The sequence below is a fragment of the Trichosurus vulpecula genome, chromosome 3 (assembly GCF_011100635.1).
Source record: "Trichosurus vulpecula isolate mTriVul1 chromosome 3, mTriVul1.pri, whole genome shotgun sequence".
NCBI lineage: Eukaryota > Metazoa > Chordata > Mammalia > Diprotodontia > Phalangeridae > Trichosurus > Trichosurus vulpecula.
The window spans coordinates 322,837,603-322,909,691 of record NC_050575.1 but is presented as its reverse complement, the minus strand read 5'-3'; positions in this window follow the sequence as shown (position 1 = coordinate 322,909,691).

The window sequence follows — 72,089 nt, the reverse complement described above, 5'->3', positions numbered from 1 at the left end:
CTGGGGAAATTATCTCATATAGTCAGTGGACATCTATACAAACAAGGAGAAGGAGGCAGGGGAGCAACTGACATTTTGAATTTCACCCTCATCTTCATGGTCTAAAGCAGGAAGAATATACACACATAGAGTTGGGTACAGAAATACATTTTATTCAACAGGGAGATACAAAGGAAAGAGGAAAAGAAGGAGGAGGAGTTAGAGGGAGGATGGATTGAGGGAGGGATTAGTCCTAAACAAAACAAAACGTAAGGACAAAAATATTTATAGCCCTTTTGAGGTGACAAAGAATGGGAATCTGAGGAGGTGTCCATGAATTGGAGAATGGATTAAGAAGGTACAATATATAAATGTGATGAAATGCTATTATGCTGAACTCTTATCAAGGCAATGACCAGCTAGGATTCAGAGGAATGATGATGAAACATGCTACCCACATCCTGCTAGAGAGGTAAAGGACTCAGAATTTAGAATAAGCTAAATAGTTTTAGGATAGGAGGAAATTTGTATTGATTGATTATACAGGTATATAATGGGTTTTATCTCTATGTGTATGCATGTTGGGGTGGGGCATATATTGGGGTGGGAAGATGAGAAGCTGTATCCTGGCTGATTAAAACTACATATATGATATGTATGTATACATATATATATGCACACATGCATGTATTTACACACACACAAATATAAACTTGGGAACATTGATCGACACAACAACCAACCGCAATTCCTCAGGACTCATGATGAAACATGCTGCCCATCTCCTGATAGAGAGGGGATGGACTCAGAGAGCAGATTTAGACATATTTTGGGGGGGGGATGTAGCCAATAGGAAATTTTGTTTTGTTTGACCATAACAGTAGTTTTGTTTTTCTTACTTTCTCATTGGAGAGGAGAAGGGGAAGTAGAAGGGAGAGAAGGCTGATCTTTGCTTGAAAATTAAAAAAAATTAAAAACAATCACTGAGTGGTTCACTCATTAAGCCTGCCAGTTCTTTCAGGAACCAAGGATGTAGTTTATCTGGACCAGATAACATGAATTCATCCAGGGTGCTCTCTTACAATCTCCTTTCTTGTCTCAGAGATTAAATCCTTGTTAGTAATTTTTGTTTTGCCATCTTCAGAATCAAGGTCATTCTCCTTTACTGAGAAAACAGAAACAACATAGGAGTTGGGCAACATTACTTTCTCTTTGTTATCAATTATCATCGTCCCTTCCACCCCAAAGGTCCTTCCTTCCATTGGTCCTCCTTTTACTACTGATATAGCTAAAAACAAAACAAAACAAAATTTTGTTCCTCCTAGTTTCCTACATCAGTTTTAGCTCATCTGAGCTTTAATTTTTCCTGACATTTTTACAGGACCATACCATGCTCCTGCTACTTAAACTTGCTTCCGTCTCCTATATATTTCTTTTTAAAATTTAAGTTTGTAGGTGAATTTCCTGTACCTTCACCCTCATCTCTTCAGACAAGTTCCATTTTTTCTTTTTCATTAGAATTGTTTCTTTTTGTGTTTTCAGAATTTTGATGTTGAGAGTTTCCTGTCTCTCCTGGGCTAACTTCCCTTGAAGCATAGTATCCTTTTCTACCTTTTTCTGAACCCACTGAAGTGTTTCTCAAAAATCCAGGACTGAATATCAGATTATGCCCAAATTACTTTGTCTCCTCTATCACAAACTATAGGATGGAGTGGTCATTTCCCCTTAAGGTTCTCATTGTTTTCATTCTAGTAATTAGTTCCTCCCTGTTAGTGAGAATGAGATCCATGATAGAATTCCCCTATGTGTGTTCTTCTACCTTTGGAAGGATAAAATTATCACTAAAGCAAATCAAGAAGTTATTAACTGATCAGCTTTTGGCAGATAGAGTGCTCCAGTAGATGTCTAGGTAATAGAAGTCTCCTGTCATTACCAGATCATCCCATTATGCCAAACTTGTGATCTATTTCCCAAATTCATCCAGGTGGTCTTTAGTATACTCCAATGTCAAAGTCACTTCTATTTTTCCTTCCTTTGACCTTCAGTACTCTCTGTCATACTTCCTTCATTCTGGATCCTAGATTTCCTTATGAGTTTAAATTCTTAAAATACAATGCTACCCACCTATCCTCCCTCCCCCCTTAACCTATCCTGTCTTTTCTGAATAAGATATATATATATATGTATATATATATATATACATGTACATATATATATATACACACACACACATACACACACAGACACAGACACACAGACACACACACACACACACACATGCACACACACACACACACACACATATATATAAAACTAGAGCCATAATCTAGTTATGAGTTTCATTCCAATAAGTCTCAGGGGTACAACTGAGGTCAAATTTATTTCTCTTATGTTATATATTGGTGACCTGTTTCAGGTAAAGTGAAGGTAAAAATAAATGAGCATCTGCCTCCTCCAAAAATATGCGATGAACAGACATTTCTGTTGTTACTCCTACTGGATCTGTCTTTTCCCACTAGTCACTGCTGAACTACTTTACTTATATTTTATTCTATTATTATTTATATTTACTTATTTTATTTATATGTGCATCAAGGCACATACTGTCATGGAATCTGTGTGTGTTATCTATGGCCCATTACCAAAGCCCTGGGCTCATAGACACCAGGTTTAATATTAAAGGCTTGCTGATAATAACACTCTTGACTTGTTTTTCACCTACCCAGAGTAACACTGAGAACATCTAAATTTGGCTCTTTCTAAAGGGCATTCGGTTCCCCTGTATGCAGCTGGAGTTATGAAGGAATTTATGTAGACTTGGCATTATTAAAATATATGTAAAGAGAAAGGACCATTTTCTTACCTGAGTGAGCAAGGGACTAGTTACAACCTACGTTCTAGGGCTATTCCTTTCTTCCTTCCCATAGAGGGTCAATCAAAGCTCCACTTAATGGCACTTCCTGGGCCCCAAATAATATAGAAGATTGATAGATGAAGTTCTAATAGCGTCAGTGAAGTTGAGAATTTTATTACAGAGCAATGTTGGCATCTCTCTGTTTGCCTGCTTCCCTTTGGGATCATGGTCCATTTCCTCGTTCCCCTGTTCTGGAAACCACACAACTGATTGGTACCTTAATTCTCTCAATTCTCTGTTTTGTAGTTCCAAAGGATTCTGGAAGGGACCACCAATTCATTGTGGGTCAAGAATTTTCTCTATAGTTGCTATTTTCACCTTTGCTGCTTCCTTTTCCTCTAACTACTATAGTCAAGAAGTCTCTTCCTTTCCTATGGTTCTCTTTCTTTCTCTTCCAATAATCCTTGTTCATAGCTTTTTTATGTCCAAGCACTATAGGGTTTTCTTCTAAGACACATGAGAGAGATAAACAGGTAGAATCCCCTAAAAATGACTTGGATTCTCTTTTCCTGTCTGCTGCATGTACTTTAAAAATATTATAATAATATATGTCTTAGTGCTTTTTTTTGTACATTGTCACTTCCCAATGGCTCCCCACCACCACCATCTTTTGTAACAAAGTGTAGTTAAGCAAATTAACCAACCCAATGGTCACATTTTAACAATGTATGCCTCATTCTGTGCCAACAAGCCTTCACCTCTCTGCCAACAGGTAGAAGACTTGCTTTACCATCTGTCTTCTGCAGTCAAGATCAGTAACTACGTTAATCACTGTCTGATGTTTTTCAATTTTTTCTTCGCATTACTGCTGCCATTGTGTAAATTGTTCTCCCAGTTTTGCTTACTTCACTCTACATTGATTTATACAAGCTTTCCTAAGTTTCTCTGAATTCTTTATATTAGTTGTTTGTGTGGTAAAATAATATTCAGGTATATGAATGAAAAGTGAATGAAAAAGCATTTTGAGTGTTTACTATGTGCCAAGCACTGTATTATTCATGTATCATATTACATTCACATATTAGTTTGTTCAGCCATTTCCTAATCAATGACACTTACTTTGCTACCATTTCTTTGCTACCGTAAATATACTACTATAAATATTTTTGCATACATGGGACCTTTCCCTCTGTCTTGATCTCTTTGGGTTAGATATCCAGTAGTGGTATTACTAGGGCAAAGGGTATATGCAATTTAGTGATTTTTCTAGTATAATTCCACATTATTTTTCAGAATGGTTGGACCTATTCAGAGTTCCACCAACAGAACATTAGTATTCCTGTCTTCTTGTAAGACCCTCCAATGATTCCATTTTCATCTTTGAATGAATGAATGAAAAAGTATGTATTAAGTGCTTACTATGAACCAAGAGCTGTATTGAACTTTGGGGATAAAACAGAAAAAGCTAGACAGTCTCTACTCTTAAGGAGTTTATGCTCTAAAAGGGTAAACTACATGTAAAAGAAGGTTTGTCTGCTGATAGAAAGGCCTGGAAATATGAAGAAAACAGCAATGGGACAGAGAAAAGTCTTTAGGTTATGTCAAGAAGTCAGATGGCAGTGCTGGGGGGTCTGAAGAGAGCAGAGACAGTGCTGGCGGTAAGGCCTGTTAGTCTTCCATTTCACTGGAAAGGATAGAACTTGTGACTCATCTCTCTGAGCCATGTGGGCAGTCAAACTACTTGGATGGACTCTGGGGCAGCTGGGCTCTGGGGAGAGGGCGAAATGGGAAGGAAAAAGTGTGTGTTGGGGGAGGTGGAACCCCTGGTGGTTTTTTGTCATCTTTTCCAATTTGATGGGTATTAGGAAAAACCTCAGTTGTTTCCATTTGCATTCCTCCTATTATATGTGATTTGGAGTATTCTTCCATATGGTTGCTATTTTTTTTGGTGGGGAAACTGCCTTTTAGACACAGAAATACACTGTTATGCTGTTTCCCACATGCGATATTCCATCTCCCAACTCTAAGCATTTTAACTGGCTATCCCCCATACCTGCTCTCTTCCTCCTCATTTTTGTGTTCTAGTTTCCCAGGCTTCCTTCAAGTCTCAAGTAAAGTCCCTTCTTCTGCTAGAAGCCTCTCAAAATGCTACTAAATTTTAGTGGCTTCCCTCTGAGATTATCTCCAATTTATCGTGTAGATATCTTGTTTGCACATAGTTGTTTGCTTGTTGAAAGCCTTTCTTTGTACACTCTTAACACAGTGCCTGGCACATACAAGGTGCTCACTAAATGCCTGTTGAGTTGCCTTGTCTTGTCAGTGGAGCTATGCATTGGTACAACTATTCTGGAAAGCAATTTGCAATTGTGCTAAGAAAGTGTCCTTATTCCTTGACCAAGAGATGCTATTGCTAGGCACATATTCCAAACAGGTTAAAGATAGAAAAACAGGTACAATATGCAGCAAAATACTCATAGCATCACTTTTTGTAGCAGCAAAGAAAAGAAAAGAAATGCCTGTCAATTTGGGGAATGGAGAAACAAATTGTATTACATAAATGTAATGCAATATTATTTTGCTATAAGAAATTTATAATACGAGGAATGCAGAGAAGCATGGGAAGACATATGAACTAATGAAAGGTGAAGTAAGCAGAGCCAGAAAAAAATATACCCAAAGACTACAAAATGTAAATGGAAAAAAATTGAATTATGCATAATTATAGCAACCAAACTTGGTCCCAAAGAAAAGATGAGATATACCTCCCCTCTCTCTTTGCAGAAGCGGTTGGACTATGAATGCAAAGCACTGCATATACTACCAAACTCACTTGATGTGCTCATTATTTTTGCTGAACTGCTCTTTATTCTCTATTTTAAAAATTCTTTTTTATAAAGGATAGTTCTCTGGATAGAAGAGGGAGGAGATAACTTTTTAAATGAAAAGGATGCATATAAAAACAAAATATATCAATTAAAATACTTTTTAAAAAGAAACTGTCTATTTGCATCTTTTGACAACTTATTGGCTGGAAAAGGAATAATCACTTATTTATATTTATTTATGTTTGTATATGCTGCCCTGCTTGGTTTCAGCTCCCCAGAACAAGATGTCCCTCCCAAGATAAGCTCATTACTTCTAAACTTACCCCCAAGTTACTAACTCAAAGCCTTGGTCAACTCCTCAGTCTCCCCTCTACTCTGTTTGGAAGGCCAGAGGGTGCAGTATCAAACTCTTCCCAAAGCCCTCCTGTACAGAGGGCAGAAATTGGACTCTCAGATCACTCCATTTTGCCTGGTTTCATCTCCACGGAACAAGATATCCCCGTAGCTGAGTATCTCTGTTGTCTTGTTGTCCCGTCCCTCCCCCTGCCCCCATACACACCTCCTTCTGTGTGTTGTCTCTTCTTTTGGATTATAAGTTTGTTGAGGGCAGGAACTGTCTTTCTTTTTATTGACTGTTATCCCCAGTGCTTAGCACAGTGACTGGTCCTATTTAATCTTCACAACAACCCTGAGAGGTAGGTGTTATTATTATCTCCATTTTTCAGTTGAGGAAACTGAGGCAAAGAGAGGGTTTTGTGTCACATTTGAACTCAGATGTTCCTCACTCCAGGCCCAGCACTTTTTCTGCTGTACCACCAGCTGCGTTCTATTGGGGCATGACTCTGTACATGAGCTTTCAAAGATTCTTCTTTTGACTCATAGAATGGCATTATCACATTTTTTTTACTTCTTTTGTTGTACATTTGCTCAAAAATATATTTCAAAAAATACACAATCCAAATCCATAAAGTGCACTGCGTAACCAGGATAACCAAGGCATCCTTCTCATTTGTGCCGATTTCTTTTTTTTAAACATTTTTATTTAAAGTTTTGAGTTCTAAATTCTACCCCTCCTTTCCTCTCTCCTTCCCCTCCACCCTGCCTCCCTGAGAGAGTAAGCAACATACACGTGTACATTATACATGTGCAATTTCCAAAAGGAAAAAAAAGAAAGACAGTGAAAAACAGCATGCTTCAATCTGTATTCAAACAATTTCAGTTCTTTCTCTGGAGGCAGATAGTATGCTTCATCATTTGTCCCTTGGGATTGTATTGGATCACTGTATTGCTAAGAATAGCTAAGTCATTCACAGTTCTTCCTCGAACAATATTGCATTACCGTGTACAATGTTCTCCTGGTTCTATTCACTTCACTATGCATCAGTTCATGTGAAGTCTTGCCAGGTTTTTCTGAAATCATCTTGCTTGTCGTTTCTTATAGCATAACAAAATATTCTATTACAATCCTATACCATAGCTTGTTTAGCCATTTCACAATTAATGGGCATCCCTTAGATTTCCAATTTTTAGCCATCACAAAAAGAGCTGCTTATTATAAATATTTTTGCACAGATAGATCCTTTTCTCTTTTTTTGGATATATCTTTGGGATATAGACCTAGCAGTGGTATTGCTGGAACAAAGGATATGAACAGTTTTATGGCCCTTTGGCATTTTGTGCCAATTTCAAAGGATATGGTTTCCTTCTCCATTCCAATGCCTACAAGTTTACAAATTAAAGCTTTGCCAGACCCTGATGGAAAGAACGTTTTAGAGATGGGAACCCTCCTTGGAAAATGCACTGCTTCCTTCACAGCTAACATAATTAAATCTTAACACTATTAGAAATAGTCCAGTTAGTTTCAGTCACTCAGAAAGTGTTAGCATTGAACTGAGAACAGTAACAAGCAAATACGTGAGAATATGTATGTGTGGAAATAACTTTGACATATACATACATATCCATGAAATACGGTAGGTATAGACAATTCCCAGATGTTTTCCCAGTACACACAGCTACACTGAGTCAAACAATCATATACAGTGAGGGCCTGAAATAACTGTCTTCTATAAGAGTGTCTGCTCTTTGGCAACGGCAGCAGTGACATGCCAAGATATTCTAGTTGCCCCAGCAGCCATCCCAAATCTGAGAGGTGAAAGTATGTTGCAAGTGTCTTAAAGAATCCTCATCAGAATCTCACTGTTGTCATAATCATCCATAAGCATCTGCAATGTAACCTCCACATCTCATTGACACTTCCTGGATCTAAAGGTGCCATATGGGTGGCTTTGGAGTAGGAAGGCAGCCCCCAGTCTAGGTGACTATGCTCCAAAATCAATGACTATATTTACATTTTTTAGAGTTTGCTTTTCCTCGTCCTCCTCATCCTCGTCCTCCTCCTCCTCTTCTTCCTTCTCCTCTTCTTCCTTCTCCTCTTCCTCTTCCTTTTCCTCCTCCTCCTGTCCAAAACTGTGCTAAACACCTCAAAGATCACATGGACATCATTATAGCCTAAGACACTGAAAAAGATACACACATACAGTAATTTAAAACAATTTTAAAAAATGATGCCTATTTGGCTAGTTGTCATTTGGTAGCTTACTCATAGGCAGTGTACCTTATTTACTTCTCTGCCTCAATTTCTTTACTTGTTTAACCATTTCTTTGTAATCTCTGTCCCAAAATCCATTGTTATGGGACTCTTTCCTTATTGGTGGAGATGAAGGGCCTGCCCTGAATAAGAAGTGAGGTGGAGTTATTGAGAGGTGAAAGCTTTGATTCCCAGCCAGTCTCCTCTTTAGGGACTCTCCAAGTGAGGGTATTTTGAGCTTCAAGAGGGAAGAGGTCAATCCCAATTCCAGTTGCTGAAGGACAAGGTTTCGGGAAGATATGAGAGAAGCTGGCAGTCTCCATCATGTCCCTATCCCAGCTCACTATTCTAGAGACTTCGGGGGGTTTTCCCTTGGGTGAGATCCAGGACACTCTCTCTTGGTTGAGCTGAGTTAACTCAATCCCAATGAGAGAGCTCCTTCATGGCATACTGTTTGGTATATATTCTTCTTTGCATACCTTCTCTGATTTCTGTTTTGCTATGATTTGGATAAAGGGATTTCTTTGCTATTCTCTATGAGTGTTCATTGTAGAATTGATACTAGGTGGGGAAGGGGTCAAGACTAGGCTATAGAGCCTGGGGTCCCCTCGCCCTCCAAAAGACAAAGTGATCAAAAGTTAGCTGGAATTTGATCATACCTCTGAGATGAATAATATTTAAGAGAACAGATAGATATACTTCTACCCTGGTGCCCCCTCTCTCTGTGGAGAGCAGAGAGGTGGCCACTGGACTCAACATCTTGCTTCCCCTACTGGCAGAAATGAAAGTCTCTCTTGAAGAAGGATGCAGGGAGAAGAGGCTAGAGATGTTTATTTTGCCTCCTTTTGAGCCACATAGAAAGATCCTCCTGCCCCAGCCATACATGGAACCTCACTACACATGTGGGGCTCACTCACCCTCTGTCACTAAACCTTCATTTGTAAAATGGACATTGAAGTACTTTTCGCATATTTCTCATGGGAATGTTTTATCAATTTGCCCATTGAGTGCAGAAAGGCATTGTGGGAGAACTTGGATTCTGCTGTTTCCTTAGAATTTTGGCTTAAAATGGATACTTTTAAAATCTCTCAAAATACATATTTTATAGCAGAAACCCAAGAGACCTTGACAGTAGTCCATAGAACTACTTATTATATGCTACAACCATAGAAAAAGGAATATAGCAAATAATTCAACAATTATTTATTGAGCACTATGCTAGGTGTTAGAGATACAAAAGACAAAAAAAAAACCAAAAACAACTAAACTGTTATGTCTCCCAGGGCTTACATTCTACTGAGTAATACTAGAGGTATACAAATAAGTAAATGCAATTCATACAAAATGATTTCAAGAGGGAAAGAGCATTAAGAGCCAGGATATCAGAAAGACCTGACATATGATATACCGAAGGAGCTGGTTTTTGAAGGAAGCTAAAGATTCTAAGGACTACAGGTGAGGAAGAAGTGAATTACAGGTATGTGGGAGCACCTACTAGAAGACGCATAGGTAAGAGATGGAATGTCACGTACAAGAAAGACCAGCAGGTCAATTTGACTGGAATGGAGAGTACGCCAAGGAGTGAAGCATAACTACCGTAGTAGTGTTTTCTCATTGGTACAAAGTATGTCTATGATAATTAGCATTTAAGATAAGGTAATGCTAAGAGTAATGTAGGACAATAGTTCAGGATTTTGGTTTAACGGTATTTTAAATGAAACGATAAAAAGACAAAAGAGTAAACTGAAAATCATTTTTAAAAGATTAGCTAAATATAATGGGAAGAGTAATGGACGTGAAGTCAAGGCAGCTTGTGGTTTCAGTCCTGGCTGCACCGTTTCCTAGCTATTGTGACCATGGGCGAGACTGTACCTGCAATACCTATGTCACTGCATCATCATGAGAATAAATGAGATAACATGTACAATGCTTTGGAAGCCTAAAGTGCTGTCTAGTTTTGTCACCTATAAGATGGGGATAATAGCGCTCATATTACTACTACTACCTTTAAGGATTGTGAGGAAAGTGCGGCATAAATCTTCAGGTCTTCTATCAAAGTGAGCTCTTTTAAAAATGTGTCTTGTTGGCTTTAGGGTCAAGAGAGACTAGGATTTTAATCCTTTCTCTATGTCAGTGTGGACAAGTGACCGACTCTGCTTGCCCTCTACTACTTGTAAATGTTGTGAGGATCATTCATGTATTTGAAGCATTGTGTCAGCTGTTTACTAGCACTAGCTGAATGGAAAACCAGCAAACATGATTTGAGTATAAAGTCACCCAGCCTCTCAGGTCCTCAGTTTCCTCAGCTGCAAAGTGAAGACATTGGATGACATAATTCCTTATAGCATTGTACAGTTCTGTGAAATGGAAGTAAATTAAAATAGGAATGAAGAGATTTTTTTCACTGGATTTTTCAGCATGCATTAAGTACACCCAGGCAGACTGTGAAAGAACAAAAATAGTGGGAAAAGGATAATACTCACTTTATGCTTTCCTTGTTAGAGTCTCAGTGCATAGGTTGAGTGCATTAAGAGCTACAGTATAACCAGATGTGTAAGATGTTTTAAAAGAAAATGTTTCTGTATATATATATATATAGATATAGATATAGATATAGATATATAGATATATAAAATACAATCCTTTCTTTCAATAAATCCAACCAGCAATACTGCTTTGGATACAGAAGTTTAGAAAGTGAAACTGAATGGAAATCAAGCTGAGAAATACTGATCTGTTTTTCTCTTTAGCTGAGTGTACCACAAACAACCAAATGAGAAATAAATTCTGGTTTAAAAATTCCTTAGGTTTTAACTACTTCCCAAATTAATATGACAAGTAGATGAGAATCATTTTGGTCATTTCGATTATTACTTTTAAAACATAAAGAAATCAAAGTGATGACTGTAAAAAAACATTGACAATTCTTGCTTTTGCTTGAAATATTAAAATATCTTGCCTCCTTATAGCAAAAGGAAAAGATTAAGGTTTAAGGATATGGATTTTTCAGCAGATATAGAAAAGCAGCAAGTGGTGTCCCTTCCTCAAATCTGGTGGCCAGACAATCTTTGCTTCAGCAAGTCCTTGGCAAATATTTCATGAACTCTAAAGACAGTTCAATTTACCTAACATGCTTTTAAGTGGTGTCTAAAAACATGTAGGTAAAAAGCTTCAAAAAACTGGAATATTCCCTAAACAAAAGATATGTTGTTGGATCGCTAATTTTTAGGTAAGAAATAACATGGAATTTTTTTAAAGTAGCATAAAGTCAGATTTTGCTATGTTATTTGCATAGGATGGTTTTCCATTCGAGGGTAGAATTTTTCTTTCCCTCCTGCACTGAGGAAGGGAGGGAGGGAGAGAGTTCTGCGGTCTGTGGAATGGCTATAAATAGAAGGTGAAGTGTTCTAATACCAATAGGGTGCGTCATAATGTCCCTCCCTGAGAAGCAGCAGCCTGAGTTGGAGCAAGGAGCCTTGCGGGTAGCAACAGCAGCAGCAGCAGGAGCAGCAGCAGCAGCAGGAGCAGCAGCAGCACCTAGGATAAAGGCTGCTTCCTCTGCTCTGCACAACCCAAACTGTCACTGCTGCTGCTGCTACTGTTGGCACAGTGGCCTGGGGCCTCGTGTTCCCAACTCCCTCTTGCAATCAGGATGAAAATGTGGAGAGGGGGAGGGGAACGGGCCCCAGGGGAGGTTGGTTGGCTGGGCCCCACTGACTGCTCTAGTCAATCATGAAGAATAGTGTGAACCACATTCATTCTATTAGACCCAGTTCTGAGTGTTGTCTTGAGGGAAAAAGGCAGAGCAGAAAGTATGAAGTCTTTCTTCTCTTGTGGCATCCATCCCTCGCCCTGAAGTGGGGAAACATTCATCTTCCCCATTGATTTCAAGGTACCTCCTCTCCTCCCCACCCCCACCGCCACTCCATCCCCCCTCCTTGACAGAGAAAGGAGAACAATAACCTCAGAGCACTGGCTGTGGAGCTAAGCATCCTTCATGAACAATGTGAGGGAAGTTGTCGGGAGCAGACCTCCCCAGCACAACATGTTCCCCAATGTTCCCTGGGAAGGGGAGGAGGAGCTCAGTGCTGGTGCAGGGAGTGACCTCTGCCTGCCTCAGTGGGGCCACAGTCAGCACAATTTGATACCATTTTGGAGAGTGCCTTAGATTTATTAATGTCCAAAGAGTCTAATGTCTGAAGTGTATATTTGAGCTGTGGGAGAATTTCCCCATTCTCTTAAAAATGAGTGCCTTGTAATAATACACAGAGGAGGAAATTTACTATTCTCTCTCTCTCTCTCTCTCTCTCTCTCTCTCTCTCTCTCTCTCTCTCTCTCTCTCTCCCCCCTTCTGTATCTCACTTTTTCTCTGTTTCTCCATCTCCCTGCCCCCTCCCACTCTGTTTCTCTCTCCTCTGTCTCTATCTACCGCTCTGTCTCTGCCTCTCTCTCTCGATTTCTCTCTCTCTCCATCTCTCTGTCTCCCTCCCTATCTCTCTTTATCTCTCTCTCTCTCTCTCTCTCTCTCTCTCTCTCTCTCTCTCTCTCTCTCTCTCTCTCTCTCTCTCTCTCCATCTCTCGGTCTTCCTCCCTATCGCTCTCCCCTCCTCTGTCTCTGTCTCTCTCCTTCCCTCTCTGTTTTCCTCTTTCCCCCTCTATCTCTCTCTCTCCCTCTCTGCCTCTCCTTCTCTCCCTCTCTTTCTGTCTCTGTCTCCTTCCCTCTCTCTGTTTCCCTCCCTCCCTCTCTTCCTTTTTGTCCCTTTCTCTCTCTCCGTCTCTCTGCTTCTCTCTGTTTCTGTCTCTCACTGTCTCCTTTTCTGTCCCTGTCTTTCTCTCTGCGTGTGTGTGTGTGTGTGTGTGTGTGTGTGTCCTTTTTGAGTCTGAATTCCTAAAGTTTCATTTGAAACTTTCAGAGAATTGTCTTAAAAACAGATTGTTTTTGGGATTTCCACCCTGTCCCTCCTCCACAACCTTCTCTCTCAATTCTTCCAAGCGCTGATCTTTCTATCTTTACCTTGTTTTTTCTTTTACTAGCTGGTACCTTTTGAACAGTTTATGTTTTTAGTCTTAGACTTCCTTCTCTCTTCTAACTTGTGCCCCTGCTGTATTCCCTTGACCTTTATTCTCTGGTATTTGTACTGGCTTTATTTGCAGCACCTTCTTTTGGTTTTTATTTCTTTGTTGCTACTCTCTGTAGAGGCAATCTCATCTACCTGTTGTTTTCTTTAGTGTTCTAAGGTTTGTACCCTTGGAAACATGTGGGAAAAACTAAGAGGGTTTCATGGGATTTATCATAGAAAATATTGTCATAAGTGTCATTTTCATGGGTCTGGGATTGTCAAGATTTTGTACTTGAAGGTGCTATATAGCATATAGTCATGCTATCTACCATATATACATACATTATATAACTATATATCAAACCATAGTAGCTGAAGAAACAAACCTTTGTTCTATTTCTGTTGCATCTTTGCTAGGATATAACCAAAAGATGGTCAGGAAAACCAGGGGCAAAGAATCAGTTTTATATAATTTCGGTAAAGAAAGATATTCCTCCCCTTGGTATCTCTTCCACTCCTACTTTTAAAGTACATTTTGGATTGGTTGATTATGCAGCATTGAAGGCTCAGGAGACAAGAATCCTTCATTAACCCATGATACATACTCTGCCACACTTTTAGCATCAGTGATATACCTGTCTTATGTCTGGTCCTTGCTGGTTTTACAGTGTCTGCTCCGAAGCACATACAGTACAACATTCAGTCGCCCAGGTCAGTATAAATAGTCCTAGACATATGGCTAGAAAGAAACCAGACAGTAGAATAGTGAGAATTTAGGTAAAAATAAAAACCCCAGTTCAGGAGTACTGTGATTTAGTTCTTTTATTCGTAATCGATGGTACTACATACATTCTCACATTGATAAATACAGCATGAGAAAGGCTTGTAAAATGGTATGGGCCGGATGTGGGGAACCTATGGCCTCAAGGCCACATGTGGCCCTCCAAGTTGTCAAGTGCTGACCTTTGACTGAATGTGAACTTCATAGAACAAATTGGGGCTAAAATATTGGAGAGTGGGGAGAAATTGGAGGAGAGGGTAAAGCAATATATTTTAGCCGATTCATACTTAAGGGTAAATGGTTCTCACTCCCCTCTCATTTTCAAGTTGCACTGTATGCTCCTGCCCTCCTAGCCTCTACCTAAAACTTCTGCTTTCATCCTGGGCCCCTGAGCTTTTCAGTGGTGAGCATTAAGTATATCTTGGCCAGACCCAAACTCAGTAAATCCATCTCCCAACTTTGTACCGTATTATCTCTTCTCTTAGCTTTCCATCTTCTACTCTCCAATTCTCACTCTGAGAGCAGCAATCAAATCAAAACTCCATTCCTAGAAAGGACCTGTCAATTGCCCTATGACTCCAGTTACCATCTTGTGACTTCATTGTTGAAATCAGAGGTATCAAATTTCTAGCCCATAAAACTCCTAGAGAGCTGCTGGAACCAGATTAAAATCCACCCGGGAGATGTTTAACAAAATAAATAAAAATGCAAGACAACATAGATAATGTTACTTTGTGGTTCTCTAAATCAATATGCAACAGTTCAAATCCAGCCTCAGAATTGTCCGAGTTGTTTGACCTTGGGCAAGTCACTTAACCTCTGTTTGCCTAGGGATGGGTGATCCACCAGAGAAGGAAATGACAAACTACTCCAGTATCTTTGCCAAGAAAACTCCACAGACAGAGGACCAGTCATGACTGAGTCAGAGTCAGACACGACTAAACAAGTCAATATGCTGTAGGCAAGAATCTGTTTCTATTTGAGTTTGACACCATTGACTTCTCTTCCCTGGCCTCAACTCCTGCATGTGTTGCCTTCCTCTCTTAGAATAAATGATCCTTGAGGGCAGACACTCTTTTGCCTGCTTGTATTAGATCTCTAGTGCTTAGAACAATACTTAGCTTTTTACATAGTAAGGCTATAATAAATGTTCATTCATTCATTTATATGGGAGCCCAAGGCGATGCCTAAGGAAGAACAGGGAGGAGCAAATCACAGCTTCCCTCCCCTATATTTTTATAAAAGTGAAATAAAGTAAAAATGAACATCAAAGGGAGCCTCGAAGGTAGAAATAAGTCGCAGAAAGGGGGTAGCCTAGTCTCTCCTTTCCTTCAGTGAGGTGGAATATAGGAGGTTATGATTAAGTGGCTGGCCTTAACTCTATTCCAGCAGCAGCTGGCCCCCAGCTATTATTTGCATCCCTATCCCACACCTAGCTACTCCATCTGCCTCCCCGTCTCCCTAAATTATTATCTCTTCCATGAACTGGGGAAGGGGAGGAGCTTAAAGTTGGGGGTCACCTAAAGATATTGTCCTCTCAAGGCCTATTCTGTGTTCTGCATAAGCAATAGCTATAGATCTACATATGCACAAGTACATTTATAGACTCATAGAAAGTAGGCCTGGAGCTTGGAAATACATGCAGAATGCACATATACATACATACATATACATGCATATATTTGTGTATATGTATATATATATATATTTGTGAGTGAGTGTACATAATACTCAAATGTGTGTATGCAACATAATACACCCACAGTACACAGAAGTATTGATTGTACATACATATATGTATATACATGTGTATAAACATGTACATACCTACATAAAATTATTAGTACAAACACATGCACTTACATATAAAATCCCAACATGTGTACAATATATGTACATGTGTGTATACATATGGCCATCCACACTCATATATAAAATTATCCATGTGTATACATACATGTATACACACATAAGTGTAAATATATGTACATTCATTTCATAAAATACAATAAAACATAGATAATGTTCATATGTGGTTTTCTAAGAAAAGATGCACCCACAGGGTTCATTATGTATGGTTTAGTGGCCCTCTGTTTCTATTTCAGTTTGACACCACTGTCTTAAAGTACCATATAAATATGTTATTCTACACACGTATACATATATGTATACATATATATGCATATATATACAAGTATGGCTAGAAGGGAACACATAAAGATATATAATGACTTATATTTAAATTTGGAGTTATGTCTATGAGTCTTTGATGATTTTTCTATATATTTCATTAGTGAATTGAATGAAAGCACATTATAGACTCAAGGTTCTCCTTGGACTTGTCATGTGTTTGTCTGACAAATGACCGGAATATAGCATGGGTGCTTTGGCCTATTGTATAGAAATAGGACCTTATTTTTAAAAAATTGACCACAGGATATTTGATTTGATGACAAGATTTTGGATTGATTATTTAGCTGTATGTCAGTCCCCTGATGTCAATTTAACAACCATCCATTAAGTGCACATGAAAGATACGGGATGATGTATTTGTTGGTCCCCTGTGCTCCAGGATTGAAGACAAATAAATGTATATTTACTACTTGTGGCTGAATGTGATAAGTGCCATTCTGGGCAAGGGGTAGTTTGAACCTATGATCTCATCAGTGTAGAGAAGGCCCAGTAGGGAAAGTTCTTCTACCAATGCATATTGGTTATTCTTCTGCAATCTAAAATATTTCAATTTGCATTATAATATAATATATTATAATTTATTGAGTTACCTGGGGCAGTGAGAAATTAAGTAACATACCCTGGTCATGCATCAGAGGGTATATTTGAACCCAGGTTTTCCTGACTGCAAGAAGTTAAGTTCATTATCACTAAAATACATTATTGCTAAATGCTTTAAGGAGGACATAAATAAAATAAAATGAAAGTTCAGAAGGGGCAGAGAGCACACCCACTTGGGGAAAGTATCCTAGGAGAACTTGGAGAGGGCAGCATCTGAGTAGCACTTTCGAGGATAGATAGCATTTTGCAGATGAAGATTCAGGAAGAGGGCATTCCTGCTTAGCACAAACAAAGTCAGAATACACATTTGGGGAAGAGCAAGTAGTCTAACTTAGCTGGAGTATATTTAGATACATTTAAGGAATTAGGAGGGCTGAAGCATTTGAAGTTAACTCCTTAAACAATGGGGAGACATTGAAGATATTTGAGTTGTGGAATGATTGATCAGATTAGGAAAATGATGATGCAAATAGTGTGTATCTTGTAAAAGAAGGAGAGATTAGAAACAGGGAGATTATTTTGATAGAATGGCCAAAAAGGTAATGAGAGCCTGAACTATGATGGCAAAGCAGAGATGGAACCAAGAAAAGGTATTGGGAGATAGAACCTATGGAACTTTGTAGGTGGAGAGAGCCACTAAGGAAGTAACTAGAGAGACTGAATAGAGGTGTCCACATGGAAATCATAGCTGAAACCCTAGGAGAGACCGGACCCATCAGGGGAGAAAGTACAGAGAAAAAAGAGGAGGTGGAAGGGGAATTTTTTTTTAAAAGATGCCTACATCATCTAGAGGAAAGGAGGAAGAAAAGAGAGGAAACAGAAGCAATGACTGGAAAGGTAGGGGGAGAGCCAGCATAGTTCAGTGTCATGGAACCTAATGGCAGAGAAGTGTTTACAAGTTTGAGTACATCAAAGTGTTAAATGTGACTGCTTTGATTGATGTAGATGTAGGGTTTGTTTGTTTGGGTTTTTTTTTGGTTGCTGTTGTTCTGAATTTTTGAGCACAGGCATCTATATAACCTAGAAAATCAAATAATTGTGAAACCTTCCTTTCACTTTGACCCTCATAGATACTGTCATTTGAGAACAAACCCCAAAATCTGAACAATTTTTTGAAAGAGTTTTATTAGGTCGTCTGGCAAAAGAGAGAGCTGGGAAAAGGTGTGGTTCCCTCCTCAAGTCTCTGTGAGGTTATATTACATAAAGTTCTAACAAGGGTGTAAAGATATTTGCCTGATTGGCCATACATGGGCAGTAGACAGTTTCCAGAGAAGGGCAGTTTGAGATGTATGTCAGCAGGTAAGTATAAACTTTCAAATTTGGAAAACCCAAAACACATGAAACAAATTCAGTGGACCCAAAACAAGAGCTTGGTGGAATCTAAGCGTTCCCTGCAGCCTTCCAGCTTCCTCAGAGTATCTTTGAGGTCAGCCTGACTGCTACCATAAACTTTGGGTTAGACAATTTTCTAGCCACATAAAACTAGATTCAAACAATATAATAATTAATAATATAATAAAATATTTTCCCACAACACAAACAAAATTCTGGGGATCTGATGGGAAATACACAGCAATAAGTAGAAGAACTAGATTTTACATAACTCTTTAAGATTTGAGGACACTGGGATGTTAAAATAGAAATTTCACACCAAATCTGTAGCCAAATGAACACCATGTGAATGATGATGCCAATTAAAAGCAAAAACTTTGGAAACCATAGGTAACCAAAGTAAGCAATACCATCCTCTGTGGGGCACTGGAATGATCTGGGGGGGTGGTGGTATTTTTTTTTTAAATGATGCAATTTTTTAAAAGTCTTTAAATGGTTAAAGAAAGTAGATTTTGGTGGCAGGGTGGGGGTGAGTAATTTTTTTAAAAGGGGGGCAGTAGGCCAAATAAATATGGAAACCTCTTAGTCTAACAAAAATTTCCATCCCTAATATTGCTTCATAGATGCTAATTCTTAATCATTCATAGTAATGGTGATATTATGGATACCAACTATTGAAATCCCCAGATAATGAAGAAATCAGTTTTAATAGATACTATTGGTTCAACTTCCTACTGACCAAAGCACTAACAAGTGCAGTAGTGAAATTGGTTTGTTTTGTGTTTCACATTCTCCCTTAGTCCATTTTTTAGTTAAATTGCTAAAAACACCATCTTGGGCATCTGTGATCCCATTGATGTGGGTAGTCCTCATAAAAATTCTTTACTTTTATATATCAGAGTTAATCAATCACAAAGTCCTATTGATTCATTCTTTCTAATGCTTCTCTCATCCATGCCTTCCTTTTCATTTCTACCACTCCTATCCTAGGCTAGACCCTTATCCCATCACTCTTAGATGATCTCAATAGTCTCTCACCTGGTTTCCCTGGCTCCACTATCTACCTATTCAATTCATCATAGTCACCACTTACAAGTCCCATTCACAGTTAGGTGTGCTACTGGGAAGGCAGAATTAAAAGGTATTTGTAGGGCTAAGATGGCATTAGACCAGGTCAGACCCTTGGTCTGGAGGCAGATATATCATCGGTGAAGGACAAAATTTGGCCAACATTATAGCCTGAGGCTGCTTGGAGGCTTTGCTTGCTGGCATAAGAGGTTCTCAGAGTACTATAATTTCCAAAAACAAGAGGTCCCTGCTGAAATACTCAGGCATTACATGTGGCTTACTTTTCTTCGTGATCCAGAAGCTACAATGACTTTAGATAGGTCACTGAAAGAATGCCTCCATGTCGTAATTGAGAACTCATTAGAACAGGTTCCAAAAATAACATAGGAAGAATTCCCCTCTAGTTAGATAATGGCTGTGGTTCTGTGTATCGTTGCATTAATTATAAGAAAAGAAGTCCTCTCTGACAGGGAGTGATCGCTATACATCGATGAATGTGTTTTTTTTTCCCCCTTTTTTGTCTTTGTTTTAGGTGAATTGTAAATGTGGGACAAAACATTCATATTCCATATTTCAATGATGCCTACTCTTTCTCAGGAACATAATAATAGCTAACATTTATATGGTGGTTACCATGTTCCAGGCACTTTAATGTGATTATCTCTTTTGGCTCTCACAATAATTCTGGGAGGGAGGTGCCATTATTATCCCCATTTTATAGACAAGGAAACTGAGGCAAACAGCAGTTAAGTGACTTGCCCTGGATCACACAGGTAGGAAGTTTCTGCGGCCAGACTTGCATTTACATATTCCTGATTTCAGGTCCATGTGTTGGCAATCAAAATGGGCTCTTAGCTCTTAGTTCAACCAAGTGCCCTTGAAGAGTTTGGCCTTTATTTCCTTGATCAAATTAGGAATCCTTGATGACCTGCTTGCCTCAAGGGAAAGCCTAGTTTACTTGGGTTTGATTGACATGTTTGTGACATCAGAGGCTTTTAGACCATGGAGGTTTAAGTCGCCTCTTTGTGACAATTTTAGGTCACATGGGTGAGTCGCATGTGTGACTCACTCTTGACCCTGAAAAAGGTATAAAACCAGGGGTTGGCTTTCTCTTTTTCGGAGCTCTGACCCACAGCCATGGTGGCTCGAGTGACTCTGGGCCAGCCCTCGTTATGAGCTCCTGGTCTGAACTTAGATGCTGGTGACTATGAATTATATTTAGTCTGTCTGTTGATGTTTGTAATTTGTTTGTATTTGCTCTGAAGTTCAGGGTGCTGGCTTTTTCCCCTGAACTAAGTGAATGATATTTGTATGCTGGATTAAAGTGAGATTGTCAACCCCTTAACGTTGCTTTCCTTAGTAAAGCAGATCAAAAGAACCCGAGCTTTTGCAGCGTTCTGTGAGCTGGTTGTTGTTCATTTTACACCCCCCACAGCAACTGCTAGCCGGATTGTTACAACAGTCCAGCATGCTATCCACTGGGCCACCTGACTGCCTTTCTTCTATCTAACCTTGTATTTTCTTCCTTATTACTCTCTAAAATTAAACACACACACACTCTCTCTATTTGTTTCTCTTTTGTAGTCCTGTCTCCCACCTAGCTTAATGGAAAGGATTTGAAGTCAGAGGATCTGGGTTCAAGACTTTGTTTATCATTTACTACCTATGTGGGGTATATGAGGTGTTAAGCAGAGGACCAGCACTTCTGGTGTGAAGCCTTGCCAAGCCCTTTATAGGATAGCTCAATCCATCTTTGCTGTCCACCTTCACCCAACTCTCACCTGTGGCTCCAAGAAGCTGTGCAGTAGCCACACCCAGGTAACACCTCAGCAGAGGAGCTAAACCAGGTTGAAGGTAACTGATAGGCCTCCAACCCATGGGTGAGTTAGGGAATGTGAAGTTAGCATGTGAAGACTTCCCCCAGTGGAATGGTGGGATGAGAACAATATGTTCCAAAGGCCATGAAGGCAGCTGAAGTAGTGAAGTGCTTAGAGCTTGGTCAGACATGGAAGACACCAAGGTCACCCACTGCATCCTGGGTCATCACCAGTCATCCTTACTTTTGTCCTGCCCCACTGGATTTTGATGACTATGGAAGGGAGAGTGAGGCTGATGACTTTGTGCAACTCTGCCTCACTTAAATGTAACTCATTAGCAAGTCAAGACATCACTGGTGATGTCATGGGTCCTCTTGAAAACAAAGGGCATTCGACAACAGCCCCTTGGACTAGTCTCCTCTCTTCCTCGTTTGTAAAATGAGAACGTTATATTAGATGACTTGGGAGTCATTATATCTTTAAATCTCTACACTTTTTGTGCCTTTCTACCTTCCATCTTTACACCTCTTACATGTTTACACCTTCTATCTTTAAATCTATGAACCTTTTTGTCTATTCTTTTTTTCTCCATCTACATATTCTTTGGTTTCTCAATTTTCTTACTCCTTGTGCCTGATTCATTCAGTCTCTGTCATGCACTTTTCTCTTTACCTGTCCCTGTGAAGAGGGCTTCTACCCCTTCTGAGTTTGAAATCAAACTATTGCATACAAAACACAATTTTTGACTTTAAATGGGCCTTAGAAATGATCTAACCCAATCCCTGCATTACACGGATGAAGAAATTGAGGCTTTAAAAAATCAAATGTTTTGCCCAAGGTAACATACCTAGTTAGTAGAAAAGTTAGGGTTAGAACTCAGTGTTTTTCATTCCCTAACCCAACATTCTTTCCAGAAACCACACTGCCCTCTCCTTTTTTGTGTAGCTATGTTAATTCTTAAAAGTCAAATTATTGTCATGTATCATAAGATCATTGGATTTAATGCTGGAAAGGAGCTTAAAATCATTTAGATTATTCTCATTTTATAGATAAAGAAACATATAGCCATTCAGTGGGTCAATAAATGTTTACTAGGCACCTACTATGTGATAGGCACTGTACTAAGTATTAGGGATACAAAAAGCGGCAAAAGACAACCCCTGCCCTCAAGGAGCTTACAGTCTAACAGGGTACACCAACAAACAAACAAGTCTATACACACAAGCTATAGGCAGGATAAAATCGGGGATAATGAATAGAGGGAAGGCACTGGAATTAAGAGGGACCACGAAAGGCTTCCTGTAGAAGGTGGGATGTTAGCTGGGACTTGAAGGAAGCCATGGAAGCCAGGAGTCAGAGATGAGAAGGGAGAGCATTCCAGGCAGGGGGAACAGCCAGAGAAAATGTGTGCAGTTCATGTGCAAGGAATAGCGAAATGGCTACCGTCACTGGGTCAAAAAGTACTTGTGGCATGGAAGGAATAAGAAGACCAGAAAGTTTGGAGGGTAGGAAAGAGTGGACTAGGTTATGAAGATCTTTGAATGCCAAACAGAGCATTTTATATATTTTCAATTTTAAAATTTTTATTCAATTTTTATTATCATTATTGTTAGCATTTTATATTTGATCCTCGAAGATCACTGGTGTTTAATCACTCGCCCCGAGCACCTTCAAGTTTGAGAAAACCTTGGTCCTTTCCAAATGAAGGCTAAGAAAAGGTAGAAAAAAATCTTTGTTCTTTAAAAGGGATAGTTAGTGAATTATTATTTGTCCTGCAATGAACTAAAAGTTACAAGCACAAAGAGTCTAACATTACTAGGAAATGACTAAGGCACCAGGAAAAATAAAGCACACTGTGTGACGTTTCATTATTAATAATAGAGGTAGGGACCTGCACAGCTAATGCCAAGAATATTTCACTCAGGCCACAGTAAACTGGCATGTACTTAATATGGCACACCTTTTGGGACCTGAGAAGATGGAGATAGGGAGAATTCTGCAAGCTTATGTCAGTGGGAGGCTAACACTTACAACTCTCCCTCTCCCAAATTCCCTATAATAATGCTAGAAAGCCCATGATCTTTCCTACCCTATTGTGTCAGGAGCAAGAAGGTGCTCCCTTCTACCCCAACCCAAAACCCAGAAAGCCAGGTGAAAAGGGAATTGTTAACGCCTCTTGGCGTCTTGCCTTGTCATGATGTCAATGTCAATGAAAGTGAGCTATGCTGTGGAGGGTCACCTAAGACAGATATGTCACAGCGGAGAGTTCTGACAAAAGGTGGTCTGCTGGAAAAGGAAATGGCAAACCAGTCCAATTATCTTTGGCAAGAAAACCCCATGGACAGTGGTCTGGCATCCATAGGGTCACAAAGATCGGACACAACTGAATGACTAAACAACAACCTTGACTTAACACTTTTCAAAAGTTCATGGGAATGTAGAATTTAGCACCAGAAAGAGATCACTTAATCCAAACTTACTTTGTATAGATAATGAGACTGAGACTTAGAGAGGTCATGACTCCACTGCTCCCCAAGAACTCAGAGGAAATAAGGAGCAGTCCTGGGATCCAAAACCAAGTTCTAGAATTTCAAAGTCAGTGGTCTTTCCACTGCCATGGGGTATGTGTGACTTCTAGGAGAACACTTGCCTAGGATTTCTTTTAATGCTCATTGTATCTCAGATAATCATCACAAATCACTTAGATTTATTCTGATTCCAACAATTAGATTCTACAAACACCTCCTAAGAAACTAGAATAATATATGCAAGGCATTGTGCTAGGCACTAGGGATACAAAGATTCAATACAAAACAATTCCTACCCTCAAGAACCTTATATTCTCCTTCAGAGTGGTGAGTACACAGATGAGTCATACAAGGCAGAGTGGGATGGGCACAAAGGAGTGATCCAGATAAAGTGTTCTAGGGAAATGTAAGGAGGGGAAAACTCTAAAGGATATCATGGATAGCTTTATGAAGGAGGCAGTCCCTGAGATGAAACTTGAAGGAGGTATGAGGAAAGTATACAGTAAACAGGAATGATTTGCATGAACACACAGAGGCCAGAGATGACAAGTTATGTTCCAAGAACAGCTAGACAATTTTCTAGAGCAATAGTTCTTAAATATTTTCACCCTAGAACCCCTTTAAATGCTTAAAAATTATTGAGGAGCTCAAAAAGTTTTTGTTATATGATTTATATCTATCAAGCTTTACAATAAGAGAAATGAAAACATAGTATTATAATGAAAATAGATTTGGCTTCATGGACCCCTTGAAAGTGATGGAGTGATGAGACCTGAACCCCTAAAAGGAAAAGATTGTGTCTGAAAGCAGCCCAATCCCTTGACCACTTAATACTCCTTTCACAATCCTCTTGACCCATCCCAGACCACTTAACTCCTTTCATTGTCCCACCCCAGGATATTAAAACTCCTTCATCCCAACCAGATCTTCTCCCTGTCTTTTTTTTGTATGTAAGTATCAATCTCACCCCCATCAAGTTGCAGATTCATTAGGAATCCAGCCTATTCTATGGGTATTACAATAAACCTTGCCATCTTGACTGAAAGGTTTGAGTGCTTGAATTCTTTCTGGGCAGACCCCCTATACCCTGACATTTTGGGGTTCCCCGCATCCCCAAACTGCATCAAAGGGATTTCAGAGATTCCAGGGATCCTTGGGCCACACTTTGAGAAACACTATTGGTATGGGAAAAAGAATAATGTATAATTACCATGGAAAGGTAGGGTCAAGTTAAATCCTTTAGGCCAGTGTAATGTTAATGGGATTTGAAGATCTTCCCCACCTATTAATAGGTCTCAGTGGAGCCCATTGGGGGAGGGACTTCCCTTAGGGAGAAGCTTGCTTGTAGGAAGGCTCATACCTTTTGCTGATTTCTAATTAGGCACCAAGTCACATTTCTGCTTGTAATCTCTGTATTTTCTCTGAAGTTCAGGATGCTGACTTTTCCCCTGAACTAAGTGAATGGTATATGTATATGTATATGTATACATATATGTATACGTATATGTGTGTGTGTGTGTGTGTGTGTATAGACGTTTAATTAAAGTAAGATTGTTGACCCCTTTAAAGTTGTTTTCCTTTAGAAAAGCAGATCAAAGAACCTGTGCTAGCAGCCATCCCGGGTGTGCCAGTGTGGTTACTGTTATAGCCAGTAGTCTCCCAAGTGAGGGGGGGAGGGGTTACACAAAGGGTCCCTAGTATAACCCCAAGGGGTATGGGATCAATAAGTAAGTATGTTGGTCCATAAGTGTTTGTTAAGAGCTTTCTATGTGCCAAGTCCTTTACTAAGAGCTGAGAATATAAAGAAAAGCAAAAACAGTCCTTGCCCTCAAGGATCTTACTTTTTAATAGTAGAGATAACATTTAAGCAAATAGATATGTAAAGATAGATAAACACAGAGTGAAGGGAAAGGACTCTTAGTAGGCATGACTCCAGCAGTTGAGAGAGACTGGGAAAGGCCTCCTGCAGAAGGTGATGGTTGAACTTCATCTTGAAAGAAGTCAAAGTTTCTAAAAAACAGAAGTAAGGAAGGTATTCCAGGAAGAGGGGTCACATCCCTCTTCTCCTCAGGATAGTTAATTGTGAAACTCTTTCCCCACAACACTCCACCCTCCTCGCTCTTTAATGCAAATTCCCAAACTGAGTCCTTCTGGAGCTGGGTGAGAATAAGCTTTTATTAAGGGCCTACTATGTGCCAGGCACTGTGGTAAGCACTTTACAAATATTATTTCATTTGATCCCTACAATAACTCTGTGAGGTAGGGGCTATTATGATCCCCACTTTACAGCTGAAGAAATTGAAACAGAAAGAAGTTAAATGACTTCCCCAGAGTCACACAGCTGGTAAGTGTCTGAGGTCACATTCGAACTCAGCGCTTCCAGATTCCAGGCCTAGTGCTCTAACCACTATACCACCAGCCACTCCCCTCAGGACAGTTATAACCTATATACGGAATCATTTGTATGTTATATTCTCAAATAGAATGTGAGCTTTTCTTTTTTTTTTTTTTTTTTTGCTTTTCTTTGTACCCTTAGCACTTAGCACAGTACCTAATACAGGGTGTTGTTGTTCAATCGTGTTGGACTCTTCATGACTCCATGGACCATAGCATGCCAGTGCTGTCCATGGGGTTTTCTTGGCAAAGATACTGGATTGAGTTGCCCTTTCTTTCTCTAGTGGATTAAGGCAAACAGGGGTTAAGTGACTTGCCCAGAGTCACACAGCTAGTAAGTATCTGCGGCTGGATTTGAACTCAGGTCTTCCTGGCTCCAGGTTCATCACTCTATCCACTGAGCCAGCCAGCTGCCTCTAGTACAGAGTAGTAAAGGTTTAATAAATGCTTGTTGAGTTGACTTGTCTTAACTACTCCCTAGGCACCCATAGCACCACTGGTGTAGGTGCCACTAGGAGTTTCTACTCCCCTAAAGCACAACAATGCCCTGCTCCCCAGGTCACCTCATGGGGCCCTTCAGGGACTGGTAAGGAAGAGTGGTGACCAGTCCTACCCCCTTTTTTTCAGGTGGCGCAGACTGAGCTGCATAGAATGAGTGGGCATGGATGTATCGCATTCTGCATCTCAGTCATCTTTTCGTTACGTTAACCTCCACGCCCTCTCTTCCTCCCAACTCCCCCAAATTGTCAATTCAAGTCATCCAGGTTCCCAACCTTGGTGTCATCTTCAGTTCCTCACTATCTCTCACCTCACATAGCCAGCCAATCCATTGCCAAATCTTGTCTTCTGTCCCTAACAACATACATTGTAACCTGGCCTCTTCTCTCTATTCACATAGCTCCTACCCTACTTCAGGCCCATATCATATGTCTTCTGGACTGCTGAAATAGCCTCCCATTTGGTCTTCCTGCCTTAAGTGTCTCTCCACTCCAATTCATTTTTCACACAGTTGCCAAAATGATTTTCTTAAAGCTCATGTTTGACCACATTACTTCCCTACTCAATAAACTCTGGTGGCTCCCTATTGTGACTTAAAGATTAAGTATTATTTCATCTTTATCTCAATCTTTAACATTTTTTATATTTGTATAAGTTTAATAATGTATATAATTATTAGTATGGTAGTATATTAACAATCTATAAATAAACTAACATATTTCCTATTCATTTCCACACTGTGCTACCTGAACCCTGGTCATCATTCTCATCCCTCTCCCACTGGTATCTTAGAATCTGAGGCTGAGATCCAAGGTCACTTACTGACCATCTCTGCAACATAATGCTGAAAGGGTGCCTCTCCTTTCTAGGTTCCCTCTATCTATTGTCTTCCTCAACTAGAATGCAGACTCCTTGAGGGCGGGGGCTGTCTTGCTTGCTTGTATTTGTACTCCTAGCACTTAGCACATTCTGGACAGAGTAATCTCTCTCTCTCTCTCTCTCTCTCTCTCTCTCTCTCTCTCTCTCTCTTCTCTCTGCCTCTATCTCTCTTTCTTCTCTCTGCCTCTATCTCTCTGTCTCTGTCTCTCATTTTTTCCTCTCTCTCTGTCTCTTTTTTCTCCTCCATTTCTTCTTTCTCCTCTCTCTCTCTCCTCTCTTTCTTCTTCTTCTTCTTCTTCTTCTTCTTCTTCTTCTTCTTCTTCTTCTTCTTCTTCTTCTTCTTCTTCTTCTTCTTCTTCTCTCTCTCTCCTCTCTTTCTTCTCTCTGCCTCTCTCTCTGTCTCTCATTTTTTCCCCTCTCTCTGTCTCTTTTTTTCTCCTCCATTTCTTCTTTCTCCTCTCTCTCTTTCTCTCTCTCTCTCTCTCTCTCTCTCTCTCTCTCTCTCTCTCTCTCTCTCTCTCCCCTCTCTTTCTTCTCTCTGCCTCTATCTCTCTGTCTCTATCTCTCATTTTTCCCCTACTCTCTGTCTCTTTTTTTCTCCTCCATTTCTTCTTTCTCCTCTCCTCTCTCTCTCTTCTTCTCCTATCTGTCTCTGTCTCTCTGTGTCTCTCTTCTTCTCCTCTCTCTCTCTGTCTCTCTGTGTGTCTCTGTTTCTTTCTCTCAAATATATATATATATGTATATATATATATATATATACACACTCACATACACATACATATATACACACATATGTATTGTAGGTGCATGCTCAAAACATTTTTGCTGGTGGCATGAGCAACGAAAAAGCTTTGGATAGCCTTGCTCCGGTCAGTTTCATAGAGCTATTCCCTTGCTCACGCTCACTTCTTGCCCAGACTACTGCAGTAACTTCCTAACTCATCTCCCTGCCTCCAGTCTCTTTCCTCTCCCATACATTACATAGCTGCCAAAATAATCTTCCTAAGGCACCAGTCCAACTTTATTCTCCTGTTCAAAACATTTCCAGTGGCTTTCTACTGTCTCTAGGATGAAATATAAACTCCTTAACCTGACATCTAAGACTTGAATGATCTGGTTCGAATCTACCTTTTCAACCTTATTTCACGTTACTCCCCTTCACACATCCTACATTCCAGTAAAAGCCAACAAGCCATTTCCTGCTTCAGTGTTGTCATGACATCTCCCAAGCCTGAAATTCAGTCTCTACTCATCTCTCCCTGTCAAAATTTTTCTTTTTCTTTAAGAGTCAGCTCAGGTGTGACCTCTTCTATAAAGCCTTCTCTGATCTCCCCAGTGTGAAAGTGTCTTTTCTGTCTTCAGATTTGCCTAGTGAACTATATATGACTCTTTGCATAATATTCTACCTTGTATTATTGTTATCTGTCTTCTTTAATAGAATGTAAGCACCTTGAGGGCAGGGACAGACATTCTTCTATCTTGCAAATGCCTTATACCCATGTGTTTTGCAGGTGGTTGTTGAATCAAAATGAGGTTGAATTAAGGTGAGCATTTTTAAACAGAAAAGTGAATAGTGAAACAGATGACTTGAAATAGATAAGCCATAATAATAGGTATGGCTTATATTTATATAGAGCCTACTATGTGCCAGGCACTATGCTAACCAGAATTGCAGAATCACAGAATCTCAGCATTGGAAGGGACCTCAGGGTCCAATGTGTAACTGAACTGGAATCTCATACACATAACATATGCATGTTATACACACATATAACCTATAAACACATACATGTTATACATATAACATACTAGACAAGTAGTGATTCACATGTTGGTTGAAAACCTCCTGTAAATGGGAACCCCCTACCACCTGGAGTAGCTCCAATTTGGGAGCTAAACCTAAATCTGTCTCTATGTAACTTTTACCCACTGCTCTTAGTTTTGTTCTTAGGTACTAAGGATCATAATGTCACACCGCCATAGTGAGTACTATAGTGGAGATGGGAAATTTAAACAGACAAAATGCTAGCATTCAACCGGTTTCGTGATGTCTCCTTGGCTGTGTAGGATTCTGGGAAATGGAAGCTGGAAGACAGGAATGAGATCATCCATTGTACAACATGTGGGAAAAAATCCAACTGGCTTTAAGTCCCAACTAAAATTCCATCTTTTACTGGAAGCCTTCCCCAGTCCTTCTTAATTCTAGCGCCTTCCTTCGATTAACTATTTCCCATCTATCCTGTAAAAAGCTTGCATTGCATATATTTGTTTGTATGTTGTCTCTCTCATTAGATTGTAAGCTCTTTGAGAGCAAAGACTGTCTTTCACCTCTCTTTGTATCCCCAGTGCTTAGCATAGTATCTGGCACATAACAAAATGGTAGTTGATTGATTGAAGCACATTTCTAGATGCCAGTTTCCCTGTCCCCCTTCTCTGGGAGTTTAGTGGGATGTAACAGGACTGTGGCACTCAGAATCTATGGGATACTCATTACCATCCTCATTTTGCTTCAGCCACTGTCCAAGTGGCCAGTGCTCATTTATGCTTTTTCCCATCTAATCAGATTCCCCTCCCCTTCCCTTCTATTGTCATATTTTTCTAAGTCCAACTGTAAAAGAAAATCAGGCAGCCCCCAAATCCCTATCTAGTATGACTAATGACAGCAACAGGTAGGGATTCTGGAAGAGGTTTTGCTCCACTTAGAGAGAGGGGAGACACCCTGCTACTTCAGTGTAACTGAAGCACAAGGAAGACTGGAAAGATGCGCATTGATCCTGTAAGGAAATCCCATAAGCCAGGGACCATATCATACTAATAATATTAGTCATTATAATATTTAATAATTAATAATACTATAATAATATGTCCCTAAAAACACAAGTTTCCATGGATAAGAACATCAGTAAGCAGGGAGACATTATATGTGTGTGCATGCATGTATATACACATATGTATATGTATGTATATGCATATATATGGGGTTTATGTGTGGGTTTATCTCTAGGTCTATATATACATATACATATACATATATATATATATAGTATGTACACACACACACACACACACATATATATATATATATATATATACACATACACACACACACAGATATGAAGGAAGCAAGATCATTATTCATCACTTACTTGTTCTACATTCCTGCCTTTGTTATATAAAAGTGTCTGGCACAAGCCTGACAGTCTTTAAGCTGTCTTACTTCCTCCTCCCCCGAGAAATTTGTACTCTCTGCAAGTTATATGGGATTTATCAAAATATCACTTATGCCAGGATCCACTGAACTAATGGATGGCCCGGGCTGATTAACAGCATCCATAGCTTGGCCTTAGGTACCAATCCTGAGTTTGTAGATTGCCCAGGTTGACTGTTACTGTCTCTAGACTCTGTGGATGCCCTCTTTCCTAGTGGTCTCCACAAAGGAGTATTAGAGCAGAAAAGGGTTGTGCTTAGGTTTATCTTTCTCTAAGTGTCTCAGTAGAGGTTTCATCTAGAATAAACTTGGTCAGATTTCCTGATCCGACAGTGGGTACCAATATTCAGTTTCTTCCTCATCTGAATCATCATCCCCCTAGGCATTATCTAGCTCTGGCAGTCTGTTTGCAGCTGGTGAAGAAAAGACTCTTCTCAAAGCCTGCTTAACTAATTGACCTGTTCAACAGGGAATCTGACTCTCAAGAAGGTAGTTGTGATGCATTCTCTTGGTTAGGCCCAAACACTCTGGTGTTATATTGTAGGCTCTGAAGTTGTCACTGCTTGATAAGGGATGGCTTTCTACCTATACACTAAACTTATCTTGCATGTTTTCTGTACACCTCAATTACTCAGCAAAACTCTACCACCTTCCTTAAGGTCTTAACCACTTGTTTCTAAAAGAGCTCTTTTTAGCTAAGGTCCTAGCTAGGCACGGTAGGACTCTTTCAGCTCATCTCCCCACTAAGTGACATACTGAGTGTGAGTCTCTACCTCTTTTCCAGCTCCTGAGACTCTAAATCACATAGGACTGGGAAAAAAAAAACAGCCCTGGCCCAGGCATGGACAGATACGGTACAAAGCCTGCAACACTCACTATTCCTGGTCATGTTGTATGTGAGTGCTAGAAATGCTACACATTGATTCCACTGAGCTTTCTGCTCAAGCCTCAGGGTCCTTGGCATTTTCCACAGGGTGTGGTTGAAATGTTCAGGCTGTGGGTCTCCTTGAGGGTGCTAAGGTGTGGTTCAGGACTTCTTGATTCCTGCCAAGGCCAACACCTAAAGTAGTAGTTTGCTTTCAAAGTCTCTACCTCGGTCAGAGTGGATTCTGGCAAGGAAGTCATACACAAAGAAACATTTTAGCAAATGTAGGAGTTTTCTGTTTGATTGTGTATATACCTCTGCATATAGTGTGAAATGGTCTGCCATCACCAGAATATTAACATTTTTCTTTTTTAATTAAATTTTCTTTTTTTTTCAATTAACAAGCATATATTTTCCATTCCTCCTGCCTCCCTTTATCCCCTGGGGGAAAAACACAAACAAAAAAAACCCTTTTAATAGATATAGGCTGAGGCAGGGGAATCAAACATGCAGAATGTAATTTAGAAAAATATTTAACAAATTTAGTAAAAATATAATAAAACATAGATAACTTTACATTTTAAAACTGAATCAATATGCTGCTCATGGGGTTCCTATTTGTGTTTGACACCACTGGCATGAGGAATTCAAGTTGTTTTGTTTTGTTTAAATTTGCTCAATTGGAGGGAGTAGGAGAGATTAATTTTAAAAAACTGTTTTTTGAAAAATAAAAGTAAAACAAAACAAAAAACAAATATGCAGAATCAAGCAAAATAAATTCCCACATTGGACATATCCAAAAACTGTCTCAATCTATACTTCTGCACGTGGAGTACATCACCTCTGTAGCCTCACATGTAGAAGTTAGGAAGCATCTTTCATCATGGCTCTTCTAGAATAAAGATTGGTCATTGCACTGATCAAAATTAATAAATCTTTCAAAGATGTTTATTTTTTACAATGTTGCTGTCATAGTACAAATTGTCTTCCTGGTTCTGCTTACTTCACTCTATATCAGTTCATATAAATATTCCTAGGTTTCTCTGAAACTACCCTTTTCATCATTTCTCATGGCCCAAGAATATTTCACTTAATTCAAATTACCATAATTTATTTGGCAATTCATCAGTTGATGGGCATCCTCAGCTTCTAGTTCTTTGCAGAGAGAGAGAGAGAGAGAGAGAGAGAGAGAGAGAGAGAGAGAGAGAGACAGCTGCTCCAAATACTTTTATACATATTAGATCTTTCCTTCTTTGATCTCTTTGGAGTATAAGCCTAGTAATGGCATCACTCGGTTTTGCTTTTATTTTCCCGATCTTCTGTCTATTCTAGATCCAGTGGTTTGCTGGTACATAAGGTCTCCAAGTGGGATGTACAGGGTGTTAAGGGAGGACTAGCACCTCTGATGACAGAGATTGCCAAGCCCTTTTCAGGGCTGCTCATTCACTTTTGGTGTCCAACCAATTACCCAACTCTCACCTGTTGCTCTAAGAGGCTGTAGCATGCACAGTAGCCACACCCCAGTAAATCATTTTGGCAGAGGGGCTTACCTAGGTTGAGGGTAACAGAGAGGTCTCAAACTTGTTGGTAAGTTAGGGGGGTGTCCAGCCCAAGCACGTGAAGACTTCCCCCTAGGTTGAATGGGCAGATGAAAACAATTTGTTCCAACAGACCATGAAGGCAGTTGAAGCAGGTGCTGTGGTATACTTAGAGCTTGGTCAAATATCGAAGATGCCAAGGTCATCCACTGCACCTCAGGCCATTGCAAGTTGTACTGACTTTGGTCCTGCTGCTGGACTTTGATGACTTTGGAAGAGAGAGTGAGGTTGATGATTTTGTGCAACTCTGCCTCACTTAAATCCAAATCACCATCCCATGAGGTCATGGGTCCTCTTCCAAATGAAGGACAGACAACAACAAGCTCTCTAAGTATGCTGAGTGAGCTAGTAGCACTTTCCTTTGAACACATCTGGCACAAGTCTCACGATTCTTATAGATACCTGCAATTCTATGAGGTAGGTAGGGCACATGCTACTATCCTCATGCTCCATAGGAAATGGATCCTTTGAGAAAATAAGTGACTTGACCATGGATCACATAGTAAGTATCTAAAGGGATTCCTAACCAGGTCTCCCGACTTCAAATACCATTCTATTCACTATGCCACACTAAAGAAGAAAACAAAAAGATAGCCCTTCAAATACTTAAGATGGCTAGCATGTCTATACTAACAATGGGGTTATTCCTCAGATGTGAATTTTCTAGATAGCAGAAGTTTAAATTTTTCTTAAAACAAGAAAACATTTTTAAAAGTTCTTTTTTTGTGGAAATCTCCCCAAATACTTCCCTGCCTTCCACAAAGCTTCCTAAATATGATTTAACCTTTTCTAAGCGACTTGGTGTCATCCATGACTGCACTGTATGTTCCCTATGTTCCCAGGTCTATTTTTTTTCAGCTCTTGATTTCTTCTTCAGGGTCAATCTGTCAAGCATCATTTCTGCTCTCCCCATTCCTGTATCTAACCCACTCCTTTTCTAGTTTTCTGCTTCTCATTTGTGTTGCACTAGGAAGCCAGGTTTCCAGGCTTAAGATCTATATCCTAATTGAGTTCATAAGATTTCCAGTGAAAGCCCAAGAAACTCAACCCATTATGATTCCAATGGTTTTCAATAGCTCTGTTAGTTGCTCTGATGTCCTTTTCCTCACTTCTGAGTTGGAATCGAGTTCTGGATAGTGATAGCAGCTATTAAGTCTAGTCTCCGTTACTAAGGATGTTACTCTGCTCACTCCTCACTTTATGGTGGTTTCAAGTATCTTCTCCAGAGAATCTTCCTTCATATTTTCAGTGCCTAGGGCTCAAGGAAGCCCTTACTGTGGAACCGATATACTGAGAATGACACTCTGGTATCCTACAAGGAGAAGGGAGGGTTTTTTTTCTTATAAGACAATGGAATTTTTTTTAAAAGAATACTACTGTGACCTTTTCCATTTAATATTAGGTTCCCAAAGATACCAATGCCTAGGGGGTGCTGGAATGATCCAGGGGGTGGTAGTAGCCTCAGGTGAAATTGAGGGTCTTTGAACAAAAATAAGGGAGCCGTGGAAGCATAAGAAAAGAAAAGAAGAAAATTTTGAAAAACCATTCATACATGTTTCATCTGCTGTGTTACAGAATTAAAGTTGTAGTGATTACATTATTTTCCAAATAAACACACAAAATGCAAGCTATAACCAATCAGTGGTCAAGTCTGCCAACAGGTCTTAACAAGCAAGTGTTGGCAGGTGAGGGTGTTGCATGTTCTCAGGATATAATATATTATATATTAAAATATAAAATACATTTTTTAAAATGATGCAGCTTACATTCAATAATTTACTACAAATAATAATAATATTAAGCATGCACATACACATTAAATCATTTCTTGGAGTCTAGCAGAGTCATAACTAACATGGGTGCCTGGGGCTTTGCTCCATAGTACCAACACACAGGATGGGGGCATATTTCTTCCTTTGGATGATCCCTCATACTTCATACTCTTCTGCTGGCTCCATACTACTAGACCTGGGGAACCTGCATCACAGAAGATCAGCTGTGACAACAGTATGCACTAGCCTCCCCAGCAGCAACCTTGGGGTCTCTCCCACCCCCAATTTAACTGAATTTGTCCCAACTACCACAATTTCTAGTGACAACTTTGGCTTCCAAGAAGACTAAGTGACTCCCCATTTCATCCCCATGCTAGGAAAGCCATCACAGAAGGAAAAAGTGTCATCCCACATCTTCTTCCTACCTAATATGGGAAGCCTGCCATCATTTCTGCTCTTGAGGTGGAACTTGTATTAAATGACTGCAGCTGGGCCTTGGGTAATGGAAAGTCATCTCATTGCCGCATGGTTCACATTTATGTGTTTGTTTTCCTTCACACAATGTTATAGCTGATAATGTGTCATTAGGTGCTGACGGTTGCCCAGGGATATGTAAGGCTTTGGGAACACAAATCTGGAATTTGGGATGCTTCACAGGTCTAACTTCAGGTGAAGAATCACCGGTGCCCATGGTAAAAAATGCATTTGATTAACTCTGAGGCACAGAAAAGAAACCTGACCAGTTTACTGGGTGAGGTGGGTGCCATTTATTTATGCAAAACAATAAGACAAAGTCATTACAGCCTCCATTCCTGGTAATTGTTTCAGAAATTGCATTGCCTGGTCTAGCAATTAGTTTTATACAAAAACAGTAAGATATTTGGGTTAATAACCTTGAGTTTTTATGACCCAATCAATATTTTGGTTGCTTTAGGCTGCTCTGCTACTGTAAATTTTGACTACAGTGTTTGTGAGGTTTATAAATATTTAGTTAGTAATCAGAGCATCAATTAATGAAATCATGTCTTCTGTTCTTTAATTTAGAAGATACTGCTGGCAACGTACTGGTATGGGGTGTTCATTTTCTCTGTTATTATAGAACAGGATATCCAGTAGCTACTATGCACTAGTTTATTGCTTTGTCACTTTTTGGACCCTAAATATTGGAGCAAACTTTTATTTTTTGATGGACGTATGATCTTATCAACGAGTTTACTCCTTCCACTGGAACATTCCACAGCCCACCTACCTTTAAATGAACATCCTTCTAATAGGTCTTAAATAATCTGATGACCTGTCTCAGATGTTTCCTTTCTAGCTTTATACCTGTGCCTGCTCTATGACTTCTAGGTGTCCATTTTTTAAAATTACAAGCCCTTGAATCTTCTGTCAGTTGCAAATAGGACTGATCATTTGCTTTAACTTTGCTTACAGAATAAGAAGGCTTCTGCTTTGCAAAAGCCAAAATAATCCCCAATATCTCCTCAGGCATTTATATATTCTCTTGCTCATTAAAAGAAACAAACAAGCAAACATGTTTTATGTATCCTACTATCTAGCAAGGGCTGAAACGACTGTGAAAAATAAAGTATTCCCCCAACTATAATGACTAAATGATGCCTGTGTGAGGTAAATAGAATGTGAAGACTTCATAGGGAAGATATGTATAAATATATATCTATATCTATACTAAGAAACATTTAAAAATCAAGAAATAGGAAAGTGAAAAAAAATTCTGAGGCCGTGAGAGTCTGATGGCTCAGCCTCTGGGAAAGTTTACCCTGAAACTTTTTGTTCTTTCTTCTGGTTCTGGTTTAAAGATTTGCTCAGTAAGAATAGAGTCACTCTGACCTGTTTTCCTTTACTGTAAAAGTACTGTAGAAGAATGGAGAGGGTCTCCCCCTCCCCTTATCCTGTTCTCCTTCTTTAGATTTATAGATGTCACTTCAGTTGTAATCATTAACTAAGGGAATGGGAATTGGAGTTTTTGTGCCTCAATTTCCCGGTTCTTTGTCTAGTTTTCGTGCTCAGATTGTAAGCCCACCTCCCAGTCAATGGTGAGAAAGGTCAGAGGTGGGTGGGAATTCTCTTGTGTTAGGTATAATTATGGGTGCCTAGCCCCTTGTAAAGCGCCTCCCTTGCTGGATTTGTTCTAGCGGGAGATGCCCAAATCTCGAGAATTGAATAAAATTTATTTCTGTTCCCATCCTAAGATGGCTCCTTATTACTTTTAATTGGTGAGGGTCTTTCATCCCACACAATGCCTGATAAATCACTTGACAGATTTTTTTTTTAAACTCTACTTTTTGCTTTAATCAACCATTGATAAGGTTGCATCAGATGATCTTTAAGGTCCCTTCCTGCCCTAATTTTCAATGATCTTATGACCAGCCATTTTGACAAACACAATCAAGGATTATGTCTTATGTCCTGTCACCAAGAAAAAGGGTTTTGCTTACCATCTTAATTTGAAAAAGTGATGATAAAAGTGTAAAAATAGCCTAGACTGTTTGATTTCCAAGGTTCTCTTTTCCATTCTATATTTCAATGTTCTCCCCAATCTAAATTAATAATATAAATGATTGGTGTGGATATGGGCCAGAAGAGGATTAGGGGTATCTTACCAATGGCCACTAGCTTTATCTGCCCTACAGGAGAAAAGAAGGATGATTTTATTGACTTTTAATAATTGACCTAAGGATAAAATACTATAAATCATTATTTTTTGTCAGAGTCATTAGTTATCTTTTTGTGGGTGACTCATGTTAAAAAATGATATTTAAGAAAATGTCTGAAATTAAAGACAACAATACCAAAACAATACAAGTTTTTTCCTGGTAGCAACCTTATGGTGAAGGTATATATGTACACACTGAGATTTTACTAGAAAACACAGAAAGCTAGTTACCTTGGCAACCACAAAACTACAATATTCTTTATTTATCTAAACTATAGCCTACCTTTCTATGGAACCCAAGTAGCTACATTAAGGCAATGGATTCATGAATAGTTATCTGTTAATTCACGAAGAAGAGCTGACTCACAAATATCAGGGGACTGCTCTGAGTTATGTAAGGAAATATGTGACAAGGTGAAGCATTTTGGTGCTGGTTATATTTTTACCACCAAGCCATGGGAACAGGTAATCATGTTAGCACAGAAAATTGAATCCACAGATTCAAACTTATCCAATTCAATTCAATAAATAAGCACTAATAATGTGCAAGACACTGGTGCACTTGGCTCTGATAGTACAGAAATAATTCTGATTCAAATCAAAATTTCTATCAAGACTCCTTACAGTTTAATGGGAGGGGGTGTGGTTTGGGAATAGGAAAAACATATACAAATGACCATTATATAAGAGAGTATACTAAATGCAATGCACAGTCCCAGGAAGTGTACTATGAGAAATCTCATGGAGGAAAAGTTACTTTAATGGGTCTTTAGACCTTTAAAGGCTTCCCATTGTCTTATAATTAGATGCATATTCCTTTGTCTGACATTCAAGGACTTCTACAAACTGGCTCTTTCTAGACTCAATGTCACTCAAGAGATGTTTGTTGACTGTCCACTCCCGTTCATCACTGCTGATGGGGATGTAGAGTTATAAGCAAGGGTTCTCTGGAGCCCACTATAACTTGCTTGTAAGAGTTAGTTGTTAAATTTTCAGTGTGAGCATTTACACCTCAGAAATCAGCAATCACTATAAATCAGGACTTGATTTATTTTTTTATTGATTGTCTAGACTTAAGAAAGTGTTAATAAGACAGATTAAACTTAAAAGTGTGTGCAATTACAATTTTTTCCGGGTGGTTAAACATTCACCAGCTCACCTTCTATTGCTCTGGAGCTCAGCAGGAATTCAGGGAAGGCTCAGGGAATGACATCATCATTTCATTCAGACTGGAGGCCTGGTAACCGTAGTCTGATGCTGAAGATGATGATGATGATGACCTCAACAATGATGATGATGTTGACAACTTGCTAGCATCAAAGGAGTGCTTTAAGAATTGCAGAGTGCTTCATATCCATTATCTCAATTGAACCTCAAAACATCCCGGTTATGAGACAGGGTCCTTGCTCAAATGAGTTTACATTGTGCAGCTGAATCTGACATTCTTGTTGCTAGGAATTTTGTACCTAGGGTTGAGAGGTAGGGAAAGTGTTCTTAGCTGAGCGGGTGTGGGTGATGGAAAGTCTAGGAAACTGCCTTAAGGGGCTTAAAAGGTGAGAGGAGGACCTCTCCCCTACAGATCAGCAGATCACTTAGTACAAGAGTGGGGTTACTTGCCAGCCCTGAGACCAGCTGTGGCCCTCTAGGTCTTCAAGTGTCGCTGCACCTGGTCTAGAGGCCAGCAGGTTCCCCACCCCTGCCCTAGAAGCTTCTTTTCCAATTCAAAAAGCAATTATTAGCACATATTAAGTGCCTACAATTTGCAAGGGGAAATGCAAAAACAAAATGAAGAAGTCTCTGCCCTCAAGGAACTTACATTCTCTTGGAGTATTCATTTAAACAAATGACTAAATAAAATATAATTTGAGGAGGAAGGAAGCACTTATAAATAGAGGATCACAAAAGGCTTTCTATAGGAGGTAGTCCCTGAGCTGAAAGGAAGCTATAGATGCTAAGAGGCAGAAGTGATGGAAGATGAACCAAAGTCAGACCATGAAAGACTTTAAATGCCAAGGTGAGGAGATTTTATTTTATCCTAGAGTCAATAGGTGAAGGTTCTTGAGTAGGGGAGTAACATGGTCAGACCTGTGCTTTAGGAAAATTATCTTGGCAGATTTCTGGAGGAAGAAAAGGATGATAGTCTGAAATTCAATAGGAAGCTACTGCAATAGTCCAGATGAGGAGTGATGAGGATGGTGGTCATGAGAATGGGGAGAAGGGGATAGATTTATGAGACTGGATATGCCAAGTAAAGGAGAAGTCAAGGATGATGCTGAGCTTCTGAACCTCAGCTGAATGGAAGGATGCTTCAACAGAAACAGGGTGAGAGTGGGGAGAGGATGCAGAAGAGAGATTTATTTTATTTCAGACATATCAAATTTGAGATGCTTTCAAGATATCCAGCTGGAAATGGTGATGCAGTACTGGAGAGAAGAACTGGGACTCAGGAAGGAGAGGGAGGGAGGGAGAAGGAGAGAGGGGGAAAGAGAGAGGGAGGGGAAGGGGGAGATTTGGGGTCATCTTTGAAGAGACAATACTTGAATTTATTGAGATCATCAACAGGAGTTGTTGAGATCATCAGGAGTGTGGAGGGTTGTGGTGATAATGTGATTAAAGATCTTTCCTGCCCATTAAATAGGTCTCAAGTGGGGCCAGTTAAGGGAGACCTGATTAGAGGCAGGCCTACATCCTTGTGATGCCAATCAATGATTAAAGATCTTTCCCTTTTGCTAAGTAGATGCTAAGCCTCAGGCCCATGCCCTTTTGCTGATTGGATGTGAAGCCCTCCGCCCGGAGAAAGAGTATATATACCCAGAAGGTAGCCATTGACAATGGAGAATCCAGCATCCAGCTTCCAGCCCAAGGAGGAGAAGTAAGAACTCCTAGATGACAGAGCTGCAGAAAGAGTTCAGAGCAGAGAGTGAAAACCAGGGAGCTGAGGAGACCAGAGAACTGAGGGGAAAGAGAACACAGGCAAGCAGACAGTTAGGATTCATGAGTGTTTACAGGGAGGCCCCAGCAAGGGGGAAAGTTACAGGATGACTTGGTTCCTTGCTATAATACTGTGTTATAAATTCCTTGTTGCTACATTGAGGTGGGCTTACTGGTTTTGGAATATAATTACTACTATATCAAATCGGAATTATTGGTCTTGGGGTTTGATCCTTTGGTGTCTAAATAAACATTATACTTTCTCTGCCTTCTACCTAGAGAGTTTTTCATACTTTGTGATTCCGAACCATACAGGCATGTTCATGGTCATGCTTGAGGTCATGAATCTTGCCTTACTGATACAAGGGTATGTAGAGATGGAGAGAAGGCCCAGGACAGAGCTTTGAGGGACTGTCTTGGTTAGGGGATAAGACATGGATGACGACCCAACAAAGCAGACAAAGAAGGAGTGTTAATACAGAAAGAGAAGTAGGAGAGCCAGTGTAAGAAAGCTAGGGAAGGAAAGGACCAAGAGGAGGGGATAGACAACTATGTCCAAAGATGCAGAGAGGTTAAGAAGGATGAAGACTAGGAAAAAGCTTTCAGATTTATCAATTAAGAGAACCTTGAGGAGAGCAGTTTCAATTAAGTGGTGGAGTCCAAAGCCAAATTGCAAGGGGTTGAGGCAAAGAGAATAAGATGCCCTTTTATGGAAACTGAATGGTGAAAGGGAGAAGATACATAGACCAACAGCTTCTTATTTTAAATAATTATTCTTGCTTACTGTATCTGTTAGACTGGGTGACCTGTCAAATTTGGATTTGGAAAGGAGGGAGGGGTAATACCATTCTGCCCCGTCTTGCTTTTCCCCTTCACCACCCTTGTCTGCTTTTGGATCCTAATTGGGTGCCCATCTCGCCCTCTTTGAGATGATAGTGAATGTTGGCCTTAGGTGGCGGGAACAGGGGCTTATCTGTTCACTCAATCATAGACAAGTACATATAAGGTCTTATGCCTCACCATGTGAATTTCTTTTCAAGAGAGGCAGGAAAGGGGCAGGGAGTAACAATAAAGAACACATTGTGAATCAAATCAGGAACCCCAATATTTTTAACATCTCCCAAAGCTTCATGATAATGAGTGATCTGTAATACCTGCATGCCAGCTGTATCCAGAGACATGTTTCCATATAACCATCCCCACCTTGTATAAGCCCATCAAACTCACCATCCCTCCTATCCTAAACATCTGAGAGAAATCTGAAAACTTACCTCATTCAAGCCTGGGAAGACCTGGTTGAATATGAACAGGCCTGAATGATGACAGTCTGAGCCAAGAGTGGGGGCAGTGAGAATGGGGGGAAAAAGGAAAGGATTTGAGAGACGTTTCAGAGGAAAACATGACAGAATTTACTGATGGATTGGATGTGGGGGATGAAGGAGAAGAAGGAGTCAAAGATGGCTCTGTCTATACCACAACTGTTTTTTTAGCTCCTGGTCCAGCCATAATACCTGGAGCTCTGACAATTTCTTTAGTTAGCCCAGTGTTAGTTCAGAGATAGAATTTCATTTCTGGGCATGGAGAGAGGGGAAATGAAGCTTAAGCCTCATTACTTGTAGTAAGAAGTAAGTTAGTAGGAGAAATATCCCATTCATATAAGAAATAAATTTTAATTTTAAATTTACTTTCTTTCTGAACTCACCTTTCCTTCCTTCCCTTCAGGCTCCCAGCACTGATTACAAACTACAGAGGTTAGGAATGTGCCAGTCTGCCCAGATTTAAAAGTCTAAGTACAATGACAAAGGGCAAAGGGCGTCGGTCTTGGCCTTCTCTTGAAGATTCCATAGACTGTGTTGGGGGAAAAGCCTAGGTTGAAATTTCACTGAGTTTGTTAGCAAGGGCCATTTTCAATAACCTTGTATGTTGGCCCAGAATTCAGGGATCTCTTCTAGTCACATTCTCAACACGACCAAGCTGACAGATAGTGTTGTCACCATTTCACAGATGAGGTAAACCAAGACCCAAGACGACCCTCTCTGTTAATGGCAGGGCAACATTAAAATTCCCAGCCTTTAAGCATCCTTGCTAGTAATGCTCAGCAAGCCACACCAAATCGAGTGCTGGATTTGAAATGGAAAAACATAGGTTCCAAATCTAGCCTGATGCACTTAGAAGTTATGTAACATCGGACAAGTTGCTTAACTAATCTTGGCTGCCCTGTCTATAAGTGGAGATAATTATAGCTTACCTCACAAGGCACATAGTAGGTGCTTAACAAATATTGATTGATATATCTAAAGTGCTTTGCAAACCTTGAAGGGTTATTTAAATGTCAGTTTTGTTGTCGTTCTTATTCCTCAAGGCAGTCAGGTCGTGATGCAGACTGTTTAGAGGTTTATAGACAGCTGCTAAATTCAAACCTCCAAGGGCACCTTTCAGAAAGAGCTGCCTGAATCAGGTCGGACACTTGACACAACATACCATACTCTATTTGCTATTGATAAACTGGAAATAAAAGTGTGGCCTATATTTCACAATCATAAACAGAGCTTCACTCATATGCAGGCTGGCTTTGGCAGGATCGGACTTAATTGCTGGAATAGACACAAAGGTGTGTTGGAGGTTGCGTAGAGCATCTGCAGGACTAGCCCCACAAATCCTGTGAAGCAAACACATACATCAGCAGCACTTAGCCCAGGCCCACAATGATTGTCAGAATTCATTCCTCTGGCTCTGCTAGGCTAGTCATTCCTACAACTTTTATAGTCTTTCACTATTGGGTTGAGGAAATTCTTGGATTCTAGAATCTTATTTTATAACACATAGCACTTTCTTTGGTGGGGGAGGGAATATCCTCTGGGGAAAGTTTTCTTAGGCCCAATTTCTACTCCTTAAATGATATTTCACTTATGAAATGCTTGGTGAAATATAACGTAGCCTTTTTGGCATGATCTGAGCTGAAAAAAGAGAAAATGGATTTGTAAAAAGTTTTCATGGAGTTTTCCCCGCGATAGAATGGATATCTGAAGGGAGAGGACTTGGGTTCAGATTCCATCTCTGCCGCTTGTTCTCTGGTTCCCAGTTTCCTCATTTGTGGAATGAGACATTCAGACTAGATTCTGTCTAGGGTTCTTTTCCCCTCAAAATCAATGATCCCATGATCCTAAGTATTCATAGCATCTGAGCAGTGCAGAGCTGATGTTGATTTCAGGCATCCATGGATGCGGGAGTCCCTCCAAGGACAATCTAAAAGCCTGAAAGGAAAGCGTCCATCCAAAGAACTCCAGGCCAACCTGCTCCTAAGCCATATGAGAGAAGGAGACTCCACAAGCTCAGTGTCTTTATATGTTTTGGAAGGTGCCACATCTTTAGGGTTTTGACTAAAGAGAACAGGAATAAGGAGAGAGACTGGGCTCGTGTTTTCACTGGTATAGGGAGCATCCTGGATAAGACCTTTGCCAGTGTATGTTGGTGACATTTCTACAACTTGTAGAGTCTTTGAAAGTTGCCCAGACCAGTGAGAAGTGAAGTGACTTTCCCAAGATCATACTGCCAGAATGTCAGAGGCAGGACATGAATCCAGGTCTCCTGGCTTCCAAGTGAGCTCTATCTCCCCACCTTGTGCTGGCTCTGATTCTTAGCATTCAGTCCTCAGTATTGCCAACATCCCATCCAAGTACTAACCAGGCCTGATCCTATTCAGCTTCTGAGTTTGGAGGAGATCAGGCTTGTGCAGGGAAGGACAGCCATAGATACCAAGAAGTACCTGCTTTTTTCACTTTGGACAACTTTGTAGATATTCCAAATACTACACAATGGTCTTTGACTTCGTCAATGTGTATACTCCTTCCAGCAGCACGGACAGCAACCCATCCTTGCTGGCCTATTCTCTTTGAACTTTGTGTCTTCCCATTAAAACCCCAGTAGGGATTCACCCAATCCCTGGGGGACTTCCTTGTGTTCTCTTGAATTTACACAGAGCATATGGTCAATTGGTTATCCGTTCCTCTAGCTACATCACCAACTTATCTCTTTTTTTTGGTCATATATTTCTCTGATGACTTTTGTCTGTATAAATGTTCATCCATCCATCTGCAGAAGCAATACAGTACAGAGCGGGGGTCAGCAGACTATGACCAGTGGGTCAAATCCGGCTCAAAATCATAGGCAAGCCAATAATAGTTTTTACATTTTTAAATAAATTATTAATTTGGAAAAGCAAATTAGAGAAGTAGAGGAAAAATTGGGAAGAGAAATAAGAAGGATGCGAGAAAACCATGAAAAACAAGTCAATGACTTGCTAAAGGAGACCCAAAAAAATACTGAAAAATACACTGAAGAAAACAACACCTTACAAAATAGACTAACTCAAATGGCAAAAGAGCTCCAAAAAGCCAATGAGGAGAAGAATTCCTTGAAAGGCAGAATTAGCCAACTGGAAAAGGAGGTCCAAAAGACCACTGAAGAAAATACTACTTTAAAAATTAGATTGGAGCAAGTGGAAGCTAGTGACTTTATGAGAAATCAGGATATTATAAAACAGAACCAGAGGAATGAAAAAATGGAAGACAATGTGAAATATCTCCTTGGAAAAACCACTGACCTGGAAAATAGATCCAGGAGAGATAATTTAAAAATTATTGGACTACCTGAAAGCCATGATCAAAAAAAGAGCCTAGATACCATCTTTCAGGAAATTATCAAGGAGAACTGCCCTGATATTCTAGAGCCACAGGGCAAAATAGAAATTGAAAGAATCCATCGATCGCCTCCGCAAATAGATCCCAAAAAGAAATCTCCTAGGAATATTGTTGCCAAATTCCAGAGCTCCCAGATCAAGGAGAAAATACTGCAAGCAGCCAGAAAGAAACAATTTGAATATTGTGGAAACCCAATCAGAATAACCCAAGATCTGGCAGCTTCTACATTAAGAGATCGAAGGGCTTGGAATGCGATATTCCGGAGGTCAATGGAGCTAGGATTAAAACCTAGAATCACCTACCCAGCAAAACTAAGTATCATGTTCCAAGGCAAAATATGGACTTTCAATAAAATGGAGGACTTTCAAGCTTTCTCAGTGAAAAGACCAGAACTGAATAGAAAATTTGACTTTCAAACACAAGAATCAAGAGAAGCATGAAAAGGTAATCAAGAAACGGAAATTGCAAGGGACTTACTAAAGTTGAACTGTTTTGTTTACATTCCTACATGGAAAGATGATGAGTATGATTCATGAGACCTCAGTATTAGGGTAGTTGAAGGGAATATGCATATATATATATGCATATATATATGTTTATGTATATATATAAGTGAATGTGTATATATGCATGTATCTATGTGTATATGTATGTATGTGTATATATATATATATATGTAAAAGAGAGAGAGCAGACACAGGGTGAGTTGAGGATGAAGGGAAGATAGCTAAAAGAAATAAAATGAAATTAAGGGATGAGAGAGTAACTTACTGAGAGAGGGAGATAGGGAGAGATAGAATGGGGTGGATTATCTCCCATAAAGGTGGCAAGAGGAAGCAGTTCTAGGAGAGGAGGGGAGTGGGCAGGTGAGGGGGGAATGAGTGAACCTTGCTCTCATCAGATTTGGCCTGAGGGGGAATACCATACATACTCAGTTGGGTATCTTACCCCATAGGAAAGAAGAGGGAGGAAGATAAAAAAAAAATAAAAGGCAGGGGGATGATGGAGTGGAGGGCAGATGGGGGTGGAGGTAATCAAAACAAACACTTTGGAAAGGGGACAGGGTCAAGGAAGAAAATTCAATAAAGCGGGATGGGTTGGGAAGGAGCAAAATGTAGTTAGCCTTTCACAACATGAATATTGTGGAAGGGTTATACATAATAATACAGGTGTGGCCTAGGTTGAATTGCTCAACTTCTTAGGGAGGGTGGGTGGGAAGGGAAGAGGGAAGGGAATTTGGAACTCAAAGTTTTAAAATCAGATGTTCAAAAACAAAAAAACTTTTTGTATGCAACTAAAAAATAAGATACACAGGCAATGGGGCGTAGAAATTTATCTTGCCCTACAAGAAAGGAAGGGAAAAGGGGACGAGAGGGGAGGGGGGTGATAGAGGGGAGGGCTGACTGGGGAACAGGGCAACCAGAATATACGTCATCTTGGAGTGGGGGGGGAGGGCAGAAATGGGGAGAAAATTTGTAATCCAAACTGTTGTGAAAATCAATGCTGAAAACCAAATATGTTAAATAAATAAATTGCATTAAAAAAAAATAAAATAAAATAAAATATTTTAAAAAAAATGAATAAATAAATTATTAATGTGTTTAAAAATGTAAAAAAAAACATTCTTAGATCTTCCATTCCCACAAAAACAGGACAAGCTGGATTTGGACCCTGGTATAAAGGATAGAGCACTGTATGATCCTGAGCAAATCACTTAATCATAGTCCCCTTGAACCCTTAGCCATATACGGTCTCTGAAAGAAAATTAGCCATAAAAGACAGACATTTGTTTCAGGGAGAAACTTAAGGTTTTTGCAGAAGAAGTGCACAGTTTCCCAAAGGTGACCCATGCCCTCTTCTCTTTCTATTCAATTACAGGCTTCTGGATGGCGCAGTGGATAGAGCACAGGGCCTGGGGTCAGTCAGAAAGACCTGAGTTTAAATCTGGCCCAAGATGCCCTGGGTAAGTCACTTAACCTTTGCTTGCCTCCATTTTCTGATCTGTAAAATAGGAATCATAATAGCACCTTCCTCCCAGGGTTATTGTGAGGATCAATGAAGTAATGTTTGTAAAAGCACTTAGCCTGGCATACAGTAGGAGCTTAATAAATGCTTATTCCCTTCCCTTCCCCGCCTTACATATGAGACTGTTCTTCCCGTTGCTGCTGTGTACAGTTATGGAAGGAGATGCCCTCAGTTTATAAGAGGATTATTCTGTTGGTATCTATTATTATTCTGCCACTTTTTTTTTAAAACCAGCTCATCCTCTCCCTATAGTGAAATAATCCAACTAAAAGTTGTAACCAATCCCCAACTTTTTTCAGGATCGATGATTGAATACAGAAAGGAATAAACATAAGTCTTCCAACAATGCGCATGGTATTGGCATGCTTAGAAGTTCAGAGGGGGCTTTGGGGTGAGAGGGAAGGAAGAAAAGGATGAAGGAAGGGAATTAACATTTATTAAGCTCCTACTATGCCGGGCACTTTACTATGCATGTTACAATCTCTATCTCATGGGATCCACAAAGCAACTCTGGGAGGCTAGGCGCTTTATCATATCACATTTTCAGTTGAGGTTACTGATTCAGATAGATTAAGCGACTTTACCAAGGTCACATAGCTAGCAAATACCTGGGGCTTGGATTTGAACTCAGATCTTCCTGATTTGAGGCCCAGCACTCTATCTACTATATAACACAGCAGATGTAAGAGACAAGAGCATGGGAGAATCAGTTAATTAATCAGTAAACATTAGGTAGTGGGCGCAGTGGGTAAAGTGCTGGGCCTGGAGTCTGGAAGACTCATCTTCCTGATTTCAAATCTGCCCTCAGACACTTGCTAGCTGTGTGACCCTGGACAAGTAACTTAACCCTGTTTGCCTCAGTTTTCTCATCTGTAAAATGAGCTGGAGAAGGAAATAGCAAATCGCTCCCGTATCTTTGCCAAGAAAAACCCAAGTGGGGTTATGATTCTAAGAGCTGGAACTAAGGAGCCAGTTAATTCCATGTGTGGAGGGGATGGTAAATGTGAAAAGTCATGAAGATGAGTGCCACGTGTGAGAAATGGTAAGAAAAGCCAGTTTGGCCGGGCTGTTGGGAGGGGGATGTACAATACCTCAAATGGCTGGAGAGGTCAGTTGGGACTGGGCTGTGAAAGATTTTAACTGCTAAGCAGAGTAGTTTATACTCGATCCTTCTGGTAATAGGGAGCCACTGGAATCTTTTGAGTAGGGGAAATGATAGGGTCAGGCCTGTACTTTAGAAAATCCCTTTGGCAGCTGGGTGGAAGATCAACTCTTATCACTTATTAACGCAGCTCCACAGGTTTCAAATTAAGAAGCTGGAAATATAGGGGGTATGAATCATTCTCATGCAGAACTTCCCAAACTGTTTTTTCATGGCCTCCTAGAATCTCACAGTAAGAAAGGCCCTCTCTGACACTCTCCTCCAACCCCTTCCTGAAGAAGGACTAGATATGCATATATTCGATTCCTATTCATTTTTCCTAGTTTTGTTCTCTGAAGCCCAAATGGAACAAATCTAATCTCTCTTCCATGGCAGTCCTTCAGATATGTGAAGATAGCTATTCTGTCCCTGATAAATTTGTTTTCTTCTTCAGGCTAGGCAAAACCCAGTATGTCAATAAACATTTATTAAGTGCCTACTATATACCAGGCCAGTGCTAAGTGCTGGAGATACCAAAAAAAAAATTTTTTTTAAGGCAAAAAGACAGTCCCTGCCCTCAAGGAACTCACAATCTAATGGAGGAGACTGGTGATAGGTAAATAAATATATGCAAACAGATAAATACAGAGTACTTAAGGCACTAGAATTAGGACAGGTTGGGGAAGTTGAACAATTCAGTTGTTCAACTATGTCTCCTATGTCATGAGCCATCCTGTTTGTCTTCCAAAAATGTGGCACCCAAAACTAAAGGAAACATCTAGATGACCAGAGTATAGCAATATATCATCTCCATATTCCTGTAAGTTCTCCCTCAATGTAGATGAAGATCTCATTGGCTCTCTTGGCAGCTATTTTACTCTGTTGACTCATCTTGAGTTCCTATCCATTAAAACATCCAGATCTTTCCAGACCTACTACTGCCTAGCCATGCCTCTCCCCAGTTTGCCTTTGTGTGTCTGAGGTCTGATTTGAACTCAGGTCCCCCTGACTCCAGGGCTGGCACTCTATCCACTGGGTCACCTAGCTGCCCCCTCCATGTTGCTAGATTTATTTTTCCACTATTCTGCTAACAATTTCCCCATCTCCCACTTTCCCCTACTTGCCCCCAGATGGGCACTTAGGAATTCTAGGAATATATTTCAAATCCAAAAGTGTGTTGTGGGCAAATTAGTCTGGGGAAGGCTGCTCTAACCTATCCACACAATTGCTGAAAGTTACTGCCTGTTCTAGCCTGGGAAAAAGAAAAGGAAAACAACTGTACACATTTATGAAGACTGAATTACAGTTACTGTGAGGGCTATAACTTTGAATTTCCAGACTTTCTAAATGCTGCGTCTTGACTATAAACATTGCATTAAAGTAGTTTTCAGGATTAATAATTAATCAGCTTAGATAACATATGAAAAAGCGTTATTATAATATCCACAAAGCTGGGCATTAAAGAAGCACTCTAATGATGTCATTGTGAATTCTGAGCTCCTTTGCTCTTGTGCCCTGAGTGCTGAGACAACAAGATTTAACTCAATTAAAAAAAAATACAAACACTTCCTTTAGGGTTGGGGTTGGAGTTGGGGAAGGAACTCCTCAGTCTGGCTAGATTCTGGGTAGGTCGAAACCTGTGATGTTTAGATGAAATTTCTTTTGGAAACAGTCCCCCCAAATTTTGGGCAGCTTTTCCCCTCTTCTAAAGCCTCTTCTGTCTCACTTGAGTCAGTTCAGTGATATCCATGTTGGCTCTTCTCTCTCCTCAGACAAGAAAGCATTTTAATAACAATTCCAATTAAAGTGTTAATGACTCAATTATTAACTTCTCATCAAATTTTCTTTTTAAGACCTTGCCAAAAGGGGAATTATTAAATAGATGGTGTGATAGAAAAGGAAGGTGTGATAGACTGGGAAACCAGAAAAACTGGGTTCGAATTTCTACTCTGCCACTCATTGATAATAGCTTATGTTCCTATAACCCTTTAGTTGTCAGGGGTCCTGAGAGCTCTGACAACTCAAAAGGAATCCTCAAAGACATGGCTGTCACTGACGTTGAGATGCAGTGTCATCAATGGCCAGTCCTCAGGTGTTTGCTGTGCCTTGGGAGGTCACTGGGTAGTACAGTGGATAGAATTGTGGCTCAGGTCAAGAAGCCCTGAGTTCAAATGTGACCTTAAACACATACTTAACCTTTGACCGCCTCAGTTTCTTCCATTGAAAATGGAGATCCTAATTGGTTGGGCTGTTGGGGGGATCAAATGAAATAATATTTATAAAGCACCCAGCACAGTGCCTGGCACATACTAAGTGTTTAATAAGTGCTCTTCCTATTCTTTTCCTTCCCCCTTCTCTTCAGACTGATAGCAGCCTGAAGAATTGTCCTCTATATAAACCCCTCCCCAGGATACATAGATAGGTGAACACAAAGGCAGACCCACAGTGAAGGCCACTTAGGCCCAGCGCTGTGCTGCTTTGCCCCAAAGAGATTTATCCTGCTTTTTCCTCCTGGCTATGAAGTCAGGAACCATTACAAGGGCTAATTTAGGAATATTAACCCAAAAGCCTGTACTGGCTCTGCTTATATGAGCCAGCCCCAGGCAGCCTCAAAGGAAAAAAGAGCTTGGTCCTCTTGTCAGTCATAAGCAACAGCCATTTCCTTCCTGAGCCCAGAGATCAATTCGTTGTCTGGTTGGTTATGGCAACCTGGCTTCATGTATTATTTCTTCTAGCCTTGGGTTCCTTTTGTGACAGCCTAGTCCTGGGCCCTGATAAGTCCACAGCTTCCCTGGAGGGCATGGATCGTTTCTAGATTCATCATTCATCCCAGGGGGGTGGTTTGCCCTGAGCTTTTTCTACTCTACTGGGTTTAAAGCCCTGACTAGTCTGAAGTCCAAAATTCTAATGATAGTCTTGGATCTCAAATCTTCCAGCCTATAAACCTTGCTGCTACCTCTTGAATGTTTCTTGTTCCAGTAGCCACTTTCTACTTCCAGCCCTTTCCATTCCCTCCATACATTCAAACCAGTAAGCTTTTGATAGGTTTGTTTATAAGTGGGAAAATAAATTCCACAAATTGTACAAAGAATATGAGAAAATCAGGGTGCTAACAAAATCATCTGCCTAGTGAACAAACAGATGGCTCTCAGGCTTTGTAAATATTTTCTTAGTCTTGCTACTTACCTTAGATTCTCTCACACATCCAAGCCTAAGGCCTCACAAATAGTATCAGGCATGCTCTCATCCCAGACTTCAGAGGAGGGCAAGGCTTGTGTTTCTCTATTATGGCCCAGTCCCTAAAAGATGGTTCTTCTTCTGAGGACCATGTGTGGTAGCCATGATTCCATGCATGTAGCTTCTAATGCCTCAGGTTTAGCCCATCAGTAGGTTTAATATAAGTCCAGTCTCCAAGCCAATCAATGACACATCTATATATTTCTGGCTCCTGGAACTCCTCCGATCAATCAATTAACATTTATTAAGTGCCCACTATGTGCTATGTACTGTACTAAGCACTGGGGATGCAACAGGAAAAAGAAAAACAGCTCCTACCCTCAAGTATTTTACAATTTAATGGGTAAAGGTGATACAAAAGAGGAAGCTGAAAAAGTAGGAGGGGCAATGCAGAAGGTGATTGGTAGGGAGACATGATGGAGTCCAGTCCAAAGGAATGCAACTGGTAGGAAATGAGTTCATTGGCTTGGGGGCCCTCTTTAAATGAAAGCTTTGGGAAGGGTTCTTTGTTCCACCCTCTAGCCCTCCAATCATAGAGGCAGAGGGTACTGAGGACACTAATAACCTAGTACTTGTAGCTCCTTTAGTAACTTTGAGCTTAACCCCTCCCTCATCCAAGGAAGCATCACCCAAAAAGATTATTTTGAATAATCACATCAAGAAATATTACAAGGTAGTGCAAGTGTAATCATCCCCATGTTTATATGTTGAAGAATTCATGATTTCATTGGTATGGATATTCCCTCCATTGACGTAGACTTTATTTTTCTTAGCCCCTATGAGTCTTCTTTGTGTATTCCTATGAATTCTCTATAAAAGACTCATCCGATGATCTAGAGACCTTTCTCTGGTTCCATTGTGGTGAACTTACACACACACACACACACATATACATATATATATATATCCTCAATAATGTTGTTTATATTACTTTTTACATGAAAGTTATCACCAATAACACCCTGCTGACTATTTATGCCTGTGATACTTTTTGGTTTACTTGTAAAGTTAATTCTATATACTTTTGAACCATATTTTATTACTGTGAGACTCTGGGCATTAAAAAGATGAGATCTCACAGTAGCAAGTACTTGGTGTCATCAAAAATACTGCAAAATCTCCCAAATGCAATCCAGTACAATCTCTCCTTCTAATCAATTCTGACCTTGGTTCATTTTTTTATCTAATGTACTTGTCCAAGCAGTATATAGTTGGACAAATTCAATGGGGTGGCTGTTTCAGCTGCATACCATATTCTAGACAATATGTGGTTTTTCATCCACTTAGTTTTTTTAGTGTGGATTATTAGACCAGCCTCATTTTTATTGCTGTAGATTTCACTGAGGATGCTTTAACAAGTTCTGGGGCTCAGTATATTGAATACATTGTTAGTCAGCTAACTTTTTTTAACGTGCCTGCTATATGCCTGGCACTGTGTTAAGCACTGAGGATACAAAGAAAGACAAAAAACAGTCCTTACTCTAATAGATCATTTACAAATAAGGCATTTGGAAGACTTTTTTTTAACAATGGTCTTTTTCTTCCATTTGGACTTTACATAGAACATCTTCCAAGACAGTGACTAATAACCTAGGTGACCTTTTGACTCCCTTTTTTCCTTGCTTGATGTCAATGCTGAGGAGATCATTGAACAAAGTATTTGCAGTAGTTATATCTGTTAGAGTCTTAGATAATTTTAATATATGCATGGGAGACACCATCTTTGAAGGGAGCCTCAAAGACTATGTTTCATTCCACTATACCAAAGAATTTTTTTTAAAGATGCAGAAGAATCTTATCTCCTATATACTTCTTAATCAGTTGTATGACTAGAAAGGTGTGATCTGTTGTAGAAAATCACCTATAAAAGTCTGTTTGTTCCCTTCTCGTGTCTTCATTAAGGTTACCCTCAATTACTGCATAAATAATTCTCATAAAGATTTTATAGAAATGTAAGCACAAACATGTGGCTTAGTAGCTCAAGTCTTCTTAGTCACTACTTTTTTTGGGGGGGGGGTGGGGCAAAAGTACTCTTCGATCTCTACTTTTTGGTACTATGGATAGAATGCTAGAGCTAGAGTCAGGACAACTTGGGTTCAAGTCTGGCCTTGGACACTTCCTAGCTGTGTGACTCTGGGCAAGTCACTTCACCCTGTCTGCCTCAGTTTCCTCATCTGTAAAATGAGCTGGACAAGGAAATGGCAAGCCACTCCAGTATCTTTGCCAAGAAAATCCCAAATTGGGTCACGAAGAGTCGGACACAACTGAAATGACTGAACAACAAGGCCCTGCACATACTCTCCAATCCAGCAAGACTTACCTCCTTGCTGTTCCTTACACTTAACAATCTACCATGCAACCTTCCACATCCCAATTCCCTGCCTTTTCACTAACTGCCCCCCATTCCTGAAATGCCCTCCCTCCTTATCTCTACCCTCAGACTTCCCTGGATTCCTTCAAGTCTCAGCTGATCCTAACTTCTACAAAAGTCTTGCCCAATCCCCCTCAGCATCTTCTCTACAAGATTACCTCCCATTTACTCCTTCCATACCTTGGATGTTCATGGGTTTTTTGCATATTGTCTCCACCATTAGAATGCGAGCTCCTCAAAGGACTGTTTTTGCCTTTGTTTCCCTAGCATTGACCACCATAGTAAGTGATTGCTGACTTGACTTGATTCATATCAACCTGACCTTCTTGAGTTTCTTTGCTCCAACATAACGCATTAGGTATTAACGGGGTAGAGAGAGTTCCACTACTGTCACTGCTGAAAGCAGATTACTATAAATGCCGGCAGATTTAGTATATATTGTAGATGAGTAACAGGAATAGAGCCAAAGCTTGAACCCAGGCCTTCTGACCTTAAGTCTTGATCTCCTAGTAGATCAGTGTAGCTAATTGTGTGACTTCAGACAAAAACAACAATAATTCACATCCATATAATGCCAGCAGGTTTACAAATTAGAGGTCACTTAACCCCTCTGGGACTCCATGTCTTCATCTGTAAAAAAAAGAAGAGGTTGGACTAGGCAGCCTTTAAGGTGCCTTCTAGCTTTACAAATCTCTAGTGGTAGAATTATTTTTAGTTGGCATTTTGGGGACCTTTCCTTCGTCCCTCAAATCCCACCATATTTGTAACTGATTACTCTGCATTTGACTGGTCTGTACATAGTCATTCATGTCATGGATAAGAAAGCAAATGGGGGCGTTTGATATACAGCAATTTGCAGTGTATTTGGCACGCAGATAACTAAGAGGGTGTAATTTTTATGACTCACAAATATTAGTTTAACACAGGAATCAGTCCATAAAAATCTTCTTTTATTGTGGCATAATGGAGGTATTTCCAAATGTCTAAGCTGGAGAGTAAAATATTATGAGCATCAACTGAAATTTTAACGCAGAATTATAAAAACGTCTTTTGTTCCTGAGGCCTTTCTTCTCGGCTAGAACAGGACCTAACTGTTTAACTTGTGGTTAAGGATTATTTGTGCGGGGCACCTCCGTAGGTAAAATGTAGTGGATTTGGCTTGTTGCCCATGGAACACTGGGCAGGAGCTCTGGTTACAAATTGCAGCTGTATAAAATAACAGGAAACGTGGGGCTTTGAAAGATTCCACTGGAAAGATTAATTATTTGGAAAAGAGTTGTGCAGCAGCTTCGTGTGTTTTTGGAGAAAAGGTGGCCTGCGCCATTTTTAATAATGGGAAAGAAAACTGTGCTACCAGGCAGGAGTTGAGAAGAGAAGGATTTCTGGTTCAGTGGTTTGGGTTGGGTTTTTTTCCCTAAGTGTGCATTTTTAGTTTTGAATTATCTTTATTTTTCTGGGTTAGAAGATGAAAGGTTAGAAATAAAAGACATATAAACATGGAGAGATCTGTGTTTGCTACAGTTCATAGTTTAAAAAAGAAAAGATTTGGAGTTTTTAATTCAGTAAAATGTCCTTCCTCTTTCTACCCCACACCCCCTTTCCCTAAATTTTAAACTCTTTTCAACAGCTTCAGTGCTGTACTGTTACCTAAGAGATATTCAAACACCTATAGAAAGGCTTCCAGTTTAGTACCTGGCATACAGTAGGTGCTTAATAAGTGTTTGTTGTTGAATCGTAGATCCTCTATGGAGGACTAACAGGAAGATGTGGATAAAATCCCACAAAACGAAAAGGTATGAATGGGTTATAATCTATACCAACTGGGCAAGTATCCACATTGATGATCACTAGAGTAAGACATACTTCACTAAATTGTCTGTGGATGTTCATTTCCTTACAGACTGTCAAATCAATTTGAGACTTAAGAGTTGATAGGGTTAATTTGAATCTTAGACTTTTAGGGTTAGAAATAAACTAAGTAAACTTTGGATCATCCATCTTTGCTTTATAGTTGACAATGCTTAGACCCAGAGAAACTGTCACATCCCCAAGCTTACGCAGCAACTTAGGATGACAACCAGAATTGGAATCCAGTTCTTTGGACCACTGATGGACTCGGTGACCTTTCCATTACACCATACTCTCTCTTGACCCTGGATCTGGCTGATTAATTGGATCCAGCTGTTAAATTTATGGAACTAGACTTAACTGAAGACCTCTAGGACATCCAGAATGATAAAGCAACTTTGATACTGTGTAATACTGATAAGCTTTCAAAGTGATCTAGAGACAGACAGAAGAATCTAGATAAGCAGACAATCAGATAGATAGTAGCACTGTTATTTAAGAAATGCAGCGTGTTTTCTCCACATTTTAGGTACAATAATTCACTCTGCTCAGCCCTCTCCAATTCTGAACTGACAGAAAGCTTTAGGAGAAATGATAAATGTCTGATCCTTTATAGAAAGAAAGGGGGAAAAGTACAGCTTTTCCAGTTTCTAAGCAAAAACTCTTCCCCCATCCAGTCCCTCCGTGGATGTACAAATATGCTACAGAGACGGAGCATGATACAGGGAAAATCCAGCATGTTTTAACTTGAACTTCACTCTCTTAAAATCTGTCTTGGGCAGCATTACTTGGCCAAGGCTCATTTGGAGATGTGGAGAGGAACGTTTTCCCATTCCTATGTCAATTTTTTTTAAAGCCTGAATGACTTGAAACACACAATAAACTCTCTGTTATTCAGCTCAGTTGGGGAATAAAGGGGTCAAGTAATCAATCAGCAAGCATTTATTAAACACCTACTATGTACCCAGAACTTTTGTACATACTGAGGCTACATACTGCCCATGGATTACCAATTTGAAAAGAATTTGAATGTGGTATACTTAACACTCAAAATATACTAAATAAATGTAATCTTTCTTTAGTAATTCAGAAGATACTTCAAAATTTTGCAATGCTTCAGGTTATCTTTGGGCAAGTCACTTCAGATTAAATAATCCCTAAAGTCCTTTCCAGATCTGTACCTGTGATCCTGTGAGGATATATTCAAAAAAGAAAGCCCGCTTATTATAGTGCAATACCTGTCCAGAAATACCAGTAAACAGAACTATATGGTGATAGAATATTAGCTAAGCTTTCATTATGGCACACTGATAAGACTTCAAGCTATTCTGGAGATAGACAGAAATATAGATAGGCAGATGATCAGATACGGCAGCAACATTACTTAAGGCACATAGCAGGCTTTCTCCCTGTGTGGTATATAATAATTCACCCTCCACAGCCCCTTTTAGATATGGCATTGATGAATAACTTTAAAAGAATTATGAAGTGAAGCAAAGTTTGTCTTCAGTGCTCTTGAATTTATTTTCTGCACCTTTCCTATCTTTGCACATACCTACTTTCTCTCTCTCATCCCATAACCTGTAACATAGGCATTCAGTGTTCTTTAGTTACCTGGTTTCTCCTTATTATGAACAAACATTTATTGAGTGTCTATTGAATATAGTTGGAGTCTACAGACCTTTTAAAAATTGAATATTCTCTTAAGCAAAAGATTTTTGAGTGCACACCCCCTTATATGTATATTTAGAAATTATTTGTATGTACTATTATATATGTATTTGTATGTACTACTGTGCCACCCATTCTATCCAATTCTACCCAAAATGGAGGGTGGGAGTGAGAGGTGGGGAGCTAAGTATTTCTTGCTCACTAGTGGCTGCCCCGAAAGGCAGAGCCTACACTCCAAGAGGCAACACACCTTCATCTGCCACATCCACAAGGTGATCTGTGGTCCAAGGAGTAGGTATGCCAAGATGGGGAAGGGAGAATTTTCCCAATGGCACTGGCACAGCTGCTGCTCTAAGCACCCAGTTAGAGGTTAGGTTATAATGTTCCCAGGGACCAATGGTCGGGGTAGAAGTGGGGAGCTTGTACTGTCATATTGGAGAAAGGTCCCTTGATTGATTGTTACAGGGACAATGAGATTTGACTCACCTTTCCAGTTGGCTGATCAGGTTCCTTGGGATCAAACTACTGGTCCCCCCACTTTGGAGACCACTGATATTGTAAGACACTGTCCTGCTAAGTTAGAAATCTAAAAGATTTAATCTCTGTCCTCAATAAGTCTACTATCTGGTCTGGAGAGATAGGACATACAGAAGCATAAAGAAATAAATAACAATATAAAGGGATGAACCTAATAATGTTTAGGGTTTTTTTCCCAGCACTTTGGTGCCTCTGATATACACCCAATGAGTGGTAGTAATAATGATAATAGCAAAAACAACCATAATAATAGCTAACATTTGTATAATGCCTTAAGGTTTACAAAGTGCTATAAAAACAAGGTGTCCCAAAAGTCTTAGTGAAGTTTCAAGCTTGGTTTTTTTTAAGATTTTTTATATACCCTATATGTTATCTGTATGTATCTATATGTTATCTGTGAGAATCAAATTTCAAACTATTTAATTCTCACAACAAACCGTGGAGGTAAGTGAGGTACAGACCAGTTCTGTGCTATGGGAGTCCGGAGAACAGAGAAACAAACTCTGGGTTTATACTCCCCTGGCTGGGCCTGTTTGAGAGAGCTTCACAAAGGACATGAACTGGGCCTTGAAATAAGAGTAAGAACTAGGGAAGCCCAGTTACCAGGACTTTGATGATAGACTCATTCAATTAATTTGAATTCAATCCAATCTCACAGGAGATGTTAGGGATTTGTTATCCTTATGGAAATAGTTGCATTTTAAGATTATCTCAGGAAGAAAAGGCTTTGCTTAATGTCAAGGAATCTGTCATTAATGGAGGTTTAGGTGGTGTGGTAGATGGGCCTGCAGTCAGAAAACTCATATTTCCAAGTTCAAATCTGACCTCAGACACTTATTAATCACTGGACAAGTCGCTTTACCCTGTTTGCCTCAGTTTCCTCATCTGTAAAAGGCGCTGGAGAAGGATATGGCCAATCACTCCAGTATGTTTGCCAAGAAAACCCCAAACTGGGTCACAAAGAGTCAGACACAAATGAAAAATGGCTTAACCACAACAAAAGGCATCAGTAGGGGAGTGGTAGGGGAATGGATACCCTCCTAGCCCTTTTCAATCCATATCATATACTCTGCCTTACTCATGTTATGTTCAAGGTTGGTACTGGTAATAAAACTTGAGATCCTCTTTATCTGACCATATGAAAGTCTCAGCAAAAACGTCTATGCCCAAGAACATTCAGAGTTTACAGAATCCCCCAGTTCTTAAAAAAGCACCCTTAAATATTACATGCGTGTATGTTTTCACCTGTGCCAGCCTTGGTCCTATCTTTTTTTTTTTGGATGGGGGAAGGCAGGGAAATTGGGGTTAAGTGACTTGCCCAAGGTCACACACTGTCAGATTTGAACTCAAATCCTCCTAACTCCAAGGCCAGTGCTCTACTCACTGCACCACCTAGCTGCCCCTTGGTCCTATCTTTTAAGAACATTCCCAAGTTAGTCCCAAGAGATTAAAGAAAATAGAAGACTGCCTTTCTCTTTCCTCTCTTCTTCCTCCTGTCCCTTAACTCGCTGGCTTATCTTGGAAGCACGGGCTTTCCACAGTTAACTACTGAAATAGCTAGTTAGAAAAAGGATAGCCTATAGAAGGGAAAACTACCAAATCCAACTCAATAAACTACTAGGTGTTGCTAGATGCAGAGCAATGCACCCAAGGATGCAAAGATGAAAACATACAACATGGTCCTTGTTCTTAGGGGTAGAGATGAGGGTGGTGGAGGTGGGGGGAATGGAGAATAGAACAGGTCTGCAAATGCCCCTCATGGAAGCCTAGGGAGATCCAGACAAAGTACTCTAGGAAATCTGAGGTGGGAAAGAACACTTTCACTGAAGGGGCGACTGAGCTGAACCTTGAAAGACTATGACAATAATAACAGCTAGCAGTTCTATGGGGCTTAAAAGGTGCTGTGCCTATGTTTGCTCATTTAATCTCACAACAATCCTGCAATGTAGGTACTATTATTATCCCTATTTTACAGAGGAGAAAACTGAGGCAAACAGAGGTTAAGTGACTTGCCCAGGGTCACACAGCTAGTAAGTATCTGAGGCAGGATTGGTCTTCTTGACTCCAAGTCCAACCTGGAGCCAATGAATGCACCACAGCAGCCGCCTCTCCCTAGAATGAGGTTTTATAGTTAGAGGTGTGACAGTGGGAGATGAGTTGAGACTTAGCATAGTGCCTGGCACATAATAGGTGCTTAATAAATATATTCATTGATTGATTGATTCAGTTTGTCTGGAGCATAGAGTACATAAAAGAAAAATAATGTGAAATAAGGCAGGAAAGCTTACTTGAAACACGGACTGAAGAAGGCAGGTTGCAATTGTAGATTGCAGAAAGCCTTGAATGCTGGGCTAAGGAGAATAAACAGGGTGTTCCAAAAGTCTTAAAACTGCACGAAGACTTATGGGATGCCCTGTGTTATATCCTATAGACAATAGAGGACCAGCTAAGGTTTTTTTGAGCAGGAAAGTAACAAGGTCAGACCTATGCATTAGGAAGATGATTTTGGCAGCCATGTAGCTGATAGAATTGGAGGAAGGATGCAAGGAAATGAATGAAATGATTTAGATTAAGACAGACAACGATAATTATTAAATCAGTCATTTATACCTCGGTGTGAATTGTTTAAGGCAGATTGCTTTCATTCTGCTACACAACTCAAGGGCATTAATGAAGGTGTATAACTAGAGACTGAGCAAGGTTTCACTTTCTATTGCTTTTTAAATTTAGTTTTTATGCATGCAAGTGTTTATATCCTCTTAGCCTGGGCCAATAGGATCATGACGAGGTCCGGGGTAGGTGAAGTCAACACCAATCATGTGGGAGGTGGAGGGAGAGGGGACAAATTAAAAATGTCTGAGGCCAAATGCCATTCCATGTTTATCTTTCCACAAGAGGGAAGGATGGTTTGAATCTCTAATGAACTTGAATGCTTCCTTTCCTGGGGGACCCCAACCCTGGGTTATTGCTCTAAGTCTACAGGTCACTATAAGTCTCTGAGGGTGCTGTTCACTGGAGGAGAGGGTTGCTTGATATACTGGGTTTCCTAAAGGGGAAAAGTCCCCTGAAGTTTCCTCTAGGGAACCACAATGTCTCCTCATCCAGGGACCTCTACAATCTTCTACATTTAGTACTGTCTAGTACAACCCAGAGGTCGTGGCTCCAACAGGTTAAAACAAGGGATCAAAAGAACCTACCTCCCCTCTCCAGACCTGCACAATCCATATGTTTCGCAGTGTTGGGAAAGGACAAGGACCAACTTTGACCTTCCACATTTGATTCTGTCCTGGGCTTCTCCTCAGCTCCTTCCTGGTCCAGGAATTTGTGGATATAGAATCAAGACTTTACAACTAATTAGATGTAAGGGAGGATGAAGGAGAGTAAAGCTTGGAAGATCACTCAAAGGTTGTGAAACTGGGTGACTGGGATGATGGTGTTACCCTTGACAAAAATAAGGAAGGTCTGAGGAAGAGCAGGTTTGGGAGGAAAAATAACGAGTTCCATTTTTAGATATGTTGAGTTTGAGATGCCTGTGGGACAGCAGGGACAAGAGGGAATTGGTGATATGGGAATGGATCTCAGGAGAGAGATGAGGTTTAAATATGTAGATTTTGGGTTTATCTGCATAGAGATGATAATTAAACTCATGAGAACTGACCAAATCACAGAAGGATTATAGAGAAAAAAAGAAGAACCCCAGATACAGCCCTGGGGACACCCACATTCACCAGGGTGCAAGATGGATTCTGATCTTGCAAAGGATTCAGAGAAGTAGTAGTCTGACAGGTAGGCGAAAAACAGAATATCCCAGAGGTAGGGGTAGACAATATGGTCAAAAACTACGAAGATATCAAGAAGGATAAGGGCTAAGAAGAGCTTTTGAATTTAGCAATCAAGAGATCCTTGGTAACTTTGGAGAGGAGCATTTCAGTAGACAGGTGAGGTCTTAAGCCAGATTTCAATGAATTCATATTGTAAGAGGTTGAGAAGAAAGTGGGAGGTGAAGAAATGGAGGCAACTCCATGTAAACAGCTCTTTCTAGATTAAAAAAAAATTTCTAGGGTTAATATGAGGATCATATTAGCTCATATATCAAGTGCTTCACAAATATAAAATACCATATAAACAAAAGTTATTGTTAATATTAGACACAAAATAATATATTAGAACGATGGGGCAGATGTTATTAGGCCGCATATGATCATTGAGTTCTGAGAGGGGAGAAATCACTGAGTCAGAATATATTAGGAAGCTTCATGGGGGAGGGTATATCTACACCTTTCTATCTTGTACAATGTTTTTCGCATCCATCCCCCTTTCTCCATTCATACAGCTGCCAACCTAACCCAGGATTTCATCATCTCTCACAGGGGTGAGGAACCTACAGCCTTGAGGCCACATGTGGCCCTCTCAGTCCTCAAGTGCGACCCTTTGACTGATAGACCATTATAAATAGCCCACTAATTGGACTAACTGGATCCAATATTCCTTTTGTTTGATCCATTTTCCATTCAGTTTCCAGAATGATCTCTCATGTCATCATTTCACTACCCTACTCAAGATCTTTCCAGAATAAAATGCAAACCCCTCAGCCTGATTTTTTTAAAAGACTAAGTACAGAGAAACTTTATTTCAACACAATTTAAAAAATATATACTCTTGAAGCCAAGAGCTAGGATTATATCCAAGAAAGAAACATTTGAAGCACTTTACTACAAGCAGCTACAAAATGAGGGTTCTCATTGCCGACACTATTCGACTTAAAAGAGAAATCCCTTATTGTCACTATGATTGCTCTTATGACCTCTTTATCTCTTTTGATTAAATCTATTTGTTTAAAAAAACCCTTCGTGATCTGACTCCAGCCAAACTTTCTAGGCTTTATTTCATGCCATTCCCCTTTATATACTCAATGTTCCAGCCAAAATACCTTAATTGCTGTCCTAGAATTTGTCATACCATCTCCCACCCCCATACTTCTGCTAAGACTGTCCCACATGCCTCTGAGATTGGGGAAGACCTTAGCTTAAAAAGGCCAAGGTCTCCCACTGTATCCTGGGCCTTTGCCAGTCATCCTGACCTACGTCTTGCCTCTGGACTCCAATGACTCTGCAGGAGAATGAGGGTGATGACTTTTCACAGCCTTGCCTCACTCAAATTCAGTTCACTTCCAAGTCAAGACATCATCCTGCTGATGGCATTGGTCCTCTTTGAGAATGAAGGACAAACAACAACAACCCACATACCTCTAATCCTCTCCCTCTTTACCTTGCCCTCTTAGAATCTAGAGCTTCCTTCAAGACTAAATTTAGATGTTGCCTCCTCTAATCCCTTAGTAGTTAGTACTTTCTCTTTTCTCAAATAATCATGTATATACTTATCTAAGTTCCTTGAGGCTAGGGACAGCATTTCTTTTTGTCGTTGTATCTCCAGCACCTAGCACTGACAGACACTCAATTAAATGATTGTTGAATTAGTTAGGATCTATAAACCCCTTTATTCAGTGACTCCGACACGGGGCTGCCCGGAATGGTGTGCCTGAGCCAAAGAAATCTCTGTGGTCTATGAGCAAAGCAGAAATGCAGTTGCTCAATAGAAACGTAAGATGCGCAAAGATGAGAGATATCTCCACTCCAAATGTTCATATGGATCACTTGGGCCCGACCTGTGGTAGAGTGTTCTGAGTTTGTATTGGTCTGATCAGCTACACTCAGACACAATGTACCCTCAACCACAACCCCATAGCGATGTCATTTTGATCCTCTTTGAGAATGAAGGACAACAACCAACCAAACAACCAATCGATGCAGTTACTACAGAAGTCAGCTACAGAGTGTTTTCAGTCCGGTTCACTGAGCTGGAGAAAAGACTGAGACTGTTGAAAAAGCTTGTAAACTGGCTAATTAATATCTATGAGCATCCCTATCAGCTCTCTCCATCATGACTTAGACTAACTGCAGTGGTCAAAAAGCCTTGTGATTCCCACACAGAGAGGCAATCTCTCTGACATCTGCAGTCCTTAGGAAAGGTTTGTGGTGGAATATGTTTTAGACATTTGAGAAAACAAACATGCTGTGTGCTTTCAGGCAGACTGGTTTTAAACATCTATAATTTGGATATTTCAAAACCAAATCTATTTGTGGACAAGACAAAGCATGCAGCCCTAGGTTATGACATTGCACACACCAAGTTTAAAGGTGGAAAACAAATCTGTATGGGATGGCTGTCCAAACAGAAGACATTATCTACAAAGTTACTAATTCCTAAACTTCTACTAAACCTCAGTGGCTCAGGTTTGCCTCTGGGTTCCCAAGGATACGGAAGTTCCACTTCCAAATGATTTTTTCAAAAGATTAAAGCTACAAGGAAAATATACTTGGAGAGATGAGAATGGCATTGAGTGCTTGAGTCCTGGGGATAGAGGCAGGGTCTGCCTTAGAGAGGCATAGGTGGAGCAAGCAGCTGTCTATGGTGTGATTTCCTGGGCCACTTGCCAAAGAAATATGTCTACCACCTGCTGGATGATGCCTGAAATTCCTTGCATAGAGGATAAAGTCTTTCATTCCTCAATCAAGCAAAAACCCCTAACACAACATTGACTGAAATTCATACTATAGTGTGAACAACAAATAAATCAAATCCCTTCTAAGACAAAACTTTAAAGGAGAGAGGGGGCAGAAAGGAAGGGCGGAAAATACTAATAGGGTATTGCATGCTCCTAGCTACCACTGGGGATCTCTTTCCAGAGATAAAGGATCAGGAATAAGCTCAGCTAGTAGAGTTCATCCACCCAATACAATGATTATTTGTTAAGTGCCTACTGTATGCAAGGTCCCAGGAGTACATAGCTAACACTAAAACAGTTCCTGCCCTTGAAAAGCTTATGTTCTATTGACGGAATAGGACATGTAAACTGAAAATTTTTATATATGATTATTTGAAGGGCAGAGAGTACAAACAACTAGGGCAGGGGTTCCTTAACCTTTTTTGTGTCTCGGGCCCTTTTGGTGAAGCTTATGGACCCCTTCTCAGAATCTTGGTTTTAAATGCATAAAATAAAATGTCTGATTACAAAGGAAACCAATTATATTGAAATAGTCAACAAAATAGTTTGGTTTTTTTTTTTAACCAGTAAGTTCATGGAGCCCAGGCAGGGTTAAGTACCCCTGAACTGTTAAGGATCAGGAAAGACTTCCAACACCTGATATAGGTGTTAAAGACTCTTAAAGACTCTGCTAGGCTGCTCTGGGCCAAATCCAACCATACCTTTCAGTATCAGTGACTCCAATTCTTATGTACTATTGTGTGGGAGTTCTGGAAAATCATGAGCCACAATCCTGGGCTGATGTAGACCCCATTGAGGAGTCCCAACTCACCCCAATAACACAAAGGACCAAACAGGAAGAGTCCTGTAGCTATCTGGGCTTCAAAACTGACTTCTCTCTTCTGCGCTCACCCACTCTCAGGACATTCACACGTGTCCTGGCCACTTTGATCTAAGACCCATAAGCCCCCTTTCCTGTTCTGTGGCACTCCAAAATACCCTCGAGGAAGTGCTATCCAAATCTGCCTCCTCTTGCTCCCAATGTTCCTGTCAGTTTCTGGAATGGTGGGCACAGGACGACCCCGGGGGGATCTTCAGGCTACACTGGGGACAGAAACAGCAGGTTTAGGGAAGGGGCAATTTACAAAGGAATGAAGACAAACTTAACCTGCTTTACGGTTTTGCCTTGGCCCTGGCCCTGCCTGGATGGAATCTAGGGAGGTTCCCTGCTTGGTATTCAGGTAAGCCTGGAGTTGATAGCCTTGGCTACTGAGATGGAGGGGCTGGTGACCGGAGGGAAGGAAGTGGGGGAGGAGGGTGTTGGCAGTCAAACCAACCGGGACACTGACTTGTCAGAAACAGGAAATGGGGGTGTCATGGACATTCTTTCCATTTCCTGGTTACACACTCAAACGCAGGTCAATTATGAGTCTCAGGAAAACAAAGTAACGATATTAGGGGTGTTCTTGCGTATACAGGGTTTATGGCTATCCAAAGTAAGACCACACTTAACCTAGTCCAGTCAAGTAAGAAGTGATTTTATTTTTAAAGACCTCCAAGGAATGAGGAAGGAGGCAGTAGTTGCTTTCAGAAACAAAAGACAACAAAGCATAATTCAGGAACTATTCCTTTTTGAAATCCAGCTTCATAGAGAGCAAGCCAAGAAGGCCTTGGTCTTTTTTTTCCCCCAAGATTAATGCAGATCATTAAATACAAACTGAACAGTCACTAAGGACAAGGAGATAAAATAGCCTTAAATTTCTATATTCTCCTTTCCTGCTTCGTTTACTACTTGACTCTAACCCCAGCTTATTGTTTATCAGGTATTACATAAAACACATTCCCCACCTTCTGCCTTCCCCTCCCCGCAACTGGTCAAGTTACATTAGCTCATCTCAGTTCATCTGTTGAACAAAGTTTTATTCTTATTTGATTACCAAAGTGATGGTTTAGGGAACCTGCTGGCTGTGAAAAAGAAGGAAAATTATTTCCTTGAGTTCTATGCCAGTGATATAAAGGATTGCTTTTGTTACATGTATGCTCTGGCTCCACTTAGGGTCAGGCTACTATGCTTGCTCTCTCAGGGTTCTAGTGTGCTGTCAGGGGCTTAGGGACTGTCTCTTCTCTTAGGCCACCAGCTTGAGCCCCCATCCACTGTGTTTCCATTGTTAGGAGGCCAGCAACTTGCACTCCTAATTCTATTTAACCACTTAATATCAAATTAGTTTTTATAAAGGATATTTACATCAAAGATAAAGCAACAACAAAAACCATACAAATATTTCTTTCCCTCCAACACCTCAGGGGCATAGTCTTTTCTTTACTGCCTTGGTCTCTGAGGGAGTAGACCTGAAACTTAGCTCAGTTCCTATATAATATTGGTCCTACTAAGTTCATGACCAGATGTGGCATGAGTGCCAGAGGAACATGCCTTTGCCACTTCTGGACTGGGGATGCAAAAGTCACTCTCAAACATCAGTCTTCATTCTTTGGGTCACCAATTCTATTCTACTTCTGAAACCAGACTATCAAAGGATAAGATGCCAAGGAACCCTCTGGACCTTTTAAACTCACAAGGTCAAAGACCACCTGGATGCCATGAACAAAGAAGTCATCAAAATCCCTCAGAAGCACATGAGGCAAAGAGATAACAGCTGAAATTGGCAGGCCTTTTTAAACACCTCTGCAGCCAATTATTGAGCCTCCTCTTCAATACATGGTTAGCTGATCAGAACCAGTTACAGAAAGCATATACTCCACAGTCTATATCTCCAAGGTGCTTCCCTTACAAATTCTCCCCATAGCAAATCTCTAACATCTTCCACATGGAAGGAAGCTATTTTCCATGTGGAGATGCCATCTGAGACACTCTGAGCATGTATGAGATCACCATTTACATTTTAATTGAGGAAGCCAGGGAGAAAACATATCATTTTGCTAGAAATGGACAAGTTGATGATGATATTTCTTTTCAAAGAGCACAGAGGTCATGCTGTTCTTATTATTCACTTGTTTCAGTTGTGTTCAACTCTTCATGTTTCCATTAGGGATTTTCTTTGCAAAGAAGTGGTTTGCTATTTCCTTTTCCAGTTCATTTTACATATGTGGGTTAAGTGACTAGCCCAGGGTCACACAGCTAGTAAGTATCTGAGGCTGGATCTGAACACAGGTCTTCCTGACTCCAGACCCAGCATTCTGTGCCACCTAGTTGTCCTGAACAGAGGTCATAGATTGCACCAAGAATAAGATTCACTGGCTTCCCTCGTCAAGTCTAATCCTTTAGCCCTGCAAGTACCTTCCTTTCCCATCCCCCCACACCAAGTTTTCTCTGAGAAAGGTTGGGTGTTTAGCCCAGGAATAGGAGAGTAGCAGGCAAAAATGTGCTAATACCTAAGATGATAAAACCCTAAACCAAATAGGCCAATAAGGTGATGGGGGAAAGTGGAGGTGGTGATGGTGGCTGCTGTTGATAAGAAGAGAAGCAAATGAGTAATAAAGTAACCTCAAGACTGTGCTGAACAAAGAATGTTGTGGGAGAAGGCGAAATGTGAAGAAGAGGCAGTGAATGGTGAAGGGAAGATCAAAGAGAACTCCAGTTGTCAGGAAGAGAGTGTTCATAGTCAGTGATGGGTAGAGTATCTTATGAAAACACTGGTATGAGCACTTTTTAGTAATTAGGAAAAGCTCATAATCATTGGAGGGAGTGGGGAGGATATCATGAAGAGTCAGACAAGACTGAAAATGCCTGAACAACAAAAACAACATAATCGTTAGACCAGAGAGACACCAAAGATTAATGCTATCTGTAAAATAGGATCACATTGTCCTATTTTTGTACAGAATTGCAGGGTTGAATTATAATGTTGATAAAATTCTAAAAGCTTGAAGGGAAGGGGCAGTAGCTTCAACCAGGGAAGCTCACATCCTCTCTGAAGGAGACAAGAGTGGGCAGACTGGAGAAAGGTGGATTTGGTAATTATCCAGGGGATCCTTGTCCATTATTGGGTGGCATGAGCTAATAGGGAAAGGAATTAGACGATATTGTAATCTTCCCCAAATATCTTCCTAGAAGTAGGGGGAGCCTCAGAGCCACATTCTCAAAGATTAACCTAGGGCCAATTTTCCACAGTGGTTATTACCCATAACAATCTGACTGGCTCAGGCTAGTTTGTCAGGTCCTTTTTTTCAGTTGTTTTTCAGTTCAGTTCAACTCTTTATGACCCCATTTGGGGTTTCCTTGGCAAAGATATTGGAGTGATTTGCCACGTCCTTCTCCAGCTCATTTTATGGAGGAGAAACTGAGGCAAACTGGGTTAAGTAATTTGCCCAGGATCAGACAACTACTAAGTGTTTGAGGCTAGATTTGAACTCACGAAGATAAAACTTCCTGATTCCAAGCCCAGTGCTCTAACCACTCCATCACCTGGCCACCCACAAATAAAAGAAGAGCAGTAGTCCTGTCCTTTCCCCCCCCCCCACCAACAGACTCTGATCTTTTGGAAAGACAAAGACAAGACTCTTCTTCCTTGCATTAGCCCCTAAAGCACCCAGAGGGAAACATATAGACTCGGTAAAAGGGCCAAATAGGATAGGGACCTTGTTACTGAGTGGTAGACTTATAGCTTCTGTCAGGACATGTTTCTCAGGAGTGGGAAGTGGGCTCAGTCAGAGGAGTCAGGCATGAGCCTAAAGCAAAGGTCATCATCATGGAGGTCCCCCAATTAGGAGACCTGTGTTTGGATCCTAGTGCAGCACAATTGCATTATCTTGAACCTTTGCGAACAACTCAAGAGATAGATGCCACTAACATTTAGGCAGGTAGTTGGCACTGTGGATAAAGTGTTGGATTTGGAGTTAGGAAGACAGTTCAAATCCTGCCTCAGTTATGTGACCTACTAGCTATGTGACCCTGGATTTGCCTCTCTCAGCCTCAGCTTCTTCATCTGTAAGATGGAGATGATATTCACATAGAATATGCCCACAAATTGGGGGAGATATGCTTGTACCTCTATTCTTGACATATTTTCTCAGTAAATATCTCCTTGTAAAAGCTAATTGGTGTTAAGTAGTTAAATGAAACTGGAGCTAATCACTAGTGGTTAATAGTAGGGAGAAACCCTTAGAATGGGGGCTTAAGTCAATAGCATTAGTAAAAAGATATTCCTTGACTATCCAGGGGAATCCTAGAACTCTAAGGTGAAGATGTAGCCTTCCTCACTCGGGGACTCCAGCTTGCTAAACCACCTGTGGGTTAAGAATCTAAGCTTAGAGCCTGTGACAATCCATAGAAAACTCCCCTCCCTGACCACCACTTCCCCTTAGGCATCCTGCCTATCAATCCAGAAACAAACATTTATTTAGCACTGACTACATGCCAGGCACTTAGTAAGCTCCTTGAAGGCAGACTGTCTCACTTTTGTATTTGATTTCAATTTTTAGCTGAGCTAAGGGACCATAATAAGGGTTAAATAAATGCTTTCTCACTTATTCATTACAACAACAATTGATTCCTGTGTTTGAAAAGGGAGATGAGCAGGAAAAGCAGCATTGTGAGTGTATATCCTTCTAGAAGGTACGGAAAGAAGGACAGTCTTAATAGTCTAAGTGCAAGTTGAGGGAAATTTAAAAGCAATCAACCAATGAGCACTTACTAATCCCCTGCTGTATGCCAGGTACTATTCAACTACATTAAATCAGACCTTAATTTTTTTTGGATTGTGTGCTGTAATATTTGTAAAGTGCTTAGCACAGTGCTTGGCACACAGTAGGCACTATATAAATGCTAGCTATTATTATTAGTATTATTTCCTCAGTCATAGGCTGTGCTGAAGCTTATGCTCTGTGGACAAAGGACCTTTTCAGTACCTTAACAGTAAGATGACTGGGGGCAATTTTAACCTATTAAAAAGGGTTTTAACCTATTAAAAAGAACAGTTTTTGAACTATTTGCTTTACCCATTTGTGAAAAGCGCTAATTGAAAGTAATCCCTATCTGATCGTTAAAGCAGGCCCACACAGGACCTCTACTGAGAAGTACTTTGTAAGCCATTAGGCACAGACTTGGAACATAGACGTTGCTTCTTAGGGCAAAAAAGAATTTTAGAGATTACCTAAGATTATTCTAAATCTAAGAGATTATTCATTTTATACGTAAACACTACTTTGTGTTTCTGTATGTCTGTGTGTTACTGCATTTCTTTTAAATATTTTCTAATTTTTACTTTTCACTAGTTAAGACTGAGCACCTCTCCTCCTGCCCCCATTGGAGGCTAAATATTTCACTTTACAATAAATCTCACCTTTGGCCTGACTACAGATTGCCTGAGGGGGAAGAGAAGGAAGTCATTTAGCTTAGTAAGAAAGACCCTGATGCCCTCAACCATTAAAGAGAATTTTAGACCAAAGACTCAGGAATGAGATCTGGGCTGTCTTTAAGGGAAAAGGAGTCAGTCACCTTACACAGGCCAAAGGTCACTAGAGCCATTACATGAGATACTGGCACTAGGAGGGTACACATAGAGGACATAAGAAATCTCTGTGAGGGTAGAAAGAACAAAATTTCTCAGCATGGGGGGTGGAGCCAAGATGGCAGCTGGAAGGCAGGGACTTGTATGAGCTCCCTGCCAGGCCCCTCCAAAAACCTATAAAAATGGCTCTGAACAAATTCTAGAACTGCAGAACCCACAAAATAGCAGAGGGAAGCAGGGATCCAGCCCAAGACAGCCTGGATGGTCGCTGGATGAGGTCTGTTGTGCAAGGAGCAGAGGGGAGTGGAGCCCAGCGTGTGCGGGCGGCAGGACCAACCAGACCGGGAGCCAGGTGGAACAGTCCCTAGCGCCCTGAATCAGTGAGCTGTGGCAGTTACCAGACTTCTCAACCCACAAACACCAAAGACAACAGAGAAGGTTAGTGGGAAAAGCTTCCGGGGACAGAGTGAAAAGAGTTCGCAGTTCGGCCACCACCCCGGGGGCAGCGGAGGGGGGAGGTGCAGCTACAGAACTAGAACTGCAGTTGCTTTAGGCCCCAGGCCCACCTGGTAGGAGGAATTAAGTGGCAGATCAGAGCAGGAGTGCAGAGCCTGCTTAAGATTTGCGTCAGATTCCGTGTTAGCGGTTCTTGGGGAAGGAGGAGTGCTGGTGTGGCAGAGCTGGCTGTATAGAAATAGCTCTGAAATCAACAGTGCATCCCCTCAAGCTTGGAACGAAGTACTCCTTACTATACAAGCAGTCATACCCTGCTGAAAAACTCAAGGGTCAAGTAAGTTGACTGGGAACATGGCCAGGCAGCGAAAATGCACTCAGATTCAGTCTCAGACTTTGGAATCTTTCTTTGGTGACAAAGAAGACCAAAACGTACAGCCAGAAGAAGTCAACAAAGTCAAACAGCCTACATCAAAAGCCTGCAAGAAAAACATGAACTGTTCTCAGGCCATGGAAGAGCTCAAAAAGATTTGGAAAAGCAAGTTAGAGAAGTAGAGGAAAAATTGGGAAGAGAAATGAGAGTGATGCAAGAAAACCATGAAAAACAAGTCAATGAATTGCTAAAGGAGATCCAAAAGAATACTGA